The 69,842-nt window shown below is 49.1% G+C and overlaps 3 protein-coding genes across 5 annotated transcripts in view; 1 reads left to right on the forward strand and 2 right to left on the reverse strand.

Annotated features, from left to right (window-relative positions):
* The window catches only part of FOXC2 (forkhead box C2), a 2,075-nt gene extending 309 nt beyond the window's left edge, over positions 1-1,766 (reverse strand). Inside the window, exon 1 of the mRNA XM_032701192.1 lies at positions 1-1,766. This exon is cut by the window's left edge and continues 309 nt beyond it. Within this exon, the coding sequence (XP_032557083.1) occupies positions 1-1,432 (1,432 nt within the window). The 5' untranslated portion in view covers positions 1,433-1,766.
* Positions 1,767-7,204: 5,438 nt separating this feature from the next.
* MTHFSD (methenyltetrahydrofolate synthetase domain containing) lies at positions 7,205-21,203 on the forward strand. 3 transcript variants are annotated; one of them, XM_032701483.1, is made up of 8 exons: positions 7,205-7,256; positions 7,401-7,507; positions 8,343-8,456; positions 9,377-9,490; positions 11,284-11,374; positions 12,224-12,336; positions 12,541-12,666; positions 20,677-21,203. In XM_032701483.1, the coding sequence occupies exons 1-8, from the start codon at positions 7,241-7,243 to the stop codon at positions 21,187-21,189; spliced, it is 1,194 nt and encodes a 397-aa protein (XP_032557374.1). In that variant the 5' UTR covers positions 7,205-7,240; the 3' UTR covers positions 21,190-21,203. The 3 variants fall into 3 exon arrangements, with proteins under 3 accessions (XP_032557374.1, XP_032557373.1, XP_032557372.1); XM_032701482.1 differs by lacking the exons at positions 7,205-7,256; positions 8,343-8,456 and adding an exon at positions 8,187-8,300 and having other exon boundaries at positions 7,269-7,507; XM_032701481.1 differs by lacking the exon at positions 7,205-7,256 and having other exon boundaries at positions 7,289-7,507.
* Positions 21,204-32,368: 11,165 nt separating this feature from the next.
* FOXF1 (forkhead box F1) lies at positions 32,369-36,396 on the reverse strand. Its single transcript, XM_032701216.1, has 2 exons — positions 35,337-36,396; positions 32,369-33,716 (listed from the first exon to the last, which is right to left on the reverse strand). Exons 1-2 carry the CDS (start codon positions 36,394-36,396, stop codon positions 33,556-33,558), a joined length of 1,221 nt encoding a protein of 406 aa, XP_032557107.1. The 3' UTR covers positions 32,369-33,555.
* Between the last annotated feature and the right edge of the window lie 33,446 nt (positions 36,397-69,842).

Raw genomic sequence — 69,842 nt, forward strand, 5'->3', positions numbered from 1 at the left:
CGTGGCGGTATAGGGAGGGCGCGGATCTGTAGGGGATCTGACAGGCGGAGTTGCTGCTCACCTGGTGGTCGCTGAGCGAGGCGCTCTCCATCCCCAGCCGGTGCGACGTGAACATTTCCCGCACGTTGGGAAAAGTCTGTTGCTGAGAGCCAAAAGTGTGCCCGGGCAGGTGGCTCAGCTCAGCCCCGTGGTTGAGGTACCAGGAGGCGGGGGGCTGCCCCCCCGCCGCCCCTCCGCCGCCGCCGCCGTGCGGGTGCCCGGTGCCCAGCGCGCCGTCCTGCCCCGACGGCAGGCTCAGGGTGCCGAGGGGCGACGGGGCGCCGGTGGGATGCTCGGCCAGACCCTCCTCCAGCGGCGCGCACATGTGGCCCGGCCTCTCGCCGCTGTAGAGGCTCATGGCCCGCATGCTGCAGTGGTAGCTCCCACTAGTGTCCAGGGCCTGGCTACACGCCGCGCTGTAGCCCGACGGCTGCCCCGCGGGGTAGCCCAGCGGCATCCCGGCGCCCGTCCTGCCCGAGGCGGCACTCACCGGGCTGAGGTCCCCCGCGGGGGAAGTCCGCAGGGTCATGATGCTCTCCACGCTGAAGCCCGGCAGCCCGTTGCCCGCGGGGTGATGCTCGGGCAGCGAGGCCTCGGGGGAGGCGGCGGCGGGGGGCGAGGCGGCGCTGCGGGGGCTGTCCCGCAGGGCCCCGCCGCTGGCCGGGCTCAGCGTCTCCACCTTGGTGATCACCGGGAGCTCGGGGGACGCCGTCTCGCTCTTGATCACCACCTTCTTCTCGGAGGCCGGCGCCGAGGCGGAGGAAGAGGAAGAGGAGGAGGAGGCTTCCTTGGGAAGGTCGGCGCCGGGCAGCCCGGGGGGCTTGGGCTGCTCCTTCAGCAGCCGTTCCCGGGCCTCCTCTTTCTCCTTGGAGACATCCTTCTTCTTGAAGCGTCTCCGGCGGCGCAGGAAGCTGCCGTTCTCGAACATGTTGTAGGAGTCGGGGTCCAGGGTCCAGTAGCTGCCCTTGCCCGGCTTCTTGTCGTCGCGAGGCACCTTGACGAAGCACTCGTTGAGGGAGAGGTTGTGGCGGATGCTGTTCTGCCAGCCCTGCTTGTTCTCTCGGTAGAAAGGGAAGCGGTCCATGATGAACTGGTAAATCCCATTGAGCGTGATCTTCTTGTCGGGGGCGTTCTGGATGGCCATGGTGATGAGGGCGATGTAGCTGTAAGGTGGCTTCACCAGGTCCTTGGGGGCGGTGGGTTGGTGGGGGTGGTAGGGGCCGTAGGAGCGCCCCATGCCCGCCGCGTACTGCTCGGCGTGGCCCGAGTAGACGCTCATGGGGTTACCCATGCCGCCGTACGTCCCCGCCGCCCGGTAGTAGTTCTGCTCGCTTAAATACGGCACCACTCCCAAAGCGTTGGGGTCCGAGACGGAGTAGCGAGCCTGCATCATGGAGAGGGGCTTCCCGCGGCCGGGGAGGCGAGGAGGAAGAGGAAGAGGGTGGAAGGGCCTCACCCCCGTCCGGGACCCCTCTGTGGAGAAGGGAGAGAGGGAGAGAGCGGGAGAGAGAGAGAGAGTCCCGGAGCCGAGCTAAATCCCAGCGTGTCCTCTAGCAGCGGCACCGCAGCGGCATCCTCCGGGTCGCCGGGGGCAGGGTGGTCTCTGGCGGCCTCTCCCTCCCTCTGTATGACTGTGATTCTTGTACACACGGCTACGGCCCGCGGCGGCGCCGGGCACTGCTGCGGGGAGCTGGGCGGGGGAGGGGGGCCCTGTTCTCGCAGGAAAAGGGAATTAAAAAAAAAAAAAAACCGAAAAACAAACCGAAAAAAAAATAATAATTAAAAATATTAAAAAAAAAAAAAAAAAAAAGGAGGAGAAGAAGAAGAAGCCTTGCGGAAAGCCCAGTTCTTGTCACAACAGCGGCCCGAGGCGCTCCGGAGCCCCCGGAGGGGTGCGGGGGGTGCGGGAGCGGCCGAGCTCCGTCCCGGCCGCGCTGCGCAGCTTCAAAACTCGCCCCGCGCCGCCGCCGCGCTTTTACTGCCCGCTGGCCCCGCCCCCGCCCGCCGCCACCAGCCAATGGCGGTGCGCGCCGCCGCCGCCGCAGCCAATGGGAGCGCGGGATGCGGCGGCGCCGGCAGCATCCCCCCCGCGCGCGTTCCCGCCGCGCCGCGCCCGGGGCCGCGCCGACCCCCGGGATGGGCATGGACACGGACACGGACACGGACACGGGCACCGGCACTGACATCCCCAGCCCCCCCGAACGCCGAGAGCTTAACGCTCTGGCCCTCAAAGGAGCCCCGGCCGCGGGCTCTGCCCGCTCCCGCAAAACACTACGTTTTTAAGCACTTTTCGGACGCAGGTTGATGGCGAGGGCGGCGGGAGTCGCGGTGCCGGTATAACGGTGTCCCAGCGCTCGGGCAGGTCGTTTGTCTCACTTTTAAAGCGTATTTAAGCGAACGGCCCCGCGGTTCCTCGGGAAAGGCCGCCGGGTCCCTCGCCGCGGTGCTCGCCCGGTGGCGGGGGCATCGAGTCCAGGTTCGGCCCCGGTCGCCCGCGGGCTGAGAGGTTCCTCTGTCGCGTGAGGGGAGTTTGGGATATTTTATTATTATTAAAAAAAAAAAAATCAAAACAAAAAAACAGTGAGTTAATTCAAGCGGACTTTTTTTTCGTTCCGGGCTTTGAGGCGGATTTTCTTGTGCCTGTGAAATCCGCCCCTCTGGCTTCTCTAATGAGTCCATTAGAGGCAATCAGATGGGACAATTAGGGACGCAGGGTGACCAAGTGTAGGCTCAAGTGTTGGGGGAAACGGCTGCGAGTTGTTCTGTTCCACTCGGGAGAAGCGTGGATCTGCCCAGCGAAGGAACGAAGGTGGGAAACCAGCGATTTCCCCGCTTCATGAAAAAAAAATTTAAATATAGATATACGTATATAAATAGCGCTGCAAAATCGATTCGAGCCCGAAAAGACCAAGATAAGGTTGAAATTAATTAGCTGTCACTTCGGCTGGGCTCCTTCCCTCTGCCTCCCTTGAGTTCGGCTGTTCCCGCTCTGATTCCTAAGCGGTGATTTTTTGGTTTCTTACACTGTAATTCTGCCTTTCCCTCCTTGCAATTTGTGTGGTTTCCTAAGGCTTTAAACAAAGATATTTTTCTCCCCCAAAGTCAGGCTGGGATTTTTGCTGGCTGCTGGGACGAAGGGTCCCTTTCCCGCTCCCAGCCGGGGCGGTGGGGACGAGACCGCAGCCGGCTCCGGCCGTGGGAACTCGGTGGTGCTGTTAATTACCGGCGATTTTCTTAATAAGAAAGGAAACGATTTTATGCGAGAACTGGGGGCAGAAGAAATATTAAAATTACGAGGCAGCTCCTCTACAAGGAGGTATGGTTAAAAATGATCTGCGATGGAAAAATTGATTGGAAAGTTTCACCAGGCTCTTCAAAATTGTTATTTAATTTTGATGGAAATAATTTTAAATGTTCTGGGAGTTTTCATCCACCGAGAAAACGTCCGAGGGATTTTTATTTTTTTTTTTATGAAAACAAATAGTGAATTCAGCGAGGTCTTCGGCTACTTTTCATGTAAATGTACGACCATAAGAGAAAACTTTTTTTTTTCTCTTTTCTGGAATAATTTGAGAACGACTTCACACTTCTATGTTCGGTTTTCAAATAAATCGTATTTCTCGTAAAAACTAAGGCTGTGTCTCAGCGTACACAAGCACATGGGATTCCTTTAACGATATAACTTTTTAAAATGCAGGAATTTTTAAATGCGAAGTCTGAGCAAAGCTACCCCTGCGGCGTCCCTGTGCTGTCCCTTCCTAGAAGCCTGGAACGCGCTCGAGAAACAACCTTGATTAAATCTTACCTCTCCTCGGCTGAAAACTTTACCGAGATGAATTTCTACAGAACCCTTAGAAGCAGCAAAAGGTCTTTGCTTGCTGCAGCTGGGGACTGAGCAGAGACCGAACCAACGGGCTCGGAAAAGCCCGAAATTCGAATGGCTCGAAGGAAAAAAAAAAAATCGGCATTATGAAAAACAATCTAGAGAGCGCAGGGATGGGAGCCCCTTCAAGGAGGAGAGCGGGAGGCGCTTGGAAACGCGCTGCCCCCCTGCCCGGTGGGTTCCCGGGGCACGGTGGGTTCCCGTCCGCGGGGCTCCGCGGGCGGTGTTTGCCCGGTTCGCCCCGACAGCCACGGGTGGGAGACGCTGGTTTTGCTTCTGCAGCCTTTATCGGGCTCTGGGAGCAGCATCCGAGGCTTTCCAGGCTCGGGGCGCTCCCCGCGCCGGGCGCTCCCGGAGCCGCTCCCGGGGCCGCTCCGCGCTCACCTGCCCGGCCCGGGCTCCGCGCGGCGTGTGCTGCCCTCCAGGGGACACCGCGGGGGTTGCACCGCACCGACACCGCACCGGGACCCTCCGAGCGCGCGGGGACAGCGCGGGGACAGCGCGGGCAGCGGGAGGGAGAGGGGAAAGTGAGAGAGGGTCACGGAAAGAGAGGGTGAGAGAGGGAGAGGGCAAAGAGTAAAGAGCAAGAAGTGAGGGAGGGAGAATGGAGATGGGAATGAGAGAGAGAAAGGGTGAGTGGCAGAAAGAGGGGGGAGAAAGAGGGAGAAAGAGAAAGGAAGAGATAAAGAAGGGAAAGAGGGAAAGAAGGAAAGAGAGAAGGAAGGAAGGAAGGAAGGAAGGAAAGAAAAAGAAAGAAAGAAAGAAAGAAAGAAAGAAAGAAAGAAAGAAAGAAAGAAAGAAAGAAAGAAAGAAAGAAAGAAAGAAAGAAAGAAAGAAAGAGAAAGAAAAAGAAAGAAAAAGAAAGAAAGAAAGAAAGAAAGAGAAAGAAAGAGCAAGAAAGAGAAAGAAAAAGAAAGAAAGAAAAAGAAAGAAAAAGAAAGAAAAAGAAAGAAAGAAAGAAGGAAAGAAAGAAAGAAAATAAAGCTGTCTAGCTGTCTCTTGCCAATGCAAACAGTGGCACCAGTCCAGCAAAGACCCATCGATGCACATGGATTCCTCCCAATTTTGCATCTGTGACTAGCCCAGGACTGGTCTCCAGCACTGATGGCTACAAGGGCTGACCCAAATCCCACACCTATTTCCCAGCAGGAGACATTGTTGGGATCAAATGTGTTCACTCAGACCAGCCCCTCCTGCCCTAATGTGCCTCCTTTGCTGGGTTATTTCATAAGCACAAAAATTTAGTCATACACTGTTTATTCACACATGGAAATCCATTTCACAGTGGTCCAAAAGATCAGTTTCTAGCACCCAGCTAATGCGCTGTACGATGAAAACCTCATTAAAAGCTCTTGCCTTTCAAATTTGAAGCCTATTTTTGCCTTTCAATCCTGAAACCCCAGTAGAGCATTAGCACTGGTTTGATTCTTTGGGTGCATTTTGGCTGTTTTCTGTGGCTGCCCTTGTGTGTTCAGCCTGCACTTCAGAGAAATGATTCCTGCAGCAAAGGGAGGTTCTTTCTGCATTATTCACTGGGTTTGGATTATCCGTCCCTCCCTTTTTCTAGGTGTTTTCCCAACTTGTGGGTGTTTCAAACAAGAGCTGCATTTTGTCTTTTGTGCCAAAATCCAGGATTCCTCCTCAATCTCTTTCACTGTTGGTAAAATGGATATTAGAAGTGGTTCAGGCATGTCCAACAGACTAATTTAATTCATAAGGATGCTGGTAGCCCTATCTGCTTCCCAATGGAAAGAGAAGTTTTCCAGTGGCGTCTGTAGGAGCTGCATGAGGCTGCTGGAGCTACAGCTAAAGGCTGCAGTGTGTGTGACAGAAGAGACCCTGCAAAAGTAATTTGGAGCAAATCTCAGACCTGTGGAAGCCAAAGAGAGAACTAAACCGTCAGGAAAGGTGCCACCTATCAGCAAACTCCTCATTTGCTTGAGGCAGAGTACCTGATTTCTAGAAAGCCAGCTCAGGCCCTTGTATTTGGAAGCAAATCCACGTAAGGAACAACTTTACTGAGCATGGTTGGAGGGAGCTGTAGGTGGTCTGGAAGGATCTCAGCCCCTCTTGACTGTTGATGTATTAATTAATAGCACTGTTGCTACCACCCTCACTTTCCCTCCTCAAAGGAGACGAGGAAGAGCGTGGAGTGGGGACAAGTCCCAGGGGCTGCAGCCTGGTGATTTTGTGGCCGTGGACAGACAGACAGCACTGGCACTTCCAGCCCAGGAGCACAAATCACTCCTGAGTTACAGGGAGGCTGTAAATTGCTCACCAAGGGCCTGATCCCGAACTCCCCGCAGAGATATCAGAGTCACGGGGAGTTTTCTGTGAGTAGGAAGTGGAGGAATGAGCTTCAAGCATTCAGGCCCAGCTCCACATGGGTGGTCTGTTATGCCTGGATGGATTCCCACTGGCTCCAGCCGCGTTCTGAGGTAGGGGAAAGGCTCTTCCCAAACGCACCCCGATGCAGATCCAGCACTCTGAGCACTCTGAGTGCTTACGAGGGACCCCAGTGAAAAGGCGAAGCCTCAGGCTCACCAAAATTACATGAATCCCACTTCAGAACACATGGTTGGAGGGGAAAAGTTCCTGGACCACTTTGTAGAATCTTTCAACAGTCTTTGAGAGAAAAGGTGTTTCCATCTGCAGCTGCTCGGAGAGGAGCATCACAGTTTGTTCTGGTTTTTGGGTTGGCAGAGCAGCCATCGGCTCTGAGGGGGACGTGGAGCAGCAGCACCCGAGCCAAGCGGATCAGACACCGAATTCTAAAGCCATTTATTTCCACCATTCCCTGATACATTTTAAAATAAACCTCCGTTCCATTGTTCCCATGACCCCTCCATCCCGCTCCGCTCAGGAATGTCGGGATTCTCCACGTCCTCCCTCTCCTTAGGGGTAATTGTGGGATATGCTAATTCTACAAATAATAAATTGTGCAAACGAATCATTTATTATCCTATTCAACGCAAACAAGAAGTGCACTGTCTGAAAGCCGGCAGGCTGGGAAACCCACGTAGGGGTTGGATATTGTTTCATCCACTAGCAGCCGATTTTAAATGGAAAAATAGTTAATTTTGGGGGGGGTATTTTACAAAGAGTGGTGTGGGGAAAGCCCGTGGGACTCGTATAAGTTGTGCGGCCCGTTAATGCTGCAGCACAGCCTTTTTAATGTTTAATTCGAGAAGGAAATCGGGCCCTCAGAGACTCTCAACCCTCCCTATTTCGCCGCCGAGGCGTTTTGGCCCCTCCGCGCCGCTGTAGGAGGAAGGGGGCGTGGCCAGGAAGGAGACTCCGCCCCCCTCGGCGCCCGCCATGGAGGGGCGCGCGGGTGAGCGGGGGCGCGCGCGGGTGGGCGGGGCCGGGCGACCTTGACGTCACCGCTGGAGGGCGGTGATGTCACTGCTGGAGGTGACGTCACTACTGAGGGGTGCGGGAAGGTCCCCCCTTCACTTTCGCCTCCCTCCCCCTACAGGTGCCTCCTCCAAGTGGGACATCCGGGAGAAGGTTTGGGATCACCTGGAGAGCACCGGCCTGGCCGAGTTCCCGCGGCCCGTCCACCACCGCATCCCCAACTTCAAGGTACCGCCCACCCCCCTCGGCTCCCGGTGCTCGGAGCCCCGTCCAGCCCGGCCTGGGACACTCCCAGGGATACAGAGGCAGCCGTTCCGTTCTGCCTCACTTTTGTGGGATATGGTTTTCCTGTTTAAGATAAAATGGGTGCTGAAGTGGGTGGAGGAAGATTGATGCTTCATCGCGCCCTAAATCAGGGGATATCAGCTTAAATTACAGGAGGAGCGTGTGCTCTGCTAAGCTGGAGCTCCTCAGCTAGGTAGCGAATCTTCTGAGTTTTCAGTATAATCACTGTCAAGGGAGAGCCTTGTCCAGGAATTCTTCATTTTAAAAAAAGGTTTTGTGGCTTGGGTTTACAGGAATCTATTTATATTCAGTCACTGAAAAGGAAAATTGATCTCTGCCTTTCTTTGATGAAAGAATAATTGTGATGTTGATGTCTGTCTTTCTTTAGGTGCAAATGAGGGGGAATTTAGGCAAAGGGGCTGTACTTGGATCCCCTCTTTTTCTGTGAGATAGCCAAGCACTCAGCTTGTATGAGAGTTTCCCATAGAACCATCACAAAATGAACAGTATGTCCCCCATATTTAAAATCTGGGGAAATCAGCCCCTCCAGAGGATGACAGGTGGTAAAGTGGCATCTGTGCTGTGAGCTCCTTGGTGATGCACTGATATCCTCTGCAAACAGGGTGCCTCCCAGGCTGCCACGAGGCTTCTGGCTTTGCAGGAGTTCAGAGCTGCCAGGACTGTAAAGATAAACCCCGATGCCCCCCAGAGGAACGCTCGCTTCCTCACGCTGGAAGTAAGTGAAGGTGTTCTCTTCTTCCTTCCTTTCCTGCCCCAGGGCTCTCTCCAGGCCTGCTCCTCTATCCAAGAGCTGGATGTGTTCAGCAGAGCACGGGAGGTTAAGGTGGATCCTGACAAACCCTTGGAAGGGGTTCGGCTGGCAGCTCTGCAGGTAATGGCACCTCTGCACCCCTGAGGAGGGGAGTGCAGAGCTTGGCAGCATCCTACCATCAATACCTGCCATTTCTCAGGCAGGTTGTTCATGTAAGAAAGAATATCTCTGCCCTCCTGGCAAATGGCCAAGGTGCAGGTAGGGTTTGGGGAAATTAATGTGTTTCTGCAGAGCAGTAGCTGTTTCACCATCGCTGTGTTCTTACTCCCCAAAACACGATTTGAGGAAGCCTTGCCTCAAATTATCACGAGGTGAATGTGTGACAAACTTATCTCAGACCTGTGCATGTTTAGGAGCTGATCTGTGTAGCTTATTTGTGGACATGCACTTTGGATCAATAAGTATTCACATAATCACAGGATGATTTGGGTTGAAAGGGATCTTAAAGCTCATCCAGTTCCACCCCCTGCCATGGGCAGGGACACCTTCCACTAGCCCAGGTTGCTCCAAGCCCCATCCAACCTGGCCTTGGACACTTCCAGGGATGGGGCAGCCACAGCTTCTCTGGGCAACTTGTGCCAGGGCCTCCCCACCCTCACAGGGAAAAATTCCTTCCCAATATCCCATCTAACTCTGCCCTCTTGCAGTGGGAAGCCATTCCTCATCATAAAGACATTATAAGATACACCTTAAAAAAATATGTAAAGATACACCTTTAGAGGGGGAATATCTTTAAAAGGGTGTCCTTAAATATCTTTAAAGGTTAAAGGTATGTCTTACTTTTTATTTCTTAAATAAACCCTTGTCTGGAATTTTCCTGTACTGGAGGGGATGAATCTGCAAGCACTATACAATAAACAACACTAATTACTCTCTAGCAAATTAGATGGTTGGCCACATAATTTTTACTGTGTGACAGTAAAATTATTTCTTTAGTGTAAAACAAGCCTTTTAATGTGGCAGCTTCTTCTGTTCCACAGGCAAGGAAGACTTTGTTGGTTCCCACACCACGCCTGAGAACTGGGCTGTTCAACAGGATTGTTCCACCTCCAGGTGCAACTAAGGAAGTCCTGAGAATATGTGCCACGTCTCAGGTAGGAATGAAAGATGAAGGAGGCCTGAATTAACTCATAGATGATTGTGGTGTTATGACAGACCACTTGGAATTTGAAAAAACAGATGCTACTTCAAATATAATTCTGCCACGATGTTATTTCTGGGTCTGTGTACACGACTGCCATTAATAAATTTTAAATCGTGGGGAAATTTAATCTTTTTGTTATATTTTGTTAGCAGAGTGGTATTGATATTTTCTCAGTACTTTTTGGAACATTATGAGCAACTTTTATAGCTGAGGTAGATCTTTATATTTCTAACAAATCATGCTCCTAAGAAATAATTTATTTCTAATAAATCATGCCCCTGTATTCTATAATATTGAGCTACTGAAACCTGTTTAGTGTTTACAGTTTTTGCATAATCTTGATAGAATATTAGGTGTTACTAAGTAGGAAAGATAAGTTCTTTTAGAATACTAGGTCCAAAGAAACATTAATTCTGGCATTTGCCTCAGTGGAGGCACAAAAATGCGGTAAGGTTTTAGTCCTGCAGTGTGGTCTGTTGCTGCCCTCTCGTGTTACAATCTCAAACTGTACAGCTGAAGGCTTTTGGCAGAGAAACCTCTGTTATTTTATATCCCTCTTCAGCTGCTATGAAAACCTAACCTGTACAAAAAGAACACGCCAGTTTATAGATTTATTTCCTTCTTTATCTCCTGCTCAAGGCACTAAAATGCTGCAGTAATCCCGTATACAACTGAGGTTGTAAATGGGTGGTAATTAGTAGTGACTTTCTTTGTTGCAAGTTCTATTGAGGTCATTAACTAATTAAGCTTTTCAGGGTTGAAGAGGACTTTTGAAAGAGACCTTTCTCTTGCCTGTTTCTGTGATCTGTGATCTTACCACCATGTGTCTGGGTTTTTTCCCCCACCCAGGCCCGCTAATGAATAAATGCTGCTGGCAGTTTATATTTACAAAGCACTGTGCAAACAGTCCTTACCACACTGCTGTGAAGTGGATAATGAACATTAATACTGATAGTCAGCCACAAATTACTAAATTTTTTGGTTTTGTGCTCTGCACAGAAGATGTTTGTCTTTTTATTGTGAGGATTGACTTAGCACGAACTTACATTGATGTGAGGAGGATTTAAGCTGTACACATATATTGAGTGAATGAATCACTTTAGAAGTTCTAAACCTGTGATATTTGAAAGCCCAAGTAAAGATAATTCTTAATTTCTGCAGCTCTGGACCCAATTTTGTTAGGATGTGTTTTTTAAAGAGGAGATTGAAGAGAGGTGGGTTGGGATGAGTGGAGAGAGAGGGAAAGAAAGAAAAAATCACTATATCAGTTTATGTGACTTAAGACTTCTTTATACTGTAGCTGCCTGTATCTAAATTAACTTTGTGATTTGTATGTGAGACTTAATTCAGGAATTTGTAGTTCTCTGGTATGAGTTTACATAGTTATGATTTTAAGTTAGCAATGCTAAGGTAGGAAGTGTCAGTTGCCCTCATTTTTAGGAATAGATTTCCAATAAAGGGTTTCAAAATATGAGGTTTTGACCCTAAATAAGTAACCTTGCTTAAAAAAAGTGCCCACCTCTCTCAGCTCTCCTTGTAGTGTGCCAAAATTCTTGTTACTGTAGTAGGGAATCTATTCTGGGATTCCCTAGAGGGTAACATTCCAGACATGTACAGCTTGGCTATACATGGAAGAGACACTTTGAAAGAGGGAGTTAGTTGGATTTATCAAAATATCCTGGATTTCTGCCTCAGTGGCTGGAAGACTCTGCACTGAGTGAACCTAAAATGTTTTCCTTGCAGGGTGTAAAAGATTACAGTGTGCCCGTGGGGCTGGATGGGAGAGCACGAGTGGACTTGGTTGTTGTGGGATCAGTGGCTGTCTCTGAAAAAGGTAAGGAAAAGCCTTGTCAGCTTTTCAGGAGGAGGGTCCTAAGTCACAATTCACAGTGTCAGTAGGATACACCACGTGTTCCTTTTGGCAGAGATGAATATATCCCTGGAACTGAGTTGTGGTCTTGAGTTCTGTCTGTTCTGTGTGACAAGTCCCTGATCCCAATCCAACCAGGAAGGAGCAGTGCCTCCAGCACTTAGTGGGCAGGCAGCAGTGTGGTTTAGGGCATGTGGGCCTGTGCTTTGGCCTTCAAGGGAACTATTAAGGCAAGCAATTATTTTTGTTTTGAAAGAATCAAAGTAGGCTCCCTGTTCAGAGGATCTGCTCTGTTCACACAGGGTATGTGACAGCACACACATTAGACCTGCTGAGTCAGTACTTCTTTGGGGATCAGATTTTGCATTTTCTATTATTTTGAAGACCTGCTGCTGGTGAAAATTTTTCCACTGACTTTATCCATTGCCTAAAACAACATGTTTTTCTGTGTGTGACCCAGACTCCTCTTTACCCACCTTAACCTATGTTGGATATGAATAGAAGGTTCTGAGTACAATGGGTAAATAACCTTCTGTGTTAAGTGGACTAAGTTTGATTTATTCTGAATGGGAGGCTCCTGGAATCCTTTAGGAGTTCATTGAAACTGATGTTTTATTTCATTTCAGTGCTGATTTCAAGGAAAGTTGCATTCTGTGAGAGATGCTGACCTGAACTTTTCCTGAGTTACAACTCTGTGCTTGGTTTATCTGTTGCAGACTGCTTAGTTTAATTACATAATTTTAACAGTTAACCAACTTTCCATTCTGCTGGTTTTTGGGGGTTTTTTTCACTGTTTAGTTGTATGTATTTTAGGCTGGAGAATTGGAAAAGGGGAAGGTTATGCAGACATGGAATATGCAATGATGGTGTCAATGGGTGCAGTGCAGGAGGATACACCTGTAGTAACCATTGTGCATGATTGTCAGGTAAGTTAAAATATCCCCTCTCAAATAATGAACCAGAACTGTGTGATACTGACTGGTCTGGCTGAAGAACAGACATGCAATGATGTTGGTTTGGCATCTTTATTTCCACTGTCTGATGTATTTTCATATGTTGCAAGACATCAGGAATGGTGCACAATTTTAGTGATTTTGTTTTTAACTTAGCAAATCTCTTGTTCCTTGTAGGTGGTTGACATAGAAGAAGAGCTTCTTGATGATCATGATTTAACTGTGGATTATATCCTCACCCCAACAAGAATTATCAAGACTAATTGCAAGCGACCCAAACCTCAGGGAATAATATGGCATAAGGCAAGTTCCCTCTGCTAACAGTGGTACCAACATCCTGTTGGTAAACCCCACATTTTTGAATATAAACACATTTGTTGTGTTAGAAATACTTGGAAAAGGAACAGATATGTTTTTCAGGTGAAACAAAACAGCAGTATCCATTTTCAGCGGGTTTTAAGTGGGAATGGTGAGGAGGAGAATGTATCACTGCAGCTGAGGTGGCTGTACCAAATGGATTCCCCAAAAAAGTGTTGGATGCCCCATCCCTGGAAGTGTTCAAGGCCAGTTTGGATGGCACTCTGAGCCACCTGGTCTACTGGAAGGTGTCCCTGCCCGTGGCAGGGGGGTTGGCACTAGTGGGTAGAGTATGTGCTGCTCTGGTTAGAAAAGCAAAACTTGACCTGGTGGTGGTACATTCCTGTTTATGTAGTGGATTAACTTTCCAAGGATAAATTTGTGGCTGGAGCTCGTTTTCAGGTAGAGGAACAGTGACTTTATACTGTTTTAAACCAGGAATCTTTATTTATTGATCATTATTGTATTATGGGTTTGCCCTTTCTCCCCCCCGCCCAGATTGTCAGAAACTTCCTCAGCTTCACAAATAGTTTCAGAAAAGCTTTTAGTGAATTGTTTTACTGGAAGTTCATGCTGGGAAAACTTTTCCTTTGTCACTGGATTTTTATTTCTGAAAACATCCAGTTAGGGAGCAGACACAATCCTCCATGATTGAGTAACAGTAGGAATACTGAAATGAGAAATATTGTGCCTGTGTCTTGCAGAAACTGCTGAGGAATTACTAAGGGAATACTTGTAGGGAAATCAAGAGTTGTTTGTTAAACAGTTGCCAACCAGCAAAAAGAGTTAAATTTCTTTAGGTAATGTATCTACAACAAACAATTCTAGCCAGCACTATTTTTATTCCCATGGTGGGAGAGCATTTTACCCTGCCTGTGGTTACGGATTTGAGGTTATAAATAAATAAATAACAGCTCTGTCTGTACTAGTGCATTTTTTCCATTGAATTATTTTTGAATTGTAATTTTTTTTTAGGATATTATTGAATGTAATTGTGTTGAAGGCCTACCCCTTGTGCTCCATCCATCTTGCCAACATACTTTTGATCACAGTTTGTCTGTCTTAGTGTCAGACTTCTCAGTAAGTGGCCTTGCTGACACTTTTTCCTTTTTTTTTCTGTCTGATTCCCCTTAACTGCAACTGAATTTTGTCCAGATTCACTGAGAATGGAGCACTATTGATGCTTTATTTGAATACTTGAATGTTGATTTAACACCTAAAACTGGGTTTGGCTGTTCTTTGGAGTGTTGTGTTGCTTAGATAAGAATAGTGGAGAATACCAGGCAGTTTTGGGAGAAGAAAAAGGTGTAGTGTCTATATGAAGATGAAAGAAATGGCCATTATTCTTTCACAGGGAGATAAATGACGTTTATTTTGTTTGTGCTTGTGGTGGTAACTCTGTGTTCAGCTCTTGCAGGGAGTGTTATGGAGGTGGGAGGTCTGGTTAATCAGCAGGGTGTTAAAAAGGCAGGATTTGATATGAGTTATTTAAATGTTTGTCCTTTGGCTTGTCCTGGCTACTTCTACATCCTTTTCTCCCCATCCTTTTCTCCTTCAAATCCCAGCTTTGCTGGTGCATTCCTGTTCCTCAGAGCAAAACTAAATGAACCAAGAGGTAGTGAGTAAATAAAGAACCCACTTCTAAATAGGGTGCTTTGTCAACAGAAAGTAGCTTAACTTTATTGTTGAGATGTGTGATGTGTAAAATGCACTGTAAAAGGGTTTATCCTTGGAGAACATGGCTGGATCAGGCCAAGACAGCGATTAAGAGCTTAAATTACAGGTGTTTGCAAACATGGGATTAGAGCTAAGTGTTGTTGAGAAAGATGTGCTGCCCTGAAGCCAGCAGGATAAACAGCCAGTAACACATACACTGTGTTTTCAGCTCCAGAGGGGTGAGGAGGTGCCTACCCAGCAAACAAATCGGTGTCTCCAGGCTGGATTTCTGTGCTTAAGGAAGTGCTGGAGTGTTCTTGTTTTTTATGTGCTGTTTAAAGATTTCCTATAAAGTATAAGAGCCACAATATCATTAATAGCAAGTAATCATTATCAATATCAGTGCTAAACACTCTGGAAACACTTGTAAATCCAAGTACTGGGAGGTTTCTGTGGGTAAGTTTTCTGCCTCTGAGTTTTGAGAAATCAATATGAGTTATTGGAGGGCAGCAAGAGCTGCTGAGAGCTGAGCACTCTGGAAAACTTTATTTGGATCCAGTGGAGAATTGTTTGGCTTCATCTGTCTTGAAAATCTAACCCATTGTTTCTGGGAACTCTAAATTCATGAAATGACTTACTTTCTCATTTAATATTTTCTATGGGTAGCTGTGATCTTTATCTGGGACACTGTGTATTATATTTTGTCACAATTACCAAGTTATTTGTACTGTGCTTATTTTGAATTGCAGCTACACAGACCAATTAAAATATTTGGGGTCATGAAGAGGGAAATGAGAGTAGTTGGTGGAAAAATCACTATATTCTAGCAAACATTTCCTTCTGGTTTTTAAATCATTCTTTTGCTGAGAATTTTATAGCAGCAGGAAAAGATTTTTTCCTGAAGTGAAATGAGCTGGGGGGAATCCCTGAGTCCAATGCTGAGTGGCAGAGATGGAAACTATCTGACAACAAACAGCTTCTGAGTCGGGTCTGTGATAGAACATTTGGAAAGTAACTCTCAAAAAGTTCACACATCCAAGCTGGCAAACCTTTAGCAGGGACACAGTGTTGCCATCAGAGGAAAATTGCTGTTAGTTTAGCCAGGGTTTTGTTTTGCTGTGTGTTTTGGAGGGATAGTGTGGGCAGGGCACACTTCCACACGTGGTTAAACATCTCAACACCTTTGCAGATCTGACCCTTGCTGCGGAGTCCACGGAATCCACTTTTCTCTGATGGATTCCAAATGTGGGTTGCATAAGTCTCTCCTGAGGGACATTAGCAGACTTCACGGGCTGCCAGCTCCCAGAAATATGCCCTGGGATTGTGTGCACATATTTGGACATTTTGTGCAAATGAATGATAAAATGTTCAACTGTGCTGGCCTGTCCTGGCTGTCCTGGCATTGTCTGTGCTTTAAATCCCTGTGAGCTCAGTGCTCCTTGAAACAAGCAGCTGGTTAAGGACACAGTGTGAGAAGTGGGGTCTGTTCTTCAGGTCTTTATGAACATTCTTGGGTCAGAGACCCCTGAGGGTGGGTGAAAATGAATCTTTCAAACACCTTCTGCTTACCAGCCTGGAAGGGCAGGTGGATCTGCTGTAGAGATAGTTTAGTCTTGTTCACAGCCTTCCAGGGCAGCAGCATCAGTCTCCATCTTAGAGTAATGGAATGGTTTGAGTTGGAAGGGACTTTAAAGCTCATCTCATTCCCACCCCCTGCCATGGGCAGGGACACCTTTCACTATCCCAGGTTGCTTCAAGCCCCATCTAACCTGGCCTTGGATGCTTCCAGGGATGAGACAGCCACAGCTTCTCTGGGCAACCTGTGCCAGGGCCTCACCACCCCCACAAGGAACAATTTCTTTAGTATATCTAAACTAAATTTCTCTTCTTTCAGTGTGAGGCCATGCTCCTTGTCCTGTCACCACAGTTCCTGATGAAGAGTCCCTCTCCAGCTTCCCTGTAGTCTTCCATACTGGAGAGGACTATGATGTCTCCTCTTCTCCAGGCTGAACAGCCCCAACTTTCTCAGCCTGTGTTCATACAGGAGGCACTGCAGTCCCCTTGTCAACTTTGTGGCCTCCTCTGGACTTACTCCAGCAGCTCCATGTCCTTCTTATGTTGGGGACCCCAGAACTGTGCACAGGATTCCAGGGTGGGTCTCAAGAGAGTCACATGTTCCTGTGTCAGTGGTATGTGCACGTGGGGAGCTGTGGGGAGCAGAATTAAATACCAGGCCCGGCACACTCTCCAATCCAGAGCTGTCCTTCCCTCATCTGCAGTGCACCAGGACTGCACCCCTGCTCCTGCCAGGGAAATTAAAGTGGTGTTTGGCTTGGCCTGTGCTGTATCAGGGGTCAGCATTACTCACTCTGACAGAGGACAAACACATCCTTCATTTTCCCCAGCAAAATATTGAAAGTGGCTCCATTCACTGTTCTGGGAGAGCAGAGGGTGAAGGGAGCCCTGATGCTCCAGCAGGGATGTTGCAGCAGTTCAGCTACCACTCTGTTGTTTTGGGATCAGACCAGGTGTCATAAGAGTGGAGGCTCTGGGTTAAGTGCTGGGAGATTTCTGTTGGCACTCAGCATCCAAGACTCTTTTCCTCAGGATTCTGTCACAAAGGGGTCACATTTTCCTCCTCACCTCCTTTCCCATAGCCCAGTAATCGTGTGCCAGAAGAATTCATCCACCCTGCTGTCCTCTTTCTCTGAGGCTCTCCCAGCTATGGCAGGGAATAGGCAGTGGTGTTAAATGACTAATTGCCTTTGGTGGAGTTATTTTTAACCTGAATCACTTCAGTTAGTGAGTTTACAGCACAGACCCACAGGCACTTCTGTTGGCCAACCCCAGAGGGCTGAAGTGTGGAACTGGCCTGGGAATTGGTGGTCAAAGGATAATAGGAAACTTCTTCAGCTGGTTTTACTGCCAAAGCCAATCATTGAGCTAAATCCCAACACTCAATACAAAGTTTACAAACATCAATAAATGGTTTGGCCTTGACTTTATAGGGATGGGAGGAGCAAGGGAAGAAGTTTTAACTGCAGGGATTGCCCAGGTCCGTGTAGCTGGATCAGCCAGACTTGAGGTGGAACCCTTACCCCTTCCATCCTGGCTTAGCCTAAAGCAGTAAGCAAGGCTAGGGATAGACAAGGATAGAGAGGACTGACCAGCAGGCACAGGACCAAGAAACGTGCAGCTTGTTTGAAAGAGAGGAGGAATATCTTTGGCCTCTCTCCACATGGAAATAAATCATTGCAGTCCTCCACAGCTCACAGGACAAAAGGAACTTTTTGCATGATCATAATTAGCAACACATTGTACGACCACAGAGTTCTTTTGTTTGCTCTTTTGCAACAGAGCAGAGCAAGTTTTTTCCTCTCCTCTGCCACCCACTGCCCCCTTTGCCCTTTTGATTCTCACCCCTCTCACCCCCAAAAAAGCAGTGAATTTTTTTGCTGAATTGAAACTCTGAATTCCCAAACTGACATAAGAGTAGCGGAAAATAGGGAAGGATTTAGAAGGTTTGACCCAGCTGAAGTATTCTCCTAGACCCCAGGGACAACAGCCCTTAAGGTAAATCCTCTGTGTCTCTTGTGGCAGGAAGATGTCAATTGACAGTATCAAAACTTGTCTAATGTAGGTTTTTTTTACTGAATGTTTCCTAATACAAAAAAATCCAAGTGCCAAATCAGCTGCCTTTGTTGCTTTGGCACTGTAAAGCCTACTCAGTGTTATGTTTGCACAGGGCTGAATTGAAGGGAATGAAAGAAATCACTTCATGGTGGTGTTTGATCAGAACTTCAGCTTTTAAAGAGAACAGTTCACAGCCCTTACAAAAATCACAGAGTCACTGAGGCTGGAAAAGACCTCTGAGATCACTGAGTCCAACCTGTGCCTGTTCCCCACCTTGTCACCCAGCCCAGAGCACTGAGTGCCCCATTCAGTCATTCCTTGGACACCTCCAGGGATGGAGACTCCACCACCTCCCTGGGCAGCCACTTCCAATGTCTAATCACCCTTTTTGTGAAGAAAGTCCTCCTAAAACATTTCTGCTGTTGTAACTGCATCTTCCTGAGTTTGCCAGGAGCCTGAACAGTAACTCCAAGAGCTCCGGTCTGATAGCAAAAACTCCTTGTCTCTTCAGTGAGAGGAGATGCCACGTTGAAGTCTCTTAGAGAGTGTGCTGGCCCCTGGATTATCTAAATCCACTCCTTGAAAGACTGGGAATTCCAGAGATCATCCTCTCAGTGCCCATCTCTGATTGCCTTAATCTACAAAGTGCTGAGGTTTTGCCCATTGACCTTTCTAACCAAACACTCAGTCCCTGCCTTGGCAACTGAATTTAATTTCAGGATGAAAGGAACTCAGTACACTCTGTGAGAGGTTGTGCTTTGGGCCCAGGAGTTGCATAAGAATAGAAAAATGTTTTTCCTGTTTGGTTTAATTAGCATAGAGCTTACATTTCACATAGAGATTTGACAGAGGACAACAAGTGTTCCTAATTGGTGGCCAGTAAAAGCAAAGTAAGATGGCTTCAGCCCTTGGTTTGATGTTGTGTCACGTGGGGAAGGGGAGTTTGCTCTCAAACACAGCAGTTGGAATTCTTGGCTGAGAAAAACATGTCAGTCCGAGAATCCACAGAGCAATAACTCTGCAAAATCTGAGAAAGGCAGGTACCTTTCAGAGTGTGGAGGCTCCCTGAGCCCCAGAGGAAACCGTTGCCTCCACTGCTTGCCAGGTCAGGCCAGATTTGTTGTTTCAGTCACAAAACTTGCTTGATCCCAAACACCTTGACCCCAGGTCTGCAGTGTGGCAGAAGGGAGGTGGCTCTGCCCACACTGGTTAGTCCTAATCTGCTGTTTGATATTATATCAACAGAACTAGGATAGGCTTTTTGTAAGTTATACTTTTATTTAGTTTCAGCCTGAAATGAAACCTGCTTGTTTGCTCCTCAGAAGAGGAGCCCTGGGAACATTAAGGATACTTCTGTTGACTGAGTTTCCTGTTACCTAATCCTCATGTTGACCCCACCCTGTCTTGGTTTTCCTCGAGTCACTTCAGGACTGGGCTGCTCTCCCCAGAGAGCTGTGCATTTTAGACTTGATGTTGTGCAGATCCAAACTCACTGTGACTGTAACCGTAGAACCAGGAATTCAGGGGCTCTGGGATGAGTGTGATCTGAGCTGGGAGATCTGCACTAGCCAGGATATGCTGGTGCTGGTCCAGTCCAGCCTGCTGAGAGGTGGCTCATCAGCTTGAGTGCAGTATCCTGCTTGCTCACACATTGTGGGCTACTAGCTTGGGTCTCTACTAGCTCAGGCATCACCTCCCCAGGCTCTGTTTTGCTCCCTGAATTTCAGAATTGGATCTTGTGTTGATGGATGTTCTACTTGTCCAGCTGCCAAGTAGGAATTATTCCTCCTTCCAACTGCACTCTGCAAGCCAAGAGCTCGACCACATTAGCTGGGGAACCACTGCATTTCCTGCCAGTCTCTGAGAACAGCCTGGGGCATCTCATGCCTCAGATGGATGGGGTTCAGCTGTTGAGGGGAAGAGCCCTTCCAGAAAAGCTGCCTGTGAGCTGGGGCTGGCTGGATGGAGGGGCTGGAGGGTTCACAGTTGGAAGTGCAGTGTCCGGGCGCTTCAGTTCCATGCTCCAGCCCAGCGGGGTGATGTGGGATCTGCTGAGGAGCTGCAGGGGGTGTGTGGGGTCCGATGACAAGGGGGAGGCTGTGGGGATGTGCCACATCCAGAGAACATGCCTCCAGCTGGGCCCACATCCATGGGAGCCCCTCTCCAAGGCACGCTCCCACTGCAGGCTTCCACCATTGTGTGACCCAGCCCACGGGATATCCTGTCTGGGGGGAAAGAGCACAAGGAGGTCTGTGGAATGGAAGTGTCTGATGGACTGTGAGCCTGGTGGATCCTGCCAGAGCAGGAGCACAGGCCCTCAGTCAAAGCAAATACAGAGGGATAACGAGGAGAATGCAAATCTGAAAGCTCTGATAAATAAATGTCAAATTGGAGTAGTTCTCAGTTTGGGTCTGATTCGCCTGCTGGATGTACATTGTGCTGCTTGCTTAAAGAGAAACTAATGTTTATTTTTGTCCTGCAGTGTGCATTTAGGGAGCAACTCCACAATCAGGCCAGCAATTAGGAGCATTTGGAATGCTCTGGCACTCTGCATAGTAGCTGTATAATAAGGTTCCTCTCTTTTTATGGCACAGATGGGTCCTGATGGTCATCATCTTTTTCTGGAAGGCGAGAAATCCTACAATTATGTGTCTTCCTCCTTTTTAGGTCAGCTATGAGATGCTGGGAAAAATCCCCATCCTAAAGACTCTTCGATCCAGGGAGAAGCAGACGGGCAAGGATGTTACTCTCCAAGATGAGCATCCACACTTGGCAAACACCACCAGAGCAGCAGCACTGAACAAGGAGATGGCTGAAAATACACAACCACAGGCTGCTACAGGCTCAGCTCAAATGGGACAACACCATGTTGAAAGTGATCCTTTAAGTCCCAGATTAGAGGGATCTGGCACCATTACTACTGTGTTTGTGGGGAACATACCTCCCAGCCTGAGAGTGAGCGAGCTGAAGTGTGCTTTGAGGGAATTCCATGTGACTCCTTTCAGATTGAATTGGCAGGGAGCACAGCACAGGGCTTTTCTTGATTACAAGGATCAAGTAACTGCAGGGAGAGCTGTAACCTCCTTGAAAGGCCTGAGCCTCGGGGGGAACACTCTGCGAGTGGAGCTGGCCAAGAGTCAGAGGAACAAAGGACAAGGAGAAATCAATAGTCAGAAATGAGAATTAATAGAGGAGGGGAAAAAAAAAAAAAAAGGCATGCTTTCATTGTTTTGTGAGAAGCCAACCTAAGTTTTCAAGGTTGTCCTCTGGCCTCTGCAGACCAGACAACACAGTGCAAAGCCAGCTCTGTGAACAAATGAGGCCTCACTCCTGCATTTGTACATGCAGAGGGGGTTTGTCCAGACAGGTGACACAGGAGCCACTTCTCCAAATGGCTCCTCACAAAGTATCTACATTTTCTGTGTCTTTATTTTTCGTGGGCTGATTTGCTCTTTGGTGTGTGCATTTGTTAGGCCTGGATGACAAACCTGCCCTGTGGTAGCTCTGTACAAGCCACATGCAGCAAGGTGGTTACATTCATCTACAGTCATCTAAAGGTTGGACCTGGAAATTTATACTTTAAAAACCAGCAGCAGGAAATCTGTCCTGAGGGTTACAATTCTATTTATTAAAAAATGGGGGTTGCCTTGTGGGAGTTTTAAGTTTATTTTTTATAAAAATTGCCAAGGGGAGAGAGATTGTCCTTTTTATGGTTTTGAAGAATGGCTGTGGAAACACTGGCTCAGCCATGGAGTTCTGGTAAGAGCTGTTGAACATCAGGTAGGAGAGGTTGTAGCTCTTTCCTCAGCTTTTTGTTAACTCAACCCTTGGTAAACCTTGTATTTCTTATTTCAGTGTGACAGAGCAAAGCAAAGACCAGTTTTCTCTGCTTTTCCTCAAAACTCAGATAATTATAAAACATCTCCTTTTCCTGATTCTCTCTCTTATAATGTGATGTGATTCCCTTGCCTCTGTGAAATTATATTAATATTAATTACTGGAGTGAGAATGAAAAGCAGACAGATCGGGGTCAAAACTTGTTGGTGCCTAGTCTGATGTGGAATTGTTTAGAAAATTGCTGGAGATAAAGCAAAACCTGTTCCTCTGTGCCTTGGTCACCACCAACGTGGTCTTCCTGCCCCCACAACGTCAGTGACAAGGGTTACTGGCAACTCCTCCTGGTCCAAGTGCTCCCAGGTACTATCCTGGACAGTAAAATTTGCAAACACATGGACACTGTCTTCCAATGTGAGAGAAAATGATGATTTATTTGGTGTGGTTTTTATTATGATTTTTTTTTCCTTTGGTTTACTATTCCTGAAAAACAAGTTGAATTTTGGCCGAACCATCCTCTCTAAACAGAAGCACTTTTGCCAGTGATGCTGGGCACATGGTCAAAGTAAGCATCCAAATGGATATTTTTTTTAAAGTATGAGTTGGAAACATTTTTTTTTTTTAGCCAGAGAGCACTGTTAAGTGTATTTTAAGCACATTATTATGCCTCAAGGGTCAGACATTTCATACGGTATCAAATAAAAAGTTCTCATCGTTATCATGTGCCTCTATATGGAGGGGCTCAAGGAAAGCATTGGAGCTGCAGTGCTGCTTCCAGCTCTGGGGTCCCAGCACAAAAAGGACATAGAGCTGTTGGAGCAAGTCCAGAGGAGGCACCAAGATGATCAGAGAGATGGAGCATCTCTGCTGTGAGGAAAGGCTGAGAGAATTGGGATAGTTCAGCCTGGAAAAGAGAAGCTTCAGGGTGACCTGATTATGGCCTCCCAAATGGAAGATAACTCCTGCTCCAGAGGGACAGAGACTATTTACAAGGGCCTAGAGTGACAGGACAAGGGGGAATGGCTTCAAACTAACAGAGACTAGGTTCAGATTAGATATTAGGGAGAAATTCTTCCCTGTGAGGGTGGTGAGGTCCTGGCACAGGTTGCCCAGAGAAGCTGTGGCTGCCCCATCCCTGGAAGTGTCCAAGGCCAGGTTGAATGGAGCTCTGAGCAACCTGGTCTAGTGGAAGGTGTCCCTGCCCATGGCAGGGGGTTGGAAGTGGATGATCTTTAAGGTCCCTTCCAACCCAAACCATTCTATGAGCTTCTTTTAAGGGCAACAAAAGAAAGGTTTTCAGAAAAAAATCAATTGTTCAGTGCTCTGAAATGCTCTTTCTCCAGCTCAAAATGATTTCCAGTATCACTTAGTCTGAATTGAAACATCAGCACTGCAGAGCCCTCTGTGTCTCATTTCAGTGCCTGTGCACGTCAAGGGGGAGAGTCAGGAATTGTGTTACTGCAAAAACATACCCACCACATCAGGAGCTTCGAAAGCAGAGGAAGGAAAAGCAAAAAACTAATTATGCATCACTGCCTGCCCCTTCCAAATGATGGCAAATTAAGTAATGTGATCACTGGATGTGCCTTTTCACTCTGTGAGGCTTCTTGCTTTGGTGAAGATGTCCAGGTGACCTTAGCAGTTAAAAGCCAGTTACTCTGCCAATGAAAACTTCCAGCATCTCAAACTTCCCCTGTTGTGTTACAGATGGAACCAGCCTGTTCTGGTCAAATTTGTGGGAATTACATCCTCTCCCTTATTTCTCTTCTTAACATCTGTAGGTTCAGAGCAGATATGTTTATGTGCTTTGTAACTGTGTTAGGTTTGCTTGCTTTCCTTGTCAGCATTGGGTGCAGTCAGGGGCAGGTTTTGGACAAACATGTCTGGATGTTTTTCTGTTTGCAGTTGTGGTTCTGGGTGAGCCCCACAGGTGAGCAGTGCTGGGTCTGTATCCAGAGGAACAGATCTGGTTCTTTTCCAGCCTGTCACTTTTTTCTGTCCTGTATTTTGAGGCCACATCTCACAGGACTTACCTAATACCCTGTTACTTTCCCAGTTGGCAGTTAAACCCCAAACCACACTATGGAGGAGATATTAACTAGACAGGTATGCAACAGGTTGGACATCAGGAAGAATTTCTTCATGGAAAGGGTGGTCAGGCATTGGAAGGGGTTGCCCAGGGAGGTGGTGGAGTCCCCATCCCTGGAGGTGTCCAAGGAATGACTGGATGTGGCACTCAGTGCTCAGGGCTGGGTGACAAGGTGGGGATCAGGCACAGATTGGACTGAAGGGGCTGGGAGAGATTTTCCAACCTTTATGATTCTATGAACTCTATTTAGGCTCAGAGAGGAAAAATAATTACTATAAGGTTAAGCTCACGCTCCATCATTAGCATTTTGAATGGAGTGGAATAATGATTCTGTGATGCTTTTACTTTTGATTCAGGTTATTAGTAAATGTCAAGATCTTTCAGGCTTTGCCATCCTAAAATCATTAAGTCCCACTCTGAAGTCAGTGCAGTTTCTGCCTGGGAGAGCCAGGGAAGCAGGGGCAAGGATGGGGCTCTTCCTGCTGTTTGGGCAGTTGCTCATCTTCAGCTAAAAGACATTGCAGTGCAGGACACCAAATTGCTATTTAATTAAATAACACAAGAATGCCCAAGGCACAGGCCTACACAGCCTTCTGGTGTCTTCAGCTGTGTGATGTGGATTTCTTCTTGTGGGCTGACCCAAGTTCCTCCTTGAGGAAAGAGCAGATCCTGTAGAAAAAGTGAATGGGGCACTCTGCATCTCTTAGATCTATTGTTCCAGGCTCTCTGCATGCTCAGGAAGGCATCAGTTAGGGAAAAGTCAGAAGGGACTCATGTTTATGTCCACAAAACTCTGAAATGCAATAGAATTTATTGAATCCTTGGACTCTGATCTCATAATAAAACTCGAGGAACTGAAGCCTGCTTATGTTTTACTTTGGCCCAGGCCAAGACTGTGCAAGATACCAACAATCAAACCATAAAGTCCGTGCCCTGAGGAACTGACTGTCTGAATTAACAGGCTTTAAAGATGAGAATATTAAGTCATAATTCTTTATTCTGTGCCTGCTGTAGCTGTGACCCTGCTGTAGGTTGACCTTGGCTGTCAAGGTCAATGTGCCTCATTCAGGTGGATACTGGCCCAGTTTTGCTGCTTAAGACTCATGATAAAAATATCAACAGTGGCAAAAAAATGCCTGGATGCTGCAGAAAAGCCTGAAATGCTGGTGATAGATGTCTAGTCTGCTTCTAATAGGGAGTGAAGTGATCCCTAACACAGCCTTGGTTCAGCAGCAGCACAGCCTGCGTCTCACTGCTGTGTGATGAGAAGAAAAGTTCAGCAGTACAATGGGAAATACTTTCCTGAGCCAACTTTGTTCAGAAGCAATTAAAAATGAGCTCTCTCTATTCTCTGATGTCCTTGCCTGTCATGTGGTTCAGCACATTCTTTCCAGCTCCTTTCATGGCACAAACAAGTTGGGATGTTGCTGCTGCTGCAGCCCCTCGTTTGGAGGGTTCAGTGGGGGAAGATGCTGAGGAGTTCCAGGGGCTGGTCCTGGTGTGAGTGAGCCCAGCTCGGCTCTCCTGGAGCAGCGACCACCCGAGGTGTCACATCGTGGACGTGACCTTCCCAGGGCTATTCTGCCCTTCTTCTTGGAGAGGATGGGGAAGTAAAACAGTATGGGATGAATGGAGCCTCTACCAGCTCCACCAGGCTGGAGGACATGGTCACTTTGGAGGGCATTTTCTTTTGTTGGATGATGTTAGTCACAGCGTGGTGTGTGGCACAGAGCAGAGAGGCAACATTGTGATCTGCTAACAATAAAAGCGAGGTGGCTCGTTGCCACTCAGCACTGCAAACTGTACAGGCAGGAGGGTTTTCCTTCACACAGCTCTGTCCATGCATTTCCTGGAAGAGGGACAAGGCCACACAGCTTCAATCCACGAAGACAACAGTGAGTAAACAATCTGTGTTGCTGTGTAGTCCTCTCTGAGTGACAAGAGTCAGAGACTGTTTGTGTCCATGGAGGAAAACAGGGAAAAATAATTTCATCATCAGGGTGGGAAGGGAATAGAGCCTTTCCTGAGTCACATCCAGGTCCCCATCAGCCCCTCCAGCATCTCCACATCGGTCCCTGATCCCCTCCGGGGCTGTAAGGACAGAGGCTTTATCCCATTATCTGGGGACACCAATAAAATATGTCAGAAAAGGGATGGTTAAACACCGTCTTCAAGTCATGCCTCTTTTTAATGTGTTTTTTTATTTCATCATCTTCTACTGCTCCAAAGGGAGAAACAAATGGTTTTTAGGGGAATGTCTCCATTGAAAAATCTAGCACTGGGGCTGTGTTTTTCTCCACAGGGGTGAGGAGAGGGAGGAAAAGCATGTGCAGGGATTTCTCTCATTCTGGTTCCTCAGGAGGAACAGCCCCTTGCAGCACTTCTGGCTCTGGAGGAAACATCTGTGGCTGTGGCCAAGTTCCTCGGGCAAACACCCCTCAGTCAGGGGCAGGCTGTTGTGTACCAAATGCTTTTATTTCCTAGTTGCCATCTATTAAAGATTATCTCCCTGCAAGAAAAGTGCCCCATTTCCCATGTTTCCATGTGTAATGTCCGTGATGTCTGCTATAAACATCATGAAGCGTTTCCCTGCCCCTCCACTGACATAGGTAGAAAAGTCACTGCTTTTCATCTTTCAAAGCACTGCAGAAATGTTTAGGGTCGTGTATCCTGCCATTGTTCTGGACTGGGCATCCCACTGAAGTCCCTGGGAGAAATGAGTTCAGGATATGGATCTATCTAGTCAATCTTTGCTGTGGCCCCAGTAACATCCACGTTTTACCGATGGGAAAGCAAGGACGGCAGAGATGGCACCTGATAGACTGGATGTGACTGGTAATTCCCACCACTTTAGAAAACAACAAGAAAACAGGCCAGAAACTCATCAGGAGCTCTCAAAAGAAAAAAAAAAAACCACCAGAGAAAACAAAGAACCTAACCAAACCCCCTAGTGTGGTAGTTGTTTGGACTTGGATGTCCCAGTGGAGAGCTTTGGCATCGTGGTCTCTCTGCCTCCACACGCCAGCCAGAGCCTCTGGGGAGCTTTTAATCCTGCAGGTCCTCCTGCTCCAGAGCTTTCCAGTCAAGGAACCCAGCACCTAACACCCAACAAGGCCTCTCTCCAGGTCAGGGACAAGCCACAGCTCTTGCTCTGTGAGACAAGACACAAAACAGAAATGGAGATACTTTTCCCAAAATGTGCCACCTCCAGAGGTCTCACAAGTCCCACAGGGGTGTTGCTGTCCACCCATCCCACTCAGGAACACGTGGAGCTAAACCACGTGATTTTCTCTCTTTGAGGGTGATTTTCTCTCTTTGAGGAATAAAGCAAACATACAGGACTGTTAGATGGGATCAAAAAAAGGGCAGGGAAAGAAGTGAAACATTCATGAACTGAGGCAAAAGCTGCTACATTTCTAAGCATTACGGTATCCACTGCTGCCACTCCTTAGTATTTTTGAGTGCATAATTGTTCAGACAAGAGTAATACTTATATTTTTCCAGAGGGATATCGTGTTTTCAGAGTGTTTCCAGGCACCTGCACTGCTCAGGCTCCAGAGTGTGGTGTTTCTATCTCTGAAGGAGGTGGTTGCTGGTCTGCAGTGGCTTTTCTTTACCACCACAGAGGAACACAATTGCTGCAGCAAGTTCTGCTCCAAGTGAACTCTTGGTACTCTTAAGTCCCTGCAAAACTTTCCAGGCCATGTCATCTTGCTTTCTCAGGTGTGTTTGCTTATTTTTTCAGTAATTAGCCTGAAGCTGAGCTGAGCCACAGAACTACACTTTCTGTGCCATTCTGGGGTTTTTAATTCCTGCTGCTTTAAATAAAGAAACATCTGTGCTCAGGCTCGTGTTCACACCAGCATAAGAACTACTGAAGTCAAGTGGCACTGCCAGTGTCCCCACACCTCTTTCCATGCTTAAACTGAGGTTGTTTGGCCTCTGGAATTGGCGTTTGCTCTCTGATGCTCGTGCCAGTGGCCTGCAGGCCTCTTGGGATCCCTCAGAGGACCTGTGAGAAGTGTCTGAGAGAAGGAACTCCATGGTTTTGACACAGTGATTCACCTCAGTGAAATTTCCCAAAGGACCTGCATCTCCCTTGCAAAAATTTAAGATTGGAGTTGAAATATTTATTAGAAGTTTGACGGATCAGAGCAACCCATGATTACAGAATCATGGAATGGATTGGGTTGGAAGGGATCTTAAAACTCATCTCATTCCACCACCTTTCACTATCCCAGGTTGCTCCAAGCCCTGTTCAACCTGGCCTTGAACAATTCCAGGGATGGGGCAGCCACAGCTTCTCTGGGCAACCTGTGATAATGGGAATTGTTTTCAAAGAGCTTTTTATAAGCCTGTGCAAACAGATCTCCAACCAAGAAACTCAGTAACAATAAGATTTATTCCTTCTGTTGCCTTTCTTTATTAATGAAATCATAGAATCATTTAGATTGGAAAAGACCTCTAAGATCATCAAGTCCAACCACTGATATTAATAATCTGATTTTAATTTCTTACTGGACAAGATGAATTCTGACAGGGAAAGTTGCTTAAGAAAACAACAGAGCCACATGCCTTTCCTCACTTCTTGAGCCAATCTGATAATTGTTTCTATGAATAACATCAGCTCACAACCACAGAGCTGCTGGCACTGAGGGCATCTCCTGCTCCTCAGGGGGAGTCCTTTAGCCAGCCCACCTGCATCAGGCTTGTTCTCCCTGAGGATGACTCCACATGGCAAAGATTTTTTTGCAGAGATGTGAAATGCAAAGCCCTCAGGAGTGTCCTAGTGCTGCCTTTTCCTGCACAGCGTCAGGCAGCAGTTACACTTATAAATATGCTTAGAAATGGAACAAATGTTCAGGTGTGGTCACCCAGAAGCATTTCAGTGACACAGAAATCAAATTCCCCTCTGCAAAAGTGACAAGAACTGTTTCCCAGATACCCTGAGTACATAGGTCCCAAATTTCTTGGGTTTGAGGGAGAAATCAGGCACCTACTTTTTATGGATCTAAGCCTTTAACCTGCTAAGATCTTGGTACCAAACTCATCACCTGGTATTCCAAACACCCATTTAAGACTCCAGGTGTTTGTTCCCACCAGTTAAGTCTCCAAGGTACCGAGTTTTCTGCAGATCTGAATAACTAACCCCATCCAAGAGCATCATGTGCCAGGTGTCTGTATCCATGGGATACTCCATTCTATCCCATGCCAAGTATCCCAATCTGTCCCACCTGGGTGTGGAACAGATCTGATCCACAAATATACCATAAAGGAGTTCCACCGGGTGTATTCAACAGCCAATACATCTGAAGATGGGATAAAGGGATTTTTCCCCTTCAGAGCTCCAGATGCCAAAAGGGAAAATTAAAACCGAACTAAATGAACTTTAAGAAGAGATAAAAATAATAAAAATACAAAAAAATAATTAAAGAGAGAAAGCAAACTTTTAACACCCACCCCGTGGAGAAAAGGTCCAAAACCGCCCGAACCGGCCGGGGTTTAATCCCAAACTTTGGGGAAAGCCGCGGCCGGGCGGGAGCGGGGACGAGGTGCGGGCGGTGCCGGTTTGTTGCCGCCAGATGGTGCTGCCGCCAAGGGAACGGTGCGCCCCCCCCCCCCCCCCCGCCCCCCCCCCAGCCCGGGTACCCCGGGATCCCTCCAAAACCCGCCCCGGGATCCCTCCAATCCCCCCTCTGGGCATCCCTCCAAATCCCCCTCTCGGGATCCCTCCAATCCTCCCAGGATCCCTCCAAACTCCCCTAAATCCCTCCAACCTCTGGAATCCCTCCAATCCCTCTGGATACCTTCAAATCCTCCTTCCCCAGGAGACCCCTCCATAACATTCCTACCCCCATGCTGCCTCCCAAAAAGGGCCTCAGATCGTGCCCATGGGCCCTCCCAAAATTGTGTCCCCCTCCAACAGCAGACCCAGCCCCGCATCTCCTCTTCCAGGGGCTCTGCAGGGCATCTCCCTGCCTTGGTATCCCTACAGCATCCCACAATTCCTCAAGTCCTGCTCCCACAAAGGACCATGTACCTTAGGGACATAAACACCCCTGGGGACACACGGGCAGGTGACAGAGGTAAACGTGGAGTTTCAGCTCCGTGGTGGCCTTGCAAGGATGGGGAGAAGCATCCTGGAAGGATCAGAGGGAAGTGCCTCACCATCAGGATCCCTACCATGACAGGGCACGGCCCAGGGCACAGGACACCTGAGAGACCCCCGTGTCCCCTGATCCAGGGGGACATCTGGAATCCAACCCAGCTGGAGACACCAGGCCCTGCTTCTCATCATGCTCCGAAATGTTGTCGCTGTAGAAAACTCTTGGGCCTGCACAGGGCACCCATGGTGAGAAACTGTTTCCTACGGTAGAAATGCCAAAACCCCAAAGAAAACCGTGTTGTGTCACCTACAGACTGGGATGTGGGCGACAAGGAGCAGGGAGCAGATCTCTGAGCTGAGCCACAGCAGCTGAGCACGACCAGATCTGGGCTGTTATAGGAGCAAACACTGCATTTCCGAGCAAGCCCGTGGCTCTTCTCCTCTTACAGGGCTCCCACAGCCTCTCTGAGCAAGTTTATTCCTCCTCACCTCCTCCCAGAGCCCAACTGCTCCTGGAGCTTGTATAAAGGCACCGCTTGTGGCAGCAGCTCGGGATTTGCCACCCCATGGGACAATATACACTGGGAAAAATCAAGCTGGTCTTGTGCAGATGAGGGGCTGGGGGCAGGAGCCTGTGGGGTTTCAGGCTCTGCTCCCTGATGTGGGTGTCTGAGATGGAGAGCTGTCTGTTTAGACTGCGCTCACTGGCTTGAGGAATATGTGGCGTCCACGGTATGTGGTGGTTCTGTTTTTCCAGGTTTGGAAAACGACGGGAGGGAGAAAAATGAATCATGTCAACCTTTGTTGGGGACCAGATATCAAACCTCTTTGAGCTGGGCCTGAGGCTTGCAAAGTGCCTCTCTGCCCCTTCCAGCCTGGCATCAGCTCTATGTGCCAATGGGTGAGTCCAACATTAATCCAAAGGACGAAAATGAAGCTTAGGAGTGACAGTGAGATTTCAAGGAAAGAAGAACCACTTGGCAGAGACTGAACTCCTAACCCTGGACCTTTATCTCAGCCACACCTAGTGCAGATATTTGCTTCAGGGGCAAAAACCCCTCTGCTTTTGGCTTATATTTAAAAAGGATGGTAATATTGCGCTTACCTCCAACAGGGATGGGCAGCGATGGAGGGAGGGATCAACTCAGAAAGGTATAAAAACAGGGAAAACCAAGGAATACTACAGGTAGATTGCCAGTATCTTAAAGAGATCTAAAAAGAGATTAAAAAAATCCACCCAAACAACAACAACAAAAAGCCCCCAACACCTTGAAACCCCACAACCCTTCTCAAAAAAACCCACAAAACAATGACAAAAAACCCCACTGTGAGAAAGGCCTCCACCAACTCTAATAAAGCTATTCCCGCCTGCCTTAATTAAAATAATATTTCAAATTTGTTGGTTGTTGTTCCAGCAAAAAAAAAACCTTTGCTTTTAATTAAGCTGATTACACGGAGCTGGGTTAATTAGTGTGCAGTTGCTAAGTGTCCCTATATAAAGACAGAAATACACAACCAAGTAATCAGATTAATTCGCCTGCATCTATTTTTCATATGCATTCATATCCATAGTATGAGCATTGATAGAGATATATTGGCCCACAAATTAAGGCACAAAAATTCCTGGATACTGTAGTATCCACAATTAGACCTAACACTGCCAAATTTAGCAGGAAAATACCTATTTTTCAGACACGGATTTTATCGCTGCCCAGAGCAGGACGGAGATGGTGCAGGAGTTAATCTGCTTGATTTTTATTCTTTTTATTCCTGTTTATTAATTTTTAATAATTTTCTTAAGCTTTATTAACTTTTATTTCTTTTTCCCGCGGGGAAAACCCCGCGGGAACTTTCAGTGCTCTCCCAGCCGCGACCGCTATTGTAGCCCTCGGAGATTCCACAGGGATGCGCGGCTTGGAAAATGCCCGTGTCCCCCTGGGACGGAGGAGGAGAGGCAAGGAGCCGCGGGCTCCATCCCTGCAGCCACACGCCTTGACTCCGAGTGAGAGGCAAAGAGCTGTCAAACACCGCCTTTCGATTTCTTCTTGGAGGGGAAAAAACCGAAATAATAATCAGAAGAATTAAAAGATAAAAATAAAAATCATCTCCGGTTTTCCTCCTTCGTTTCAATATCCTCATTTGAAATATTTCCGCGCGGGGAAATGAGTAACCGGGACTCCGCGGAAGCCGCAAAAAGCCACAAAAAGGTCCTTTTTGAGTCTGCACCGAGACGGGGAATTATCGCCCGAAGGTTCGCGGGGCCGGGCCGGGCGCTGCGCGGCCCCTCCGCGCTCCGCGGACTCCTCAGATATAATTACGCCTGTTACACCGCATGCTCGTTTATTTGCTGCTCATACAATCGTGAAGCCCATGTACAAATAACATACATGTTTTATTTAGGTTTTTTTTTTTCCTTTAGGGACAAAACGTACACAAAAGGGCAGGGCGAAAAAAAAAACAAACAAACAAACAAAAAAAAAACCAAAAAACAAACCCACATAATTACAATTTTATACAGTGCAGAAAGAATTAAAATAGGTGTCACGGAACTGTACAACGTCAGGGAGAAAAAAATAGAGAGGGAGAGGGAGGGGAATAATCCTTCATTATATATATATTTCTATAAAAACATATGGAGGATTGTCTTTACACAGAGACCACGATCGGTTTAAAATTTACAAAGGTTAACTAAAAAACAAAAATCTATATGGCAAATATTGCCAACAGAGATTCCCCGATTTAATACTGATCAACTGAGACTATTCGTGTCTCGATTATTAGCAACAACAACAACAAAAAAAAAGTCGAATAAATAACAGGATGAGCATGGCTGTCTCTTTCCAAAGTGCCTTATTCTCTCTGCATAGGGTCTGATCCTGCAGTCTTTATGCAGGCAAAAACCACAAAATTAACAGCTTAAGAAAAAAAAAATCCCTCTGAGAGATTTTTGCCCGCTGGGTGTTTGCCGGCAAAAAAAAAAAAAAAAAAAAAAAAAAAAAAAAAAAAGTATTTTTCCGGGCTCGAAGTGAGACGGGACGGAGGGGGTTTGGGGCCTTTCCAGCGCCCCCAGCCCGATCCGGTTCTGTTCCTCCCAGTCGGGCCGGTGGCATCGCTCAACACCAATTCCAAAACCGAATTTGTAATTTAATTTTTTTTTTTTTAAGAAGCATCAAAACCTCATTTGTCAAACCCTTCACCCAAACTCGCAGTCGGGGTTTCGGGTTGATTGGGGGGGGGGGGCTGTTTTTGGTTTCTTCTCAACCCGTCCCAAGCAGAAGAAGGCAGAGACGGTCTGTGATCGCAGACCCGGCTGGGCCGAGTCCGGCCGATGCTCAGCTGCGGGTCAGGCTCAGCCCCAGGGCCGCACTCCCCGCCGCTTCCCGGGGCTCCAGTCTTTTCCTCCTGCCCATAGCCAGTCTGCAGAGACCCCCCCTCCCTTCCACCGAGAGGGTCCTGGGGGGTGCTCAGCGCCCGGGTCAGGCCTTGCCGGCCCAGGAGGTGTTTTTTCCGCCCCGTATCACATAACGCACGGCTTGATGTCCTGGTATGTCACTTGTTGGTGGTAATAGGAGCCGCTGCCCGCCGAATGCATGGAAGAGGAGGCCATGGCGTTGAAAGAGAAGACGAATTCCTTTCTGTCACACATGCTCGGAGACTGGGAGTGATACCGCGGGATGCCTGCGGGACGGGGGGAAAGATGGTCAGCAGCCGCCGTCTGGGGTTGAAAAAAACCCCCAACAACCCAATCCCTCCGCACCCCCCAGTATGAGCGCGAAACTGGGGGTATTTTCGCATGCACGGGCACGGGCACTATTGGGGCTCCTCGGGCACGGGCAGGTGGGCAGGGGGGACTCCCGAGGCCCCACGACGGCGCTTCCCTGCCCGGCCCAAGGGCGCTGCGAGGAGACGGGATTTCGGCTGGGTTTAGGGTTTATTTGACATTTAATATTTTTTTTTCGCCCCGACTGCTTTTCCCATCACCTCCGCCCGCGCGGAATACCCGCCGAGTGCGGAGAGGGGAAGCCCGCCCGTTCTCGGGGCTGGCAGTGGAGACCGGGAGGGGGGGCCGGGGGTGAGAGGCCACGGGGAGCGGGGCTGTTCCTGCCGCTCCTTCCGCCACCTCGGCATGGAAAAGCGCCCCTGGAATTCGGGGTGCCCTGCCCGGACTGCTCCCCATCGCCCGTTTGGGTGTTAATCGGAGTGTTTCGTTTTAAGGCCTCGGATGGGCCTGTTGGCTCCTTGGGGCAGATTCCAGCTCCGTTTTCCAGAGGCCTTGGGCGCGCTGAGCACCGGGAACATACTCGGGAGCGGAGGGTGCCCTTAGCGGGCGCTGCCCCAGCCCAACCCCGCTCGGGGCTCTGTCCAGGCTCCACCGCTCCGGCCCGGCCCGACTGATGCTTTTCCTCTGCTTCGCTTGGTGGTTTTGACCCGCTAATGGTCTGCTTCACACCCGTTTCTGTCAGGTACATCCCACTCCCCTGAAAGGCCCGGGGTGATGTGCAGAGCCCCCCAGATCTGCCCGATCACCCGGCCATGGCTCCCGGGGCTCCCCAGTGCCTGAGAGTCCCCCATCCACCCCATCCCGAGGTGAATTTTGGCCGCAGGGCGAAGCCTAGAGCTGGCCTCGTCCTTCCCAAGGCCTATTCCAGGACAAAACACCATCTCCCTTCCAAGACCCAGGGCAAATTCACCCCCGTCAGCTCCATTGCGGGGTCAGGGATAAGGCTACAGAGCGTGGGGGACTCGGGGGTCTGGGCCGCCTGCTTTGGCGTGGGCGGAGGGAGGCGATGGGCCTGGAAAATACGGCTCTGAGATGTGTGGAAAACACAGCTGATGGCGGGGAACGGGAACGGATGGGACGGGGCGGGAGGGCGCGGCCGGCGGACCCCCCGACGAGGACATTCCCCCTTTTCTCCCTCCGGAGTCCTCTAAGTCCCAGAGGAGGTGGAAGAGCCCTCGGGCGCGTACCCGGCCTCTCCTTCCCGGAGCTCCCGCCTGCCTGAACCCACCGGCCTTAGGCCCGGAGGCAAAGCAGCCGTCCAGGGGATCGGAGCCCCTGCCCGGGGGAGCGGAGCCTCGGCCCAGCGGTTCCCGGCCCCGCGGCGGTGAAGAGCCCCGACGGCTGCCCGGTTGTCCCCAGGAAGGGAAGCGAGGAGCGAGGGCACAGCGGCTCTCCCTCGGGAAGCGCATTAAAACTGCCCACGAAGCGGGATCCCCGCTCGGATTAGCCCGGCCGGGATCCAAGCACGGTCGGCAGTCCCCGGTCCCGGGCGTGTCCCACGCGTGTCCGCGCCTTACCTTGGAGGTCGGCGGTGTTGTGGCTGTTCTGGTGCAGGTAGGGCTGGTCGAGAGAGTGCGTGGAGAGGCTGGAGGAGAGCGGGTTGGCTGTGGGGTTGCAGGGCGAGAGAGGCTGCTGCTTGATGTAGGACGCGCCGGTGTTGAGGGCCGCCGAGGCGGTGGGTGCCCACGCCGAGGCCGAGCTGGAGTAAACCGAGTGCGGCTCCATCACGCCGCCGGCGGGGAGCAGCGGGGAGGCGGGCACGGAGCTGTCGTGGTGCGGGTATTCCCCTGCCGAGGAGCCGGTGCAGCCGCCCATGTAGGTGTGCCCACCGTTGGCAGGCAGGTGGGGCACGGAGTGTCCCGCCAGGCCCATTCCCTCCACGTTGCTGGACAAATGCCCGTTCATCATCCCCAAGCCCCCTTCGAGGGAGAGGCTGTTGGGGGGGCAGGAGAGCCCGCTGGCCGGGCTCTGGAAGCCGTAGCTGTCGGGGAGGTGGTTGAAGCTGAGCCCGTTCATCATGCTGTACATGGGCTTCAGCGCCTGGCATTTCCTCCGGAACCCGCGGGGCCGGCGGCGGAACGAGCCCTCCTCGAACATGAACTCGCTGGCCGGGTCGATGGTCCAGTAGTGGCCCTTGCCGGGGCGTCCCAGCCCTTTGGGCAGCTTGATGAAGCACTCGTTGAGCGAGAGGTTGTGGCGCACCGAGTTTTTCCAGCCCTGATAGGAGCCTCGGAAGAAAGGGAAGCGGCTCTGCAAGAACTGGTAGATCTCGCTGAGGGTCAGACGCTTGGAGGGAGAGCTCTGGATAGCCATGACGATGAGGGCGATGTAGGAATAAGGCGGTTTCTCCGGCCGCCGGATCCCCGCGTTGGTCTTCTTCGCCTTAGGGCCGGCGCTGCCCGGGGCCCCGCCGCTGCCCGGGGCGCTGCCGGCGGCCCCGCCGGTCCCCGCCGACGCGGTGTCCATGGCCGAGCTCTGCGGCTGCTTCTCAGCCACCGAGGACATGGGGCCGTAGCTGCTCTGCACCGGAGGAGGAGGGGGCTGAGAGGACAGAGCCTGCTGCGCTTCTGCAGTCATCTACGGCCAGGTCCGCGGCGGCCAGCCCCAGCCCCGGCCCTCCTCCGCCGCCCCCCCAGTGCCCCCCCAAAAGGCCACGCTGCTGGGGGCTCGCCGCCACTCACCCACCACCCTCCCTCCGGCCTCCTCCCGGCCCCCCGGCGGGGTTTTCTTTCCACCGGGAGACTTCACCCCTCCACGGATAAACAAATGGAAGCGACGACACCCCCACCCCCCCTTTTCACTCCTCCTCCCACTTTATCCCTAAATCCGAGCGCGGCTGCAGAAGGCGAGCGAGAGGCGGAGGGTCGGGGGGTGGCCGCAGGGAGGCGGGATGGGTGGAAGCGATCTGAGCTGGGCTGCTGCGAGCCAGGAGCCGGCGGCCGCCGCCTCCGCCTGCCCCGCTCCCCTCGGCGGGCCGGGCTCCCGGGGCCGCCGCCGTCCCTCCGCCGGCTCTAGCTGGGCTGGCGCTGCCGGTGCTGCGCGGAGCTGCTTCCCATCGCCGTGGCTGTCGAGTCTGCCTCCGGCCCCGCCGCTCGCCTTCTACTTTATCTCTTTGCAGCGGCGTCTGCCGCTCCTTGACAGACGTAAGCGCGGAGCGGAGATCCCCGCCCCGGCCCGCTCCCCCCCGCCCTCCCGGGCGGCCCCTCCACCGCCTCGTCCCGGCCCCCTCCGCTCCCGCTCCCCGCTGGCGGGCAGCTTTTAAAGAGCCCTTTCCACGCCGCCCTACCCCACTCGGGGGGGCCTGCGCGACGCCCCCCTGCCCGACGCGGGGGCACCGCGTGTGTGTGTGTGTGTTTTATGCCACGAGTGACCGCAACGCTGCGTGGGGCTCCTCCGCCCCCTCCCTACCCGCCTTCCCACTGCTGAAAACCACGGGAAGGGCCCCACGCGGGCCGTGGAAGGGGCCGGGGCCCGCGGAGATTCCGCGCGTGGCGTGGGGCAGCGGAGGCGCTGCCCGGCCGCCAGGTCCGCGCTGCGCGGAGCTTCACCCACTTCAAACCCCCTCTCCGTGAGCTCTTTTAAGCTCGGCGGGCCCGGGCAGGATGTTTATACTGCGCAATGTAAACACGGGCTCGGGGGTGCTTTAATAAAAAGAAATCGGCGAAAACTCCCGCTGCCTCGAGAAATGCCCTTTTCTGCCTCCGCCGCCGCTCCGAGGCCGGGAACGGGCTTCGGACCCCTCTCCTGCTCCGAGGCTGCTTTAGGGATAAGGGTGGGTTGTTTTGTTTTGGGTTGCTTTGGGGTTTTTTCGAGGGGTGTATATAAATCTGTGCCGGAGTTCCGCCGTTGAATGCCCGGAGCCTGATGCTCAGCTCCGGCGGTGCCACGGGCTCACACAGCGGGCGGGGGGAGGGAGAATAGACAGGCAGAGGGGTAGAGACCCCTTTTCTCCCTCCCCTCCCCCCCCAAAAGCCTCCTTTCTGAGCATCGTGCCATCGGGAGAGCTGTCACTCCAGGTAAGTCGCTTGAAACCTCTGTCACCTTCTTGGGGACCGCGCGTGGAAATCTGCGCTGCGGGGGTGTGGGATTGTGGGTGGGCACGAAGGAAGGAGCCTGGGCTTTTAGGGCTGCTGATGTGTTGGCTGCTGCAGCGAGCTCCCTTCCGCGACTGGGGGAAGGAAGAGAGAAAGGAAGGGGGAAAAAATACACCCCACCACAAACCACTTGCAGGCCTCTCCGCAGTGCTGTGGGTGCATCCTGCTGCACCCCCAGCAGAGAGAGAAGGGACACCCCCCTCCCCAAGCCCCACTTCTACCAGATTCGCTTTTCAAGTTTTAATGATAATTTAATGCCTTTTAAAAGGAAAGATAGATACCGATCGGGTTCCAAACTCCCTCCGCGTTATTGGCGAGCAGTTGTGAGCAGCCTCCGGGGCGCCTGTCACATCTGTGGTACAACCAAGAGGGATTTCACATCGGGGTTGTTGTTGGGGTTTTTTCTGTCTATCTTCCCTCTTCCCCTCCTTTGCCCCCTCTCCGCGAAAAAAAAAGAAAAAAGTCCTCCCGCAGAAAGCACCGACCCTCCCGTTCCCGGTGCGATGGGACAGGGACAGGCACTGGAGAGCCCTGGGCAAAGCCCAGGCCGGGGGCAGGTAGCCAGGGAGGGGGTGGGAGAAGGTTGGGACAGTTATTTCTGGAGCTTTTCCCTTGAGGAGGAGGAAGAGACGACGAGCAGCTCCGCTGTCCGGGAAGGCGGCGGCCGCTGCTCCTCCCGCCCGGGGCCGCCGGCGCGGAGCAGAACGTGGAGCAGAGCGACTGCTCGGAAAGGGGGACAATCACTAAAAAATATCGCTTTTTTGGGAAGCGATCACCTTCCCCGGTGTTTACAGCCCCGAGGCGGCTAGTGCAGAATAACCACGCCGCTTCTGGCTGCATTGCTTTTTATTTTTGCCGTGGGAGAGCATCCCTGACCCTAAGCTTTGCTCCGCATCGAATGTCCTCCCCCCGGATCGCGAAAGGGGTGTTTTTCTTTGTTTTATGTAATTCTGAGACTGAATCTCCACGATCTGTCCCCGAAATACCCGGGGATTGAGCTCGAAACACACACTAGGAGCTCGTGGAAAACCACGTTCAAAACCATCCCCAACGGCAGCATTTCCACTAGGAAATAATATATCTCAGGGTGAAAAAAACCCCAAAATTCTCCGTGTAAATCAAACTATTTCCATTCAACGAAAATCAGTTCCTTCTCGAGTGCCCTTTCCCCCTCTCGCAGTATCTTTCAGGAATGTGAAGATTTTGTTTCCGATGTATTTATTAAAGCGAGCCAGTGTTAAAAGAGGGAATATATAGCTCTGGGTCCTATAGGCCTCGTCGTGGGAATAGCAGAAAGGTTGGAGGGTTTTAACCCAAGCCTGCGAGTTGGGGAAAGGAGAATTTTGGGGGAGAAAAGCCGGGTGGTGGCTGGTGTGCGAGGAGGAGGATGGTGTGCGGAGGACCGGGATCCGCTTTTGGTGTCTTTTGCTGGTGGTTTGGGTGGGTGAAACGTGTCGTCCTCCAGTCCTCGACTGGGAGAGATGAAAAGAAAGGAGAAAAAGAAAAAATTACAAAAATTAAACCGTCATTAGCCTTTCTAATCCCGTTTGGATCCCGTTTTACCGGTCCCGCGAACACCCCCCGGCCCCGCTGCGCTTCCCAATCGGCTGCTTCCCAAACCCGCTCCCCTTCCTTCCCCCTCCCCGAAACTCGGGCCGTGTTTTGTGTAAAAATAGACAAATCCGAGCTTTCTTCCTTTTCCTGCGCCGAAGGTATTTTTACTAGCTAATTGCTTAAGTGAAGTCAACTTTGCAAGCAGGCTGGGTGTAATCCGAGTATGGAAATGTATATAGGTGGTATTGTTAGAGGCGGGCTGGGTGCTGCTCCGAGAGGGGCCGGGGTGTTCCTGCGAGCCCGGACCACCCAGGGTGAGGGGAGTGACCGCCTCATGTCCCCCTCCCCGCTGCCCTGCTTTGCATTAACACCACCCGCAAGACCCCCACACACCCCCCTTCTCCCCCAGCACCAGCCTGTTTCCCTCGGCTGGTTGGGGGTTTTTTTCGGTCTCGTCCATCCCCGTGGCCGCCATCCCCAAATCCGCGGCGAATCGATCCCTAAATGTTTGTTTAAAGGCGAGGGGGTGCGTTCAAGCGAGGGGCTCGAGGCTGGGGAGAGGGGTGCTGGGGGAGAAGGTGGAAGCACCGAGGGAGAGGTTGTTTTTCGGGACACACAGGCACCCCCCCCAACCCTTTTTTTGCGGGTCCATCAAAAGCGGCAGCGCTTTGCTCCACGCGTGTGCGAGTGCCCGATCGTGGACGGGCCCTTTCCAGAGGCACCCACAGCCCAGCCTCGGGCCCTCGTATCCATGGAGGTAGAGCCCGGCCTCCAGGATCGAACGGGACCTGGAGGAGATTTTGGCAAAGCAGACGCCGAAATTGGGAGCGGGTGCGCAGCTAAGCTGCCGAAGAGCCTCAGGCGGCTGCGGGGAGGTGCGGGCTGGCTGTCACCGCCGCGCCTCAGGCAGGAGTTCAGGCTTTGGTCAGAAAGGAAAAGAAAAAAAAAAGGAAAATCTTAATCCCCCCTTTTTGTCTCCCTTTTCCCCCCTCTGCCCGTCCCGAGACTCCCCCCTTCAAGCCCAGATTTTCCGTGACGTCCTTCGATGAAATATTGCAGCACAGGAATTTACAGCCTTCTTCAGAGCAGGATTTTTTTTCTTTGGAGTTTTCTGGCAGGACCTAGTCCCTGCAATACAAATCGGTTCCAGCGATAATAAGCTCCGAGCGCTACCACTTTAGACACAATCGCTTCCCACAGAGATCTTCCAAATATCTCCGGGTATTTATATCCCTGCTCAGGGACGGATAGCTAGAATACTTTCCCGGGGGTGATGCTTTGGACTGGCTGGGATTCAGACCCGAGGACCTGGGTACCGAGAGAAACAGCAGGGCTGAGCCGGAGAAGAGCTGGGACCCGGTGCGTGATGCTCCCGGCCATCCTTCAGCGAACAAGTTTGCCCCTAAACACAGCCCGAATTGTAAATCCAGGTGTAAATCCAGGTGTAAATCCAATCTGGCATTGCTGAGGCATCCACGCTTTCTTGGACAAGTTTTCTTCCCTGGGGGCCCGGTGTTGGGGATGCTCCCAAAGCAAACAGGACCCTTGGGAAGGGATAACCCCTCTCCCAGTACCTTGACACAGCAGTGGCATCCAAACAAAACGAGTAGCCACTACCAGCTTTTCTAGCCCCGTCGTGTTAGAGGTAAAATTGTGACAGCGGTTTCGGAGAACCATTTCAATCCGCTGAGCCTTTTTCGGATCGGGAACCACCTCCAGTCCCCGGTGACTGCCAATGTGAAAAGCCCGGCAGAGCCGAGCCGGGTAGAGGGGTCCCCACTAAACGGGGAGAACAAGAGGCTTCCTCGGGGCTCAGTCTTATTTCCAGCCTTATGAAACTTTTCTTTTTCGTTGTTTTCTTCCCACTTTAGACCAAAACCCCATCGAATCGCATCAATGTGCCAATGATAGCGGAGGGGGGAATTTTAGCGTCGAGCAGACGAGGGCCATCAGCCCCCGGTTTCAGGGTATCACACAAAATCCTTCTCCACGGAGAGGTGGGAGAAGTTAAAACGGAATATCCCACATAAAGGAGGAGCAGGTTATTTTCTTCCACGTCTACTAAAAACCTCGGGGAGCGTATATACGGGATAAATAATAGGAAAGGTGGTGGCAACGTCTGCTCTTAAATGTCTCGGGGAGATGCGGAAAACAAACCCAGAGGGTTTTGGGAAGGATCCGGTCTCCTTGTTCCAGGGGACAGTACCCTGGGGTGCGGTGGGTACCCTGGGACTGGGGGTGTGGGCAACGGACCCCCTGAGAGGAAAACCCCCGGGGGAGATTGGGGGGACCCACGCGGTCTCTGCGACCCTGCAGAGCCCCGGGGTGCGGATCCGGGGGGATTCCTTGGAGGAAGAAAGGACCTCGTGCAGCACCGTCCCACCCGGGACCACCGAGGCAGGAGCATCAGTCGGCCCTGGGGGAAGAGGGAGTGTCAGCTCCCGGGAGCTCCCCAGGGAAAATATCCCTGGGATTCCCAACATCCATATCAGCCCCTACCCCCCTCTACCTTGTCACCTGCCGAGCAGGGGGCTGAGAAGGTAGAGCCTTTCACGCAGGACACAGTGGTCCGTCGTGGGGAGGGATGTGCCAAGAGAAGTGGCTGTCAGAGAAGGATGCTGAGGGCGAGGGTGCTCAGGGACCGTGACCTGCCGGGAGGTCCCGCCCTGCCCGGGTACCTGGCCGGGGGAACAAAGTCCCCAGCGGGGCTCGGTGAGAATGTCCCTGGTGCAGAAGATGGGCTTTGACCCTCTTATCTCTGCCCAAGGAGCTCCCACGCTGCCTCGGGACCGAACAGGTTCCCCGCTTGCAAAAGCAACTTTTCTGGAAGGAACCTTGGAGTATCCCTCTAGGGGAAGAAAAAGCCCACCACCCGTGGGCCGTTTCCCAAGGAGAGGGTCTGGGCTGCAGAACGGCCTTGTAGCCTCCATTTTTTTAACCTTCTTTCAATATTAAATCCCGCATGTAAACTCCATGCCTCCCTTTCCCAACCCAAAGTGGGGGTTCGGGACACATGTTCACAAACAACGTGAGAAATCCCCGCTCTAAACAACTGCAGTTACTCTCTCCCTGCTCCCCGCTTAGCAAAGACCTGGGGATGGTTTTCCTTGGAAGTTTTCCCGACAAAAACTGTTTTCCGTCTCTAAAACTCCCAGCTAATGATGGAGTGCACCAGCGGGCTCTGGAGCCACACTACAAAGTGCTGCAGATTCGTGACTCCCTTTACTTTGCAGTTGCCAGAGCAGAGAGTTAAAATACACCCAAAATTCGTAAAACAACTTTCCCACCTCCTTATAACAGGTGCCCAGGTTTGCACAACCGGTTCCCAGTTAAACATTAAAAGTGATTTGGGGGGGCTTTAAAGAATGTTCGGCAGGGAACAAAATTCTCGGTTGGCATTCCCGGGAAACATGCACAGTGAATACTTGAAATGCCCGACCCAAGGTGGGAAGACTTTCCACAGCACGAGTTGTTATGACTCGAAATTAAACAATTTCTGTTGCAAAGAGGTTGGTTTTTGTTTGTTTGTTTGTTTGTTTGTTTGTTTTCGTGAGAATCAGCCTGATAGCAAGAATCGAAAGGGTATATCCCTGCGCTTCTGGGGTTCTTGGAGAAAGGGACGTGCGTGTGTGAAAGTCAGAGAGGAATAGGGAACAGTTCTGGGAAAAAAAAGCCCAAACAAAGCAAAGCAAAAAAAAAAATCCCAAACAAACCTCCAGACCAAGAAAAAATTGCACCAAAACAAAACACCAAAGCTGGCGTGGAACTCACGAAAAATTCGAATAATGACCCCAGAAATGGTTTTGCTTTTCCTGTTCTCAGAATCGCTCCGAAAATTATAAAACGTCCAGAGCGTTTTGTGCAGCCCCCTCACCTCAGCGTTCTTAATCTCCCTCAAATTCAAGTTTTTAAAATATACCAAATGACTTTGCATTGTAATTCCTGAAAATCGGCGAATGAGGGAATTTTTGCCCGGCTGCCGGCGCGCTGGGAGCAAATCCCTTTCTCCCGCAGATTTTGCGGGTACCTGCGCAGAAAGATGCTGCCCGAGGGCTTAGGTTGCAGCATAAGATCTTTTCCCTCCACGATTATTCGTTTCTCCCTTGGAAACGATCGAATTTGAACACTTGGCTCAAAGCACCGCGGGATGAAGGAATTTTCCCCCACCCGCAGCCGCGGGATTTCTGCGGGGATGGAGCCGGCGTAGCTGCCGGTGCCCGGGGCAGAGACAGCCCCAGGACACCCGTGTCCCCCATCCCCAGGCGTGGGGACATCGGACCGCGGTGCTGAGCCTTTAAACAGTATCGAAATCTGCCTGCGCAGCCCTGGGTGGGAGCGGGTCCGACTCACGGGGATCTCCAAACCCTCCCGATTGAGCTTAAACGGCTGCGGTGGAGCCAAACACAGCCGGGCTGGGGAATTTGCGCTGGCACTGCAGGAAAGGGCTTTTTCTTTACATCGGGAAGAGGTTTTGGAGCAGAGCCGGAGCAGAGCCCTGTTTCGGGTTCGCCCCGCAGTCCCAGAAAAGGAAAACAGAAGCGCCTCCAAATACTGCAATGAATAAATGGGTATGGAGAGAGATTGTTCTGGAGTGAGAGAGGAGAGAAAACAGGAGAGTAAGGGAGAACAGACAAAATGGACAGAAGGACACACATTAAGATAGAAAGACGAAGAAAAAAGACAAAGAAAGAGAGAGAGAAAGAAAATAAGGTATTTATTTTAAAAGAAAGAAAAATATTTTTTAAAAGTAGAAAATTATACAAAGAACAAGAACTGGAAAGAGAATACAAAAGAGACAGAAACAAAGAGAAAGGAGAGAGAAAAAGAAAAGACAGAGAAATGAACAGCAGAGAGTGAGAAAGAGAGAAAAGTTGAAAGAAAACGGAGAAACAGGGAAACGGAGAAGCAAGAGAAAGAGAGAAACAAAGTGTAAGAGAGAGAAAGAGAAAGAAAGAAAGAAGAAAGAAAAGAAAGAAAGAAAGAAAGAAAGAAGAAAGAAAGAAAAAGAAAGAAAAAGAAAGAAAGAAAGAAAGAAAGAAAGAAGAAAGAAAGAAGAAAGAAAGAAAGAAAAAAAAGAAAGAGAAGAAAGAAAGAAATAAAGGAAAGAAAAGAAGAAAGAAAGAAATAAGAAAAGAAAGAAAGAAAGAAAGAAAGAAAGAAAGAAAAAGAAAGAAAAAGAAAGAAGAAGAAGAAGAAGGGAAAGAGGGAGAAAGAAAGAGAAAGAAATTAAGGGAAAAGGGAGAAAGAAAAAAAAAAGAAGGAAAGGACAAAAAAAAAAAGACAGAAAGAGAAGGAAAGGACAAGAGAAAGACAGAGAAGAGAGAAAGAAGAAAATGAAAGGAAGGAAGGACTCAAAGAGAGAGAAAGAAGGGGGGGGAAGAAAAAAAGAAAAAAAAAAAGAAAAAAGAAAGATTAAAAGAGCAAGAGAAAAGTGAAAAAGAAAGAAGTGATAGACAGAAAAGGGGAGAATGGAGAAAAGCACAAAAGCCAAACCCCAAAGCAAGCAGCAGCGGGTACAGAGAGGGAAATCACTTTCTTGAGAAACCGATAACAAGACATAGACAATATTTTTTTTTCCCCTGGAAAACAGGGGTGAGCTGGAGGGAAAGACTCCCGCGGGTAGAACAGTCCGGCCCGGTCGGGGCCCAGTCCCGGCCCCGCTGCCGCCCCCGCTGCCGTTATCCGTGTCCGGGGCCCCGCGGAACAGAGGGATGGAGGGAAAACAGCCCGGGATTGGGTCTGTGTGCTGGGTAATTGTGTTCGGTAATTCCTTCTTTCCCCGATCTTATCCCGGGGCAGGGACAGGAGCGAGAACACAGGTTTACCACCGGTTTCCCCGTGGGTTTTCCGCGCACTCCGCGCCCGGTAAACCCGGCTTAATCCCCGCGGAGAGGGCGGCGCGCCCGGTCCGCGCTCCCTCCGCCGGCTCCGTAGGTGGCCGTGTATATTTTGGTTGAAGTAGTGTTTATGTTAATGAAAAAGGCTGAGATTACAAACAGACCACTGAATGCCCGGGGTGTTGCTGCCGGATTGGTCTAAGCTGTGTACTTTAAACCTAATCAGTTTTGGGGAGCAAATATGATTTAAAAAATGATGTAGAATCATTATTTTTAACAGAAAGACGTTTGGAGTTCTTGGGGAGCCCCGGGCCGCCCCTTCCCACTGGTTTCCCGGCGTAGTAGGTAGGGATGGAGGGGGGTTGCAGTGAAAAATCTCCAAAAATTAGTCATAAATACAACGAAAACGAGCCATGGGCTCCTGGACGAGGGCAGGGGAAGGGGGGGTTCGTCTCACCCTCCCTGAGTCCACTTCGACCCCGCAGAGGTTTTCCCAGTGGCAAATGGACACATGGCCCCCAAAACCTGGGCTGCTGGGAATGTTGTGCTCAGGGGTTTGTCCTTGCCGGGTGAAGATTCAAATTCAGCCCCCAAAACCCCCGTTAATTTACTCATTTAGGATGGTTATACATACATATATATATATACATACATACAAAATTCAAGTCCTGTACAATGCAACTAAGAGAGAATCAATTAATTAATTTACAAAAAAAAATATACAGGGAGGTTTTAATTTATTTTTTTTTTCCTGGGGGAAGTAGTAATCATCTTTCTATTACTTTGATTTCAGAATCTGGCTTTGGGGTCAACCTCCTTCTTGTTTTCTTAACAAAACCCCTCTCTCCAAAATTGTTCTGGACCCCCCAGCTGCTTCTATCCCCATCTGCATTTGAAAGTTTAAACAGTCGATCGTTTAAAAAATCAGATTTTTACAGACTTTTTTCCCCGACTCGATAATTTCCCAGCATGGACGAATCCCCTTTGGGTCCAAGGGAAAGGTTTTTCCACCCTCATCCCCCCAGGAGCTCTGGGAGCAAACGTGCATTTAGCATTTGGCATCTCACTCCTTTTCAACACTTTCCTTTTGTGGGCAAAAGCTCTCGGCGGAGGAGCCTCTCCGGCAGAGCCAGGCAGACCTGGAGAATTTGGACATTCAGATACTTTACTACTGTTATGATTCCTCATTGACTAAAGCACAAAGAAAATCAGAGAGGAAACAAGTCGCCATTGAAAAGGGAAGGAAACAGAATTTGGGGCGAGTGAGACTTTAGCAGGGAAGAGATTCAAGAAAACAAGGGGGAAAACGGAAAATGAGAAAACCCTACCCAAAATTTTCCCCATGCAATGGCTGTGCTGCACTAGAGATGCAGGGGAGAATTCCCCCTGAGTTTTTGGAGGCAGAGGAGTGCTCCAAAACCAGTTTTTGCTCCCTTAAAATATCTTTAGGGTGTCAAACCATCTCCCCGAGAAAGTGAAGATTCACAGCATGGGGCTTAGTGCGACCGTAGAGGAGTTTCTGTGTTCTCTCCTCGCACCTGAAATGAGCCTTTATTCCGTGATGAGTTTTTATTCCTCTTTCCTTTTTTTTTTTTTTTTTTTCTTTTGGTCGGGAGGAGGTGGGGAGCATTGTTTTTTCTCCGTGGCATTAAACGATTTTGTAGGAGGGATTGTCAGGGAAAAAAAAACAAAACAAAACAAAACAAAACAAAAAAACAACCAAAAAACCCAAACCCGGTAGAGCAGACAGCTTTGGGAGAAAATGTCACCCAAATAACCCCGTGCTGTCAGAGGCAGGTAGGCCCTGCAGAGGTGCCGGTGGTGGGGAGGTAGCAGGGCAGGGGGTTCTGGGGGCTCTCAGACATGTGGACCCTCGGTGGTGCCTGCCCTGCAGCAGGGACAGCTCTGTGCTGGCCGCCGTGGGCAGTCCCAGCGTGGGGACCAGCTAAAGGACGGGCACACGGGGCTGTCCCTGCCCTGACACACACCCGTGTGCGCACACACACACTCACAGACCCCCTCACGGACACCCTCCCCTCCCGTAACCCCCACATCCGACCGCGCTGCTCTCTGGCAGCACTAATGATGCCGCGGACCGGCCCTGCGGTGTGAGGCAAGAGCAGATGAAAGTGATGTCACATTAATGTCAGCTCACAACTCGAGCCCACACAGCCTTGATTGCTCTTATTAATCTTGCCAATTTGTCTGTCAGCACTTGGCTAATCCCTAAATAGCCTCCCAACAGGTGCTTTATGCTTCCGCCACATCCCTGCTCCCCGGCACCCCCCGGGAGCCCCGCGAGCCCTCCCCGGTGACACCGGCTCTCTCCTGTCCATCTGGGACCGGCTCTTTTCCCCCGGGAGGGCTACAGGGAAGACAGGCGACTTTGCAGATGTTGTTTAGTCTGTCCAAAGAGGGGTCGGAGTTTGGGGCTTCCCAAAAGGAAGAGATGACCAGGGTGTGGGGAGAGAGGGGATGCTGGAGAAAGTCGGGGGTCGGTGGAGGGGAATTACCTGGGGGTAAACAAATCCCTCTGCGTGGTTTGCTCCAACATCAGAATTAGAAAACACATTCATGGCACAGCTATCTCAGAACAGTCAGATGTGTTGCTCTTATTTGTTGGGGGTTTGTTGGTTTCATGGAGAGGTGAGAGAGGATTAAACCTAAAGGTCCAAGCTGAAGCTGCAGTGGAAAAACCACCTTAAGCAGTTTTATCATATAATCATAGAACAGTTTTAAAGCTCAGCTCCTTCCAACTCCCTGCCATGGGCAGGGACACCTTCCACTAGACCAGGTTGCTGCTTATCCTACAGTTAAGCTGAGAGTTGAGTTTTCCTTTATTGTGTTATCAGAAAATCCAGTGGCTTATTATACTGTGTGCCATAAAGTACCAGCCATGCCAATTCTTTAGTAAAAGACTAAAATTATTGTGTTGCAAGGCTTGATCTTCCAAGGTTGTTATTTAGCACAGTGATCTTAGATCACAAAATGCAGATTCTGAGTTTAAAACTGTTAACTGCTAAACCAAATTAACTGCTAAACCCTTTTAATTGCTAAAGCACAGTCCAGGGTGCTTTCTTCTCCATGCATTAAGAGAAAAAAAAATACTTATTTCTATTTGGAAACTCTGCTGCATGAATTGTTTTGTACACAGGTTACAAACCCTGTGCTTTGCAATGTGCTCCCCCTGTGATTCACCTGAGGGATGCTCTGCTCTGGAGGAAGAGCTGCCAAACCTGGCTTCATGAAGCAGGTTCCTATTTTTCATCCAAAGTTGGCTGGGGCTATTTCCAGCACAGCAGGAAGGAAGAGCTTTCAGGAACATCTTCAACCATTTCTCCAAAATGGTCCAGGTCACCAAGGGAAGTATATTCACTAAAAGAGCTCAGGGCTGTTCATTGTTAACCCTTCAGATCAGATCCTAAAAGCTCTTAAAAACACCATTCACAACTGAAAGCTGTTTCACTCCATCCTGACCTGGATTTATTATCAGGAGACAGATAGATCTTTTTTTTCCCTTTTTTCTCTTTTTTTTTTCTTCCCAAGCCATTTATTTCATCCAATAAGTCGATCCATCACCGTGTTCTGGAACCGACCTACAATCCAAGGATATTCTTAGACATACAGCATGTCAGGAAACGGCCAGCAGCCCCGTGTGATGCAAATATTTGGACGACAGAGAGGTAGGAAGGATTGTCCAAATGTTTACTAAAGGCTGTTGATAGTCTAAGGATTTATAACTGGTGGATAATGTCTGCCCCCACACAGCTCCTTTAGCAGGTGCATCCAGTTTCAACATGACACATGGTATGTGTGTTCTCTGGGAAAGGGGATGCAGGAGAAAGCCAGTTTCACAGGTCTCAGCTCCTTTTTTTCCAGCTGCTCACTGGTTTGGAGCCCATGGAGCAGCAAGACGGGAGCGCAGGATCCACTCCAAGGATGTGTGCCCTGGAGAGCAATTCAAACCATTGCTAACATTTAAAACCAAAACACAAGGATCCAGCATGTTTCACTGGAATTTCCTAAGTGAAACCAATGCTCTGAACTATTTAGGCCCATCAAAATATTCTCTGTCACACTCCTTCAACTCCTTCAGTGCTGCGGTGCAGGAAATTCATGACATTGTTCTAGTTATTGTTCTTGGCATTTCACTTCCTAATTTCCACCGCTGGGATTTGAGCTCTCCTGTCTCACAGCAAGCCCTAATTGCTGCTGTGGGCACATCAGAAGTGCTGGCAGACCAGTTTTAACCATTTTGGTGTTCAAAGAACTACAGCTTTTCAGAGCTGCCCTGAACCTGTTGCCAGATGGCCTCTACTCTGTCCTTCCAAGAAAAGAGGAGTGTACATCCAGTAAACTCCAGGCCGATGGACTAGAAATGGAAATATAGTTAGTAGATCTAGTACCTTGGCCAAAGCCAGCTCTGGTGCTTTGATACCCCTCCTGTAATCTATTGTCCCAATGTTGCTGCCTCACGATCCAGAAAGACCTCACAAGGTTCCAGCCCAACCTTCTGTTCACAGCGGGGCCATCCCCAGCTCTAGGCAGGGTCAACCATGGCTTTGTTTAGCTGAGCCTTGAAAACCTCCAAGGACAGAGTCCAACAACCATGAATATTGACAGCCCAGGTAGCAGAGGAGCTGTCAGTGCCCTCGTGTCCATCCAGCCAGGTTGGGAACCTCTGCCATCGGAGCAGCAGCTGCTTTGGCCGTAAGCATTCCCGCTACCATGTTATTGAGAAACAGTGTCCTACAAAACAGCCAAAATCAGCACAGAGTTGAGTCACTCAAGTCTGGTAATGTCCTTCCCCTCCACTGTTTTGCAAGGTTTGGTGACGTTAGGAACATGAACTCATGCGTTTCGCGTGCCTCAGACGCCCAGACAACGAGCTTTTCTTAGTAACGAGCAGCAATTGTATCTGCTGCAGAAAAGCCTTTAATTCATCACAGCCCTGCACGAGGAGAGTTTACCGAGTGCTCAGATGGGGAACACAATGGCTCTATTGTTTTTCCAAGGGAAGATTTCTTAGTTTCAGGCTCTTGCGTAAACTGTATGTTTTCTATTTGTTACCTGACTCATTCCAATAACCTCCCTGAGATAGGGGTAAGACCATTTGAAAGAACTAAAGAAACTGTCACAGGCTGAGGACCAGATTATTAGTGTTACCTCTTTTGGTTTGTTTAAGAAACTAAGAAGAGAACTTGGTGCCCTTCTAGGGGGAAGAAGTTGTGTAATAGAATATATGGGGAAAAAAAAGAAGTAAGTGCTCAAATTCCAAAGTCATCTGTTGTACTCCATGAATTTTTTTTATATATTGAAAGAATTCAGTCCTGTGTTTGATGTCACATTCTCAGTGTGACCTTAGAGGTGGAGTCATAACTCAGACTAATCTGGGTTCCTCTCGCCTTGAACGTATTTTGCAATAGTTGCCAGTGTTGGTAAGAGCTGGTAACAGTCCAACAGTCCACCAGTGCTGGAAATGTGTTTCCTAAGCAAGGATCTGGAGCTGTCAGCTGGATCCAAGACAGAAGGCTGCAAGGAAAACCCAGTTACATGTGGCAAAGTGGCTGGTTCATAGCTGGAACCAACATTGCCAGTGTAGAGAGAATTAAGGGTTTCATGCTGGTCATGCCATGTTTGTACATTGATATTTCAGGTTTTCTTGACTCTGAGCCTTGGGATTATACTCACACTCCAGTGGGAATATGCTGTGGGACTCGAAGAGTCTTCATGCAGGTCTTCCTCCATGGAGACTGGACAGGGGGATTGCACATCTGTGTGCTGTCCACTTTCCCCAGATTCAGACCCTGCTCAGTGTGTGCAGCGTGGTGGGAACATCAGGGATCAGGTGAAGAAAAAGTCAGGATGGGATGGTGGGGACATGTACATCAATCTCCCACTGAACTGTCCCATGAAATTCCCCGTGGAGAAAGAATTCAGACCTTGTGTTATCTTTCCATACTGCTGGATCACTGGGTTGGGAACTCATTCTCTCTTTTCCAGCCAGGTGAGGGACATCAGTCCATTTTTTAAGCCCTGAACCTCCATCAGCCCTGAAATGTAAGCATCTCACAGGGGTTTTTCTCACCTGGAAACACTGCTGCTCAATGTCTCACCTTTGCTACTGAAGTCCAACTGGGAGAAGGTTGCAAAAGCAGCAGGATTTGGGCCAGGGGTAACCAAAGCAGAACTAAATGAGCTCAGTACATCCTGGTACATTTCAGTGTGTTTGGGCTTGGAGGGTATGAGGTCCAAACAAGCATGGTGCTTTTAGCTCTTTATGATCAGATGTTTTTTTTAAAGCAAACCATTACCAACAGATGGAAAGGCTTTTATTCTACAGGATTTTCCCTGCCTCATCTGCCAGGGAACATGCAGGACTCGACTCTGCTTCCTGGGAGTAAATCACAGCGTGGGGCTGCCTTATCTCAACCAGAGCCCCTGTACAGGAATGTTGCACTGTCCTGCACTCAGGCCACCCACCCCTGATCCCAGGCATCAGTTTCTGCTCCACACCCAAGCTCTGACCCTTCAGAGACATATTTCTGTGAGGTCAGGAGGTTGAGTGGTAAAAGAGGAGTGGGGAATAGCAGAGAGGCGGTTGAGGCTGGCTCTGCAACAAGATTTCAGGGGGATGTTTACACTGGCCATTAAGTGCAGATTTGAGCCTGTTCCCCTCTCCAGATTTGCTGCAAATATGCATCAGGTACAGAGACAACGCCAGCTTTGAAATCTTATGGATGAGGGTGGCCCACGCATGCTCTGCACCTTTGTTCCCTGGTTGCTCAACTCGGTCCACGAGGACCAAAGAAGGGTTGGTTGGGTGTGGCAGGAAACCTTGCCAGACATCATCTTATCCCTGGTTCCTTCCCAGGACAACAAGGGTGCTTTTAGCATGAACAGAGATGCTGTGGTACAGCCAAAGGGAAGTATAAGCAAGCAGAAAAGTCATATGGCAGAGGGACACATGGGAGAAGGGGAGAAACAGCTCTGTCAGGTGGAAGTAAATGGGTGTCCATCTGAAATGGATGGAGAAAGAGCTCTATGTATTGATTTCATCCATCACAGGACATTTCTTTCCGTGTCACGCTGGGGTAATTCAACACCTGCCAGCCTGTCAGCAGAAAGGATTACAGAAAATACCCCTGCACTGGACAGTGAGGGGCCATTGTGTACATATCAGTGAAGAATTCCCCCATGTGGAAACACTGTTCTTTGGGATCAGCAAAAAATGATTTCATGTGAAGTTTCTCTGTGAAATTTCTGTTGCATTTGGCTGGAAGGGCCAACTAACTGGCTTCATCCAAGAAATAGTTGTGGAAGGGGTCACTGAGTGAGGTCTGACTGTCCATCAGGAGGAGGGAGGGTCTGTTTCTATGTGTATCACACCATTTCCCAGGACATCTTTCAATAAAGAGAGGGAAAGGAAGGGAAAAGAGAATGCTCCAAGACAAATTCTGATTTTGTCAAATTGTTGAATTGAAACCAGGTTACTATTTTATTGCACAGCCACTTGTGTCTAAAACCTTCTTGAATAGAGAGAAAAACATAATTTGCTTTTCTCAACAAAGAATCCAATCCATTGCCCTGCAGAATAAGGATTCAGGGTCCAATATAAAGGGTTGCACCTTGAATTCTTCCTTAACTACTCATTACATAAGTTATTCCAACTCCTACTAAGCCTTTGGAGCGAGTGGCTCATTTTCAGAGCTGAATTACTAAGCCTGAAGCCTGGGAAGTCACTCTTGCCCATCATCCAGCCCAGCTGCTCCTCCCTGCCATCCTGCCCCTGTCCCACTGAAGAGCCTCAGGGCTGAACCACCCACTGCAGCATCCCTGAATCCAATCCCTATTCCAGCCTTCCCTTTGCTCCGTGGCAGAGGATAGGAGTCTCCCTCCCTCCCTCCCTCCCTCCCTCTCTCTCCGTGCAGCTGCTCAGCTCTGCGAGGGAAAAGCTCCCAGATGTGCTGAGGAGGGAGCAGGCAGAGTCCTGAATTCCACTCTGTGCCGTGTGGACTCTTTGTATATTTTGTTTAGAGGAGAAAATATGTAGAGTCCTTGGAGAAGGGCTGGGGACCAGGCACGTCCCTGTGAGCACAGGAACCACAGGGCCAGGAGGTCCTGCTAGTCATTTGCCCTTGGTTTGTCTTTGCCTGCGGGATGGACCAGCAGCTGCTGGGCAGCTCTGGGCATCACTGGCACCTGAAGTCCATCTGCATCACACAACAGGTCCCTAAACCCTTTCCTGGAGATGGCTCAAAGCTACCAGATCCTTTGAGAAAACTTACTTTACTTACTCAAAAAGCCAGTAACACCTAAACACCCACATTTGGTATTTCTGGCTCATAAATTATGTGCTGCACCAGATCAATAAATATTCACACACTCCTAAGCCTTTTACAGAGCTGGTTTCATTGCATTTTGAGTGCATTTAGCTGTGGTACTTGGTAGCTACTTGATTATTGCGTGAGACAGTACGTTTATGAAGTGTTGGCCTTCATTTAGTTAATCCCTTCACTGATGTGTAACACAAAAATGGTATGAAACTAATTGTTCCCATGGAAACAGGAACCCAGCAAATGATTTCATATCACAGCTTGGCAATGGAAAAAGAAGAAACTTCTGTAATTGTTCCCATTAACCAAGCGCAAAGGATTCATGCTCAATCTCTACTACACTCTGCTTCGCTTCTGCTGTGAATTAGGGGACCAAAAGTCAGCACAGAACCACATAAAAAAGCACCGAAACAAGCTGTGCTTTATTGAGTATTTGTAGTTCTGCCACTAAAACCATTTCCCTTCTGCTTCACAGGTTTCTGGCCAGCAACACCAAGGACTGTCACGGGCTTTAACCAAGTGCGTGCAGGGGGAGCGAGGACATCCCCGGCCATGCTGCAGGGTTGAGCTGTGGGCTGGGCACAGGACAACCCTCACCTCAAGGGTGAGTGCTTAGAAAGTGTAGGCAAAGCCAAATTTGAAGCAAGGAATCTGGGAAACTGAGATAGGAGACAAGCGAATCAGTCTGTGTATGCACAAAATAACCAAAACCTCATCTTTATTGAGGTTTTCCTCTCTCCTTCTATAGGAAACACTGATGACTGAGTTGTCAAGGGCTTTGTTGCTTCAGAAAATCCCTCTTATCACTGTAATAAAGGAACTCATGTCTTCCAGTTCTCTGAATTTCCCACTAGACTGAGATTTCCTCATCCCAGTGGTTTGCTGCAGGTCCTAGAAAGCTGTTCTATGGTCATGGACCATCACTTGCAAGACCAGCCTGACCAGTTTTAGGAAGACCAATGGCTCTACAATGCCATGGGGTAGCCTGCCAGGTGGAGGTGTGAGCCTCCCATGCACTCTCCACCCCAGGGTGGAGGCATCTCCACCAAGCCCTGTTTTCCTGGGGGTTCTGCCCCCAAACCCAACCCCATCAAGCACAGTAAGAAAACGGAACTGGCAGCACAAACCCCATCCTGGCTACCAGGCCAATGGCCACCAATCCCACCACATTCTCTGGAGGGACCAGGAAACACAGACCTGCTCCATCCCAGCACAGAACAAGTTTCTCACTGGGCTAATTACTGCTAATTGTGCCACTTGACTATCTCACCAGCCTTGCCCTGGACAGGCTGATAGAGTATCAGGGAGATAAAGAGCACTCAGCACAGGTAACTGGGAAGTGTTGTCAGACCTGCAGTGGGACAAGCTGCTTTCTGGAGGGGTTATCTCTCCTTCCCAGAGCCTCTGGCACCGACCTCCTAAGGGAGACCCTGTGTTCCTAAGGATATGTGGAGAGTCTGAGCTTTTCAAGAGGTGCTGTAGGGGGTTTTGGTGACTCAGGAACTCAGCTGGAATTCACTTTATAGTCACCCGTTTTAATTTACTTAACATGCATTTTATTCTTTTGGGTGGTTTTTGCTGTTGTTAATGTAACACTGTGGAAATGAAGATTTCAACATTTCTCCCCTTGTTTTCTTCCCCATGGAGAAATAAATTACTTTATTTTAACAAACGCTGTATCTCTCAGATGTTTTGTTATTTTTCACCACCTCCACTGACCTACACGAAGTAATTCAGCTCCAACACCGCCCTGAGCACCAGGTAGGAATTACTAACACCTACTTACCAAAGTGGAAACTCAGACAAGGGGACATTGTTGTTCTGCAATATTTTTTTTAGAATTACTTGCAATTGTAAACAGTAAATCAAAATTACCTGAAAATTCTGCAGCCAATTCAGTGAAAAGTCTTGCGTGTAGATGCATCTCCTGGCTGTGGGTACAAACACACATCACACCTGGCAGGTAAAACACACAGGTTCACAATACCTGCCCACAGAAGTACCTGCATGTTGTCTTGCTCTTGGGTGTCTGGGTGTTTGTAAAAACTAAGAGCATCACCCCTTCAGTGGATGGATGGGTCAACAGAGCTTGTTCATGGCTATCAAAGTCAATGACAGGGCAACCCACACACCTGAGAAACCTACCGGGTCCTTTAATCCAAAGCTTGGGATGTTTTCCATGCCAAGTATCCCCACATATAAGAGCAACGTATGAAAGATGGACAGAGAGGTAGAACATTTTCTTCCTCAAGGTACCTCAGCCACCTGCTTTTCCTTTTACCCATGAGTTTGGTGCCCTTCCAGTTTGGTTTAAGTTACCAGAGTCTCTCAGCTTGTTACAATAAAGCTCATAGCAAAGTCTGTGGCCAGCTCTTTCTGTGATAATTCCTTTCCCCCATTTGTTTATCTCAAGTACTGAGCTTTGTTCCAGGCCCAAAACCAAAAGCCTTTCTACCCTGTTCTCTTCTTGACTTGTTGCAGATGTAACAAAATAAATCTTTAGAAAGAACAACCCTTCACTTCCTTTCTCCCATCTGATTGAGTCACAAACCCCACAAAGAAAAATAAATCACAACGTGAGTTTGCCTGGTCTCAAAGGATCCACATCTAGTCCTGCAAGCCACCATCCAAACTGGCTGGGTCCATCTCCTAGAGAAGTCGATGAACACAGTGACCAAAAAAGACCTGACAACCATGAAACCTTTGTTTTGAACATGGCCAAAACCAAGGACTGACAAAAACCTTGTGATCAGCCTGAGTGAAGGCTGACAGTGTTTTCCATGCCAAGTATCCCCACATATAAGAGCAAGGTATGAAAGATGGACAGAGAGGTAGAAAAGCACCAAGCTGTTGGTGCCTTGTTAGAGCTTGTCCTTGGGTGCTGCAGGATGATGTGCATCCCTGGATTTTCTCAGGGCCCCCACTGTGGCTCTGCCCCTCTCATCTCTCCCCTGCCACCCCCTCAATGCGTTTTAAATTGCAATCAGAAAAATCATCTGCAGGATGTGTATGTTTTTTCTAAATTGGCTATAGCAAAGAGGTAGAAATGTACCTTCAAATAGAGCTTCTCCTTCTTCTGAGAGATGTCTCCATGGAAAAGCTGTGTTGCTCTTCCATCAGCCATTATTGGATGCTCAAACAATGACTAAACACAACCCAGTCATGGTGGGTGACCAAATCATTGTCTTCTGCCTCCGTGCTGGAGATCCTGTGTGTGTGCTCTCCTACTCTGCTCCAGCCCTGGGATGAAACAGCCCAAAGCCCTTCCCAGTGCCCACTTCACTTTCATCACCTTGAACTAGGAATGGGCAGCTGGTCACAGCATCCCCACCATGGCAATTGCAAGTGAAGTGGGGCACAACTTCTTAAAATGGGGTTGCCTACCTTGGCCTAACCATGTCTTCAGTTAACGTGGGTCTAAGTTGAAGACAGACTCAGCCTTAAGCTGGGGAATACTGGAAACGTATAAAAGGAATGGCTGGATTTACATCAAGTACCATCTGCCTACTGAGTTTTTTTCTTTCAAGGACCCTTGGGGAAAGATGCACAGAATCATAAACAATTATCAGAAGACATTTGGGTTATGCCTCTAGTCCCAGATTTTCACTGTGGAGGGATGAACTGATGGTTTTCTTTCTTTCTTTTTTTTTTTTTTTAATTTTAAATTTAAACAAGAGGTCTTTACACATTTGAAACAATCAGTACAGTTAGCATCGAAGAAAGTGTAATTAGACACTTTGAGAACTGGAAGAAATTAACTCCAACCACAGACCGTCACTCAGACTATTACTTAATAATATTTCCCAAATGTGCAAAGTACTTAGTTTTAGAATAACAGGAAAGAAGTGTAACTTCTCACCGAGAGCAAAGGCTTTGGCCTGGGAAGTGAGCATGAAAAAGGTAAAAGTCACCACGCATGTTTGTCACTTCCCAACACCTGAGGGCTACCAGGGGCTCAACCTGCTCAGCCACAGTGCTGGGCTGTGAAGGATGTGATCCACGATCCACAGCCCCACTTGGTGCTTGAATGGCTGGAACAGAGTCAAGGGGAGCGACCGGCCCGAGGTGCAACTGCGAGAAGATCTCCTTCAGTTTCCAACATGCCAAGGAAACCGCTGAGAAATTGCTGTTTTCCTCCTTCTCCAGCACCGGGCAGAGCCGTGGCCTCGCCCCACGCTCCAGAAGCCTGGCTAGAAAGAGATTATTGTGATTTCTGCCCGTTTCTTCCCTCACTACAAAAGGCCCCATTCATCTGGGCTAATTTTGGAGGGAGAGCAAGGGGTATCAGTAGCATGAACTGTATCTGAGTGTCTCAACCACGCTCGTTGGCCAGTCCAACCCGGGGAAATGGATATCGTTCGTTTGAAGCTTTTTAGTGGATCGTGTCTCTGACTTTAAACAGAAGTATCTTTTCTGGCCGTGGCAAGTTTAAAAAGTCCTGACGAAGCAGGGACGGCCATTTTCACAGCAAAAAACAAGAGGCCATTCAAAAAGGGAGGGAAAAAAGTTGTTTTCGTGTGTTTCTGCTTCAGCAATCAACATACCTACAATTCACCTACCTAAATGTACCCCACACATACACAATAAAGCCACGGCCAGACCAGTGAACATCTTGCCTTGATTCAAAGCACTGAAAAAAATGGATTTTAAAAAAAAATTACGCACATGATGATTTGTATGCTTAAGCACAAGTCCTTGTGGAGCACAACTGGGACTTGACTGTGTGTGAGGGATGAGCTACAACGTAATTGCTTTCAGCAGAATATCAGTGTAGTCTATAATTAAAATATATGAGATAGCCAGTTTCAAGATTTTTAAGTGATTTCATCTGTATTTGGGTGATTATGTCTCTCTGAGTGGCTCATTTAAAATGATACTTCTATTTTCAGTGCACAAAATGGTTCCTGGGCAAGAAAGATGATTTTGTCCTCTCCTTCTTGCAGTGTCTGAGAAACCACCTACAGAAGGTTGGAGAGACAGAGCTCAGACTTGAACAGCACCTCCCATCACTGGGGAAATCCTCGGTGAAAGCTGCTCATGAAGTGACATTCCAGAGATGGAATGGAAGGTGTCAAGAACGAAAATAAAAAAATACCAAAGAAAAAAAAATTCCTTAACAGAAAAATCTGGCACCTCCTAAATCACAGTGACAATTTCAGCACAGTGTTTACTCAGGGTAGTAAAAATAAATTGCCTGAGACTGATTATACCCACATGCCACTTGCCAGGCAGCAGGGATGTCCCACAGCATCGGAAACAAAACACGAGGAAACACGTGCCAGTGGGAATCACCATCAGTGTGACAGCACTGGGGCCGGGATGGCTTTGCCCTCAGCCCCAGTAAGTGGAAGCAGCAGTAGGAGAAGGGATTTATCACTCCTTCCCATCACTCAGGCATGAGGCCACCACAGAGGAGCCCCTGGACAAGTGAGCAGTGTGGCTTTAGAGCATCCTGAAGCTTTGACAAATTCAGGCTGAAGTCATGAAACCCCACAGCTGGGACATGTGAGACCAGATGGGGAGTCAGTGACTCCACTTCTGGTCCTCTCCTAAAGTCCATTGTTTGCAACCAGACCTTCACTAAGCCTCATGCAGAAGTGAAGGGAACTCTGATGCATCTTCTCTAGGAACAGCAGGGGAATATCCTGACCCCAGTTTAAGGAGAATAACTCAGGTCTCTAGCACATAACACACAAAGTGTCCCAGCTCACCACAGGTGGGAGGCAGCCCATCTCATCCCCACTGGAGTGCTCCTGAAAGCCTTAGTCTCATTTCTGGTTTTTCTCCAAGGTAACTTTTGTCTTTAAGAAGAGGTCACTGTCCCAGGAGCCTGGAGGCTCCTCACTTTGGCACAGTCACAGAGTGTGGATAGTTTTGGTGGGGTTCATCTCCCCAGAAATCTTGTAGCTCTGATGTTTTCCTTTGCTGGAGGCTGTCAGGCTGTAGTGTCCCTGCAGGAGGGAGGGAGCCCCATCCCTTGTCTAAAAAGTTGAGTGAACTGACATGGTGGAGGGGTAAAAAAGCCTTAGAAAACAAAAAACTCATCACAGTTAACATATGTGACCATGGACAACTGTCTACAGCAGATCAGGGGCTCTGAGGTCAATATAACCAGTTACTTCAGTTGGGCCAGGGCAGGTGATGCAGATACTGAATTACCTCACCAGGGCTCTGTTGCTCTTAAAAAAAGGGGAAAGAACAAGAAATAAACCCTCTGGAGAATAAATCTGAGCAAGAAGTGACAGTACAAGTGTGCTGACTGCAACATGCAACAGATTTCAGGACATCCCAATGATACAGGTACGTCCAGAATAAATCCTGTGCATGTTCCAGTCACTCATGGGCTTTGGCTCTGAATGTGTGTGACATATCTTGACTTTGCTCCTCTTGGCAGATGCCAAAGCCAGCAGTGCCTGGAGCATCCTCTTCCCTGTGCAGGAGGGATGCACACTCAGGAGCTGGTAAATTTTTTGATCAAAATAAGTAATATAAGAAGGCAAAGATGATAGCATTGCTGTTATAATTGTAATGAGACACAAATGCTATTTTGATGGTTTTCTTTGAAAGAAATACACACAGCCCAAGTGATTTAATTAAAGATCTCCCAGGCTTTGCAATCAGCATGGCCACAAATTAAGGGAAATCTACTTTTATGTGGCAGAATGCATGAATCGTTTTCCCTTTAAAATAAAAATAAAGATGAGAAAAAGACATTTTAAAGAGTTCTGGTTGTAAGGACATGACATGAAGGACCTACATCCCCCGTGGGAGAGAAAGACTGTGATTAGCTCAGATAAAGCTCAGAGGATTTGGTGGGATTTTTATGTTTCATGAATACACGCATGACACAACACTTGTCTGCTTTACCCTGAGCACAGCTCTAAGAACACCTTTGGCAAAGGCATTTGGGAACAAAAAAAAAAAAAAAAGGAAGAAACTCCCAGGAAATTAAAGATACTGACAGGTATCAAGAGACATTCAACCCCTTAATTTCTGAGGCACCTTCTGAGGTTTTTCAGAAGAAACACCCAAAGCCCAGGACGCAGAATCAGTCTTTGAAGCTGCAGAGAACTTTAAACCAAAGAAGTAGGACAGGTCACTCAGCAAAAGGTTTTTATTTTTGGCAAGCAGACACGGAGAAAGTGAGGATTTTTGACCTGAGCGTGTACAGGGCTCTGACCACCTGGGACTGATCTGCCTGGAGGAGCAGGAAATGCTGTGAGGCTCAACCTGATAGAAATAGCTACTGTTTCCTCTGCATCCCATCACCACCGAGGCTGTGAGATGCACAGGATCCCACATGCATCCAAGATTTGCTGCAAAACATCAGGGAAATGGTGAGAAGGCAGATTAATCCCGTCTACTCTGAAGAAGCCCATGATTAATGCAACTTGGATAGTGTTGTAGGAAGGGGAATAGCTTAAAAAGATGGAAGGAAGTCCGTGGCTGTCCCTAGTTGATACTATATATGGTCCTTGGTCAGTTCTGCTTTAGAAGCAGCAGCCAGAATTGCATTTTTATTGTATTTCTTTTTAAAGCAAAAAAAAAAGGTCAAATAACTTCCCTGCACTCAAAGAGCCCGTGGTGATGGATAACCCTGCAAGTGGCAGCTGCTACATTTTGGGCCCTGGGAGCGTTCACAGGGGTTGCTACAGGGGTTGTGCCCCCCCTGCCCTCTGGCAGACCAGCAAGCCCTTAACTGGGTGGCCTGTCTGTTCCTACTCCCTCAGGACTCCCCCAGCCCTGATTTTGACCCATGGATGGGCTTGGCAGGGAGCTGGGTTGGGTTTGATGGAGGAATTCTCTGGAGCAGAGCTGGTGTTTGTGTGGAGACAGAAGTGGGCTGGCAGGAGACAGGGCTCTGAGGATGGAAAAGGTGTTTCTTTTGCTCTTGCTGATTCCCACTGCACAAGTAGCACCAGGATAGTGCTGGGAGCTGCATGGACAGAGGTTGCAAATGTTTCAGCCAACCAAAGAGGTCACTCACAGGTGGTGAGAGAAGTGATGGCCACAGACCCACGGAGGAACATCCTGATGGACAACAGGGCAATCAGCAAGAAGTGAGTCTCTGCCACCTCGGAGATATCCCAGAGGATCCCAGCTCCTTCCCTGTCCCATCCCACATTCACTTTTACCCTCAGCCCCCTGAAATCTCAGTGCTCCTTTCCACTTGTCTGACACTCAGGCTTATTTAATGGGACAGGGTTTTCCTAGCAGGACAGGTCCAATATTTACCCCACTATGAACTGGCCACCCCAGCAGGCTGATTTCTCAGGGCCATCTGGTTGTCCCTCCTCCTCTCCAACACCCCCCAGCTGGGGTCCAAAGCATCTGGAGCTGCATTTGTTGCACAGTCTGAGAGCCCTTCCCCTCTCTGATCCCACCAGCACTGATAACCAGCCCTGCTGAAAGTGCAGGAACATCCCCCATTCCCTCCACTCCCCTTTTACATCTGCTCTACATTTGCATCCCAGAAATTAGAGAACTTAGTTATGTGGAATTACATAGCTGGGGCTGCAGTATGGAACTGATTGGGTATTCAAGCTAAATAAGACGAGTTTAAAGATCTTTCCAGGAAATTGAGTGGAACACCCAAACTGACATTTGGTATTAAATATTATATTTGTGCAGTTGCTCTTTATAGCCCGTTGGCATTGAACATCTGGGAGCACGATTTATAACATACAGAAACTGAATACCTGCTCAAAATTATGCTCATCAGAGCTCAGAAATTAGAATATTACTGTGTACACCCTGAGCCAGGCCATTCCTACAAGGTAGGGCTATTAAAATATGATTAGCTGAGCCATATCTGGTCTCAGAAATGTCATACACCATTACAACTCAAAAGACCTTGATGCAATACTATTGGCACAGTCCCCTGCTTCATCAGCAGCAAGATGCTAAAGAATGAGCCTTGTAAATACTTGCCCCAGCACCAGGAGGGGAATTAAAAAGAGAAGAAGGGGTCTAGGAGCACTTGGTTGTACAGATTGGGGTGGCTTTGGGCTCCTCTTTAGGGCAAGTAAGACCTGAAAGCTTGAATGGGATTATTTTTCTGATGTGGGAAGAGCTTTGCTGCCCTTCACTGCCTCAAGCACTTGTTGTCTCCTCATCTTCACCCAGGACAGGGGCGGGGAACACCCCCTGCCACAGCCCCCTCCCAGTCCCCAGCAATCACAGCTCCCTTTCCTCACCACATTCACGTTTCCAAGAGCTCCATGCACTTCATGGGTGGTCAGGATTGCATTTCCTCCCCTTGCTGGAGAATAAAATCCAAACCACCACAAAAAACCTGCAGAGACTGGGCTCAGGTTGGGATAATTATGATCTTCTTCCGCTTCTGGAAACACAGTGATATATATATATATATATATATATATATACACTTTTTTAGATACAAAAAATCCTTTGCACTATGTGATCATCTCTCCTAACGAGTTGGATTGGCCCAATCAGGTCCTTCCTGCACAGAGTTAATCACTGTAAGTGTTTCTGTGCTGAAACCACCGCAGGCAGTGCTCAGCCAAGGGGGGCTGCGCTGGGTGCCCCATCCCCAGCTCAGACAGAGCCCTCCAGTCCTGGGCTGCTCCCAGATCCAAAAGAAACGTCCCCGGGACTGGTCAAGGGGTGCCTGCCCTGGAAAAGTCACTCTGAGGCACCGATGGGTCGGTGCAATTACAGCAGCCACAACTTTCCCCCGGTCCCTGCCCGAGCCAGCCCTTGCTCTCCGTAATTGAAGACATTTCCCGCAGACGGGTGGCACATACGTATTTTTTAAGCGCGGCTGCACTAAACCAGGCACCAGAGGAAGACGCAGTTTTGCAAAAACAAGGCAGAAATGCGGTTTGTTTTTTTTTTTTTAAAGACTGAGGCCAGGTGAGGTCCGAGGTCCCAGCCCCGGTGCCCCCACTTTGCTGCTCCCTGCCCGCCCTAATCCATGCAGAATTCCCCCCTAAAGCGAAGGCAGTGCTGCCTGCCCCGGCCCGGCGGGAGCTGCCGCTGCCTGGCTGTGTCAGGGCTTATTACTCCGTGTTTTCACACTTATCCCCAAGGTGTTGAACTCGCCCCGAAGGTTAATTAGTAATTTATTGCGCTGTCATCAGTTCGAGGCTACTAATGGCTTCAATTTAGCCCCAGGGCTTTTGGGTTTTTATTTTTTTTTCCTTTTTTTTTTTTTTCCTTCCTTTCCTCCTGCCTGCTTTGGAGGAGCTGGGAGTTGCAGTGCGCAGGAAAGAGGCAGATCTGCTTGGAAAAGCACCTGGGAATAAGGTCCAAAGGCATAGCTGAAGGTCACAGAATCACAGACTGGTTTGGGTTGAAAGGGACGTTAAAAATCATCTCGTTCCAATCCCCTGCCATGGGTAAGGGACACCTTCCACTAGATACCCCCTCTCCAACTTCAGGACTAGACCCCAGTGGTCTTACATGCAAAAGGCAATGAAACAATTAAAAACAGTTCACACAGAATTGCAAAACTGAGGCTGTTTTGGGGGTTCCTAAATGCCCAGCTTGAAGCAACATCCTTTGGATATCTTTTTCCAAGGCAAGGTGGCCATGGAGCACGGATCTCGGGTCAGATGGTGATGGGTGGCTGTCTCTGGTTATCTCTATCCCTCTCTCCTCTTGAAGGACACAAAATCATCTTGGCTGGAGAATCCTAAAGCAGCTTCACTCACAGTGAGACATCTGTGAGTGGGCAGAGGGCAGTCTGGGGGGACACAGGGAGCCCCTTACCCTGGCATCTGGACACCTGATTTTTGCATGCTTGGCTGCAAGGCCTGGCTTAGCAAAGACCTGTGGTTTGATCCAGCAAAGACTGGGCTTGAGGGGGGCCAAAACCCCTCCTATCTACTCCAAAAGCCCTTTAACCACACAGACAGGTCATATATGCAGCCTCATCAGCAATTCCTCTTTATCCTCCCCTCTGATGCTTCCCTCCTCTCATGGAGTTGTCAGTCAGAGACAACATGTGGGCTGTGTCCCTGTTTCCCTGCATTCCCCTCAGCCCTGGGCTGCCTGTTGGAGAGAGAGACTCTTGAAGAGCAGCCGCACACTCATTTTTTTTTGAAAATAACCATATTTCCTGTGTTTATACAGGTCCTTAGGTAAACCAGCCCCAGGGAGCGGGGAAAAGGCCTGGGAGGTGCTGGTGGGGTCCAGCAAGGGTGGCTGTCTCAGCACCACAGCCTGTTTCCAGGGCAGGAAGGGATGTTTGGGATGGAAGTGTCCCAACAGGGCTGAGACAGGGGGGTTGCAGGGACAGGTGGCAGCGGGTGGACCTGCCACCACCAGCCCTTCCCTGCATGGCCACCGGGGACTTGGGGACAGTGACAGTGGGATGTGCCTGGGTCATTCACGGTGCTGGGCTCCCAGCTCATCCTCACCAGGCATTCATGGGGGAGAGGAATCAGGAGATGGGAAATCGATCAATTTTAGGGAAAAAAGGAAGAATTAGATCTCACCGAGAATATTGAGGCACTTCTCTCAACCAAGAGACCAACAAATCCCTTGCAACTCACTCTAGGGAGCGATATAGTAGAAAGCCCAGCCTCAGAGGGAAGCAGAGATGGTGGGATGTCTGCATCTTGCCCAGCCATTGAATCAGTTCTGGGGATGAGGGATGAGGGATGAGTCGGTCCAGGGAAGAGGGTGGAAAGCTGCAGTTCTTGAAATTGTGTGACCTGTCAGTTGGAAAGGAAAAAGGTACAGACATTTCTTTGAATTTTGATTTTTAAAAGAAAAAAAAAAAAACCTTTTAAAAGAAAAAAAAAACCCTTTCACCTTCAGACACACACACGTGGATTCCCAGAGGAACATCTGCTATTCCCCGCCAGTTTTAATTTATGGCCGTTAACTTTAGGGCTGAGGACAGTTTATGGAAAAAAACACCTGCTTTCCCCTACTCCCAGGGCAAGAGTGGAATTTTCTCTGACTCTGCATCCTAAATAAAGCTCCGTTCCAGGCCCCGATGATTCATACCACGGCTCACACACACATGCCTTATGTTAGGAGGCCCTGTCAAGATGCTCATGCCCCTCTGGAGTTCGAGGACTGGAGCACAGGCTTTGCACAGAGCTCATTTATCCACGTCACTGGGGCTTTCTGCACAGCCCAGGGGGAACCTGAGCCCTGGGGTCAGCTGCCCTGGTGCTGATGGCCAGTGAATCATAGATTAGTTTGGGTTGGAGGGGACCTTTGAGATCACCTAGTCCAATCCTCCTGTGGGGACATCTTCGACTAGATCAGGTTGCTCAAAGCCCCATCCAACCTGACCTTGAAGTTTTTCCAGGGATGAGACATCCACCACTTCTCTGGACAACCTGTACCGGTGTTTCACCACCCTCAGTGTACAAAACTTCTTCTATATCACATGTCAAATTATTTCAGAAAGTCATGGGAAGCTCTGGCTACATTAGGGACACAGGGACCCCAGCAAAGCCACCCAGTTCTGGATGACAGCCTGGTTTTGCTACATCCCAAACCTATCCCAGTGGGCTCCATCCTTCCCATTGCTTCTCCAACTCCACCTTACACACACACCAAGCTCAGGCCAGCCCTCACTCTGCTTTCTCAGCAAGGCAATGTCTCAGCCCTTTGACACAGATCCCCGGCTCTGCTTCTGTCATTATAAAAGATTGTCTTTCCACAATGGAGCTTTCACTCATGGATGTTTGTCAAGGGAAAAAAAGTGGGGGAAAAGAAATAAAAAAAAAAAGGAAAAAAAATCAAGATGAGAATTGTTGGCAGCAAATGGAAGATAAAACCTGGACGCTCATCCAAGCTTGTATTTGAAAGCTGATATCCAGCACTCAGGAACATGCAGAGACCCCCCACATAGCAAAATAGCAAAGCAGCCCTCGCACAGCACAGGGTGTCACACGCAGAATTGAACTCCCTGGGGGGCTTCACCCCTCTCCCACAGCCACTCCACACACTCCAGCACCAGCACCAGGGCAGATTTGCTGCCTCCGCTGCATTTCCCGAGAGGGAGCAGAGCAAGGTGGTGGTGGTGGGGCGGGGGGAGAAGCCTGTGACTAATCTTGTAACCTTTCCTTTTAGTGTTTAAGAGAAGCGAAGTCTGTTTACAATAAAACGGAGTGATATTTTTCATCCTTCCAAATGGAACAAGGATTATATAAACAAAGTAACCTCAGACACAGCAAACACCTGTTGAAGGGAACCGGCTTGAAAAGACACGCAAGGACTATCTGTCCATCCATCAGGGCCTCCTGTTGACTTGTGGTCAAGTTCAAGTTGAAGTGCACAGCAGAGATCTGCTGATGGAGGAAGGCTGTGATAAGCAAAAGCATTAGCAAATGTCCATTTTTTTTTCTTGGGAGGTTAGAGAAGGAGCAGGGAAGAGCTTTCTATGCCTTGAAATCAAGTAGTGTAGATCTACACATTCCTGGATAATTTCTCAACTGAATTGGAGCAGTTCTTCCTGTATCTCACTTCCAAGAAGAAAGCCCAGTTTGGGAAGTTATGGAATAATCCATCAAAAATATCCTTGTATTCCCTATATCCTTTGGCTCAGGTTTCAGTCCTGCACCAGAACATGTAAGCTTTCATTTCATTCGAACTGCTGTGGATTTGAGTTTTTCCCAAATTAATCAGATCAAATGCAACCGTGTTCACATAACCCTACAAGGCTGGCTTTGAAATCAGTGAGTCCTTCAGCTTCAGCAGTGCCTTGTGGTGGTGAGTTCCACAGATTAATCATGTATTTCTTACCACAATGTGAGCCTACGTCTTACCTTTAGTAATTACTGACCCGAGGGAGATAAATCATTTATGTCATATCCTTTATGTTGTTTTTTCTTTCCACAAAGGTTTGTCAAAGCCACCCAGCTCCTTGAGCAGAACCATGCCAGGGAAGCCCTACACCTGCAAGCTGGCTGTGGTTTTATAATCATAGAATATCCTGAGTTGAAAGGAACCCTCAAGAATCATTGAAGTTAAACTCTTAGGGTGAGCTCTAAAGCAATGCAGAGATGAAAGGCCCACAAATCTTGGTTGAGTCTCACTGGCAGTGCCTTCAAACATCTCTGCATCTTGAGATCTCCTTGGAGTGATGCCACAGGAGATACCCCAGGTTTCAACCACTCCAGCTATGCTTCCAGGCCTGATCACGGAATCACGGAATCACGGAATCACGGAATCACGGAATCACGGAATCACAGAATCTGCCAAGTTGAAAGGCACCCACAAGGATCATCAAGTCCAACTCCTGGCCCTGCATAGGACCATCACCAAAGTCTTGCCATGTGCCTGAGAGTATCATCCAAATGCTCCCTGAGCTCTGTCAGACTTGTTGCTGTGCCCACTGCCCTGGGGAGACTGTTCAGTGCCCAACCACCCTCTGGGGGAAGAACCTTTTTCTAATATCCAACCTAAACCTCCCCTGACTCAACTTCAGGCCATTCCCTCGGGTCCTGTCACCGGTCCCCACAGAGAAGAGGTCTGTTCCCCTCACAAGGAAGTTGCAACTGCAATGAGGTCTCCCCTCAGTCTCCTCCAACTGAACACACCAAGTGCCCTCAGTCGCTCCTCATATGGCTTCCCCTCAGGGCCCTTCTCCATCCTTGTATCCCTCCTTTGGATGCTCTCTAACAGCTCAGCAGTCGGTGTACTGGATGACTTGTTTTACTGTGACATTTGGTTGGAATAGAAGAAATAAGAGCAGACTTTTCCAGAGCGGAACTGGCGGAAGGTGTGTCATCTTCCAGAAGCCATTCCCTGCTCCCCTGAGGAGTGATATTCCCCATGAGCAGCAAGAATAGGAATTTCCAAGACCATTGTTCAAAACCGTGACAATTTCAACCTCATTATGACTTTTTTCCTTTTCCCACCCCTCCAAGAGTAAGGTAAAGGAATATTTTGTATTCCAGCAGAGATTTCTCAGCTTGCATAAATCAGCTCCACCGACACCATGGAGACACGCCAGCTTACACCTATCCAGGAACCTGCACTCCTGTATTTTATATCTCAGATTTCCCTGGCTGAGGATGAGGAAGGCTCCAACAAAGTACAAATTACCTGTTTATCTGACATCCCATCCCAGAGGACAAGCCAACCCTGCAGGGCTCTGCTCGTCGGAAACACGGCTGATAAAGTGCAAAGAAAAATGTCATCTTCCGCCCTGCATGGGGTTGTAATTCTTCTGAAAGCTCTGCTTAACAAACATTTTTCCACCTGTTATGAGAGATGCTGTCTTGCTTTGCCTGGGCTCTGGAAGTGCGTGCTGACAGGCTGTGTGTAATGTCATCTGCCTGCTTTAAGTCCTGTTCCAAGCTTGGAAATCCAGCAGGCTGGACTGAGGATTGTTTGCTTGGAAAGGGGAGGAGGGTTATTTCATTTTTAGTGTTGGTTTTAGGGGGGTTGGGTTTGGTCCTAATCTAATGAACAGTTTGACACAGATTATTAATAACCAGCATGATTTAGAGTTGAGTTGTCCTTCAGACCAGCAAATATGGGTGGTCACTTTGTGCCCAGTTCACCCACAGCTACCTCTGCACTCATTTCACATAAAAAGTGCCAAGCTTTTGCTTCATGTGTATTTTCTGTGTACTGTGAAACTAATTAATACTTGCAACATATATGGGTTCAAAAACTAGAGCAATTAAAGGCTAGAATATATATCATACAGTCAAAGAATGATTTGGATTGGGAGGGACCTTAACGTTTATCTCATTCCACACCCTGCCTTGGGCAGGGACACCTTCCACTAGCCCGGGTTGCCTCAAGCCCCATCCAACCTGGACTGGAACACTTCCAGGGATGGGGCAGCCACAGCTTCTCTGGGCAATCTGTGCCAGGGCCTCACCACCCTCACAGGGAAGGATTTTTCTGGAATATCTAATATAAACCTACTCTCTGTCAGTGAGAAGCTGTTTTCCCTTGTCCTGTCACTCAAGACTCCTGTAAATAGCCTCTCCATCTTTCCTGTGGGCTCCCTTCAGGTGTTGGAAGACCACAATTAGGTCACCCCTAAGCCTTCTCTTAGGCTGAATAATTCATACTCAAGACACTCATCCTGCAGTGTCAAGCCCTGGCCACAGAAGTCTTCTCCCACTTTGCACCTCTATCTCTTCTCTACCAAAGCAGTGCTATCTAATAAGTAAATAATAGTAACTTTTTTTTTCCTGGCACTGCATGTGGGACACAGTTTCTGCCCTGTTTCCTGGTATTTCTTTTGTTGT

The sequence above is a fragment of the Chiroxiphia lanceolata genome, chromosome 13 (assembly GCF_009829145.1).
Source record: "Chiroxiphia lanceolata isolate bChiLan1 chromosome 13, bChiLan1.pri, whole genome shotgun sequence".
Taxonomy (NCBI): Eukaryota; Metazoa; Chordata; class Aves; order Passeriformes; family Pipridae; genus Chiroxiphia; species Chiroxiphia lanceolata.

Bases quoted from the DNA above. Each gene is read 5' to 3' on its own strand.
- FOXF1 (XM_032701216.1), bottom strand. From the start codon at position 36,396: ATGACTGCAGAAGCGCAGCAGGCTCTGTCCTCTCAGCCCCCTCCTCCT. The intron at 33,717-35,336 runs GTAAGGCGCGGA...CCCGTCCCGCAG, and splicing joins CAACACCGCCGACCTCCAAG to GCATCCCGCGGTATCACTCC.
- MTHFSD (XM_032701482.1), top strand. From the start codon at position 7,322: ATGTCACTGCTGGAGGTGACGTCACTACTGAGGGGTGCGGGAAGGTCC. The intron at 11,375-12,223 runs GTAAGGAAAAGC...TATGTATTTTAG, and splicing joins AGTGGCTGTCTCTGAAAAAG to GCTGGAGAATTGGAAAAGGG. The intron at 12,337-12,540 runs GTAAGTTAAAAT...TGTTCCTTGTAG, and splicing joins CCATTGTGCATGATTGTCAG to GTGGTTGACATAGAAGAAGA.